At 34.9% G+C, this 56497-nt stretch overlaps 1 protein-coding gene and 1 pseudogene across 2 annotated transcripts; both read right to left on the bottom strand.

The window, feature by feature from the left end:
* Positions 1-460: 460 nt before the first annotated feature.
* LOC122580948 lies at positions 461-36535 on the bottom strand (annotated as a pseudogene).
* A 10391-nt stretch (positions 36536-46926) lies between these two features.
* LOC122580944 (polyubiquitin) lies at positions 46927-56005 on the bottom strand. Of its 2 annotated transcripts, XM_043753093.1 has the most exons (3): positions 55895-56005; positions 54443-55357; positions 46927-47977 (listed from the first exon to the last, which is right to left on the bottom strand). In XM_043753093.1, exons 2-3 carry the CDS (start codon positions 55351-55353, stop codon positions 47059-47061), a joined length of 1830 nt encoding a protein of 609 aa, XP_043609028.1. In that variant the 5' UTR covers positions 55354-55357; positions 55895-56005; the 3' UTR covers positions 46927-47058. The 2 variants fall into 2 exon arrangements, with proteins under 2 accessions (XP_043609028.1, XP_043609027.1); XM_043753092.1 differs by lacking the exons at positions 54443-55357; positions 55895-56005 and adding an exon at positions 48532-48756 and having other exon boundaries at positions 46927-47980.
* Between the last annotated feature and the right edge of the window lie 492 nt (positions 56006-56497).

Consider the following 56497-nt stretch of genomic DNA (forward strand, 5'->3'; position numbering starts at 1 on the left):
GAAGGAATCCTAAAAAAGTTTCTTTAACAACATATATTTTTATATCATTTCACATGTGAATGAAGAAAAAAAACATGTGAACAAATATATAATTTAAAAGTTCTCATGGTTCTTACAAAAAAAAAATGGTTCTCAATATAAGGAATCTCTCTCTCTCTATATATATATATATTGATATCGGGTCGGGGTGGACATGTCCCACTCCCTACCCCGAACGGGTATCGGGTTTCCCCGTCGGGTCAGGTTTTTTTTTGCCATCCCTTGTGGTGCCAACGAAATTTGTATCATGTGTATATAGGGGTAACTTTTACAATAACCTGGAACAATGAAAGGGAAGAAGATAAAAACATATATACCAATGAACCCTACTGAATTTTTGCAAAAGCTAGTTCCTGGTTATTGACAACCAGCATAACTGAACTTCCAACTACAAATGCTCACTACAAGCAATCCATTCATAGACCATAAAAATGAAATCAGCATCAGTATTTTATCAATCAAAAAACAACAAAACAGGTAGTATCACAATCACAGAAACCGTTTACTACTTATTCTGACACAAAAACATAAAATAGAATCATCGTCTAATATACCATCATTGCTTGACATTCAAAGAATCACCCAACATAATACAGTATCATTCAGAGCCCACCACGAAGACGAAGCACAAGGTGAAGGGTGGACTCTTTCTGAATGTTGTAATCTGCAAGTGTGCGTCCATCTTCCAATTGTTTCCCTGCGAAAATCAACCTCTGCTGGTCTGGTGGGATCCCCTCCTTATCCTGTATCTTGGCCTTGACATTATCAATCGTATCTGAAGACTCCACCTCCAAAGTAATGGTTTTTCCAGTCAACGTCTTGACAAAGATCTGCATCCCACCCCTCAACCGCAGTACCAAGTGAAGGGTAGACTCCTTCTGGATGTTGTAGTCTGCCAAAGTACGCCCATCTTCGAGTTGTTTTCCTGCAAAGATAAGCCTTTGCTGGTCTGGTGGGATTCCTTCTTTATCCTGAATCTTAGCCTTGACATTGTCAATCGTATCAGAACTTTCAACCTCTAAAGTGATTGTTTTTCCGGTCAACGTCTTGACAAAAATCTGCATCCCACCCCTCAACCTCAGCACAAGATGGAGTGTAGACTCCTTCTGAATGTTATAATCTGCCAACGTCCTGCCATCTTCAAGCTGTTTACCTGCAAAGATAAGCCTCTGCTGATCTGGTGGGATCCCCTCCTTATCTTGGATTTTGGCCTTGACATTATCGATGGTATCTGAGCTCTCGACTTCCAAAGTGATTGTCTTTCCAGTCAAGGTTTTCACAAAGATCTGCATACCACCACGAAGACGAAGAACCAAATGCAGAGTCGACTCCTTTTGAATGTTGTAATCAGCAAGGGTACGCCCATCCTCAAGCTGCTTTCCAGCAAAGATCAGCCTCTGTTGGTCTGGTGGGATCCCTTCCTTATCTTGAATCTTTGCCTTGACATTATCAATAGTATCCGAGCTTTCAACCTCCAAAGTGATGGTTTTCCCTGTCAAAGTTTTTACAAAAATCTGCATACCACCACGAAGACGAAGGACCAAGTGCAGAGTTGATTCCTTCTGGATGTTATAATCTGCCAAGGTCCTGCCATCCTCGAGTTGCTTGCCAGCAAAAATCAATCTCTGCTGGTCTGGTGGGATCCCTTCCTTATCTTGAATCTTCGCCTTAACATTATCGATTGTGTCTGAGCTTTCGACCTCCAAAGTAATGGTCTTTCCTGTCAACGTCTTGACAAAGATCTGCATACCTCCCCTCAACCTCAACACAAGATGGAGGGTTGATTCCTTTTGAATATTGTAGTCTGCCAGGGTCCTGCCATCCTCGAGCTGCTTTCCAGCAAAGATCAACCTTTGCTGATCTGGGGGGATACCTTCTTTGTCTTGGATTTTGGCCTTGACATTATCGATAGTGTCAGAGCTCTCGACTTCGAGAGTGATGGTCTTACCCGTGAGAGTCTTAACAAAGATCTGCATATTCTATATTATTACAAAAAAAATGCAACTCCGTAAGAAAAAACTCCAACATTAAAACCCAAACCAAAAACACAATTACACATAGATATAGATATACAAATACATACATAAATCACACAACTTCCAAACAAATATATACGCATAAACTGCATCTGATCAGAAGTGAACACGAAAACAAATCGTACACTTATTGTCACATAACTACTTAAAAAAAAAAATTAGATAAAGAATTACTACAATTATTGGGGAGAAAGGCCAGATTCAGAATAAAACAATCATAGTGACTAATTACAATTACATGGTTAACAATCATCAAATGAAACTAAACAAACACCTTAATCAGTTTAACATATAAATTATTATCAAAATCTAATTAAATCATATAAGTATTTTACAAATAAAAAATTGCAAAAACTGTGTATGATCAGGAGTAAAAACAATTTTAATGTGGAATTAGTACAATCATCGTAGAGAAAGGCCAGATTCAGAAGGAAACAAATAAATTACAGCTACATATATACATACACAAATTATAAAAAAAACTACACGACTTTCAATTGAAACTAATTATAAAAATATATATTATTATAAGTACTTGAATAAGCATCGGAACGAATAAATACCTTTGGGAGAGAAATACGAATTTTAGGGCTTTTTGTTGTTGTTTGTAACGAGAAGATTTGAATTGATTATAATTTGTATGAGTGAAAGTTGAATTATGATTGTGATCAAGGGGGTTTTATTTATAGGAAAAAAGAGTCGGCAAGAGTACAAAAATATTAAGGCGAAAGTGTCGAGTAAGCCCACAAGAGGTTTCATTCTTTGACTCTACTTCTGCTTTTGGTTCACGAAGATTCTAGAATATGTCATCATTTGAAAAACTAAATTACACTTTTGGTCCTACCGTAGTCGATAAATTATAATTTCGTTCATAAGTTTCATAAATTCCATGAAAAAAATTGTTTCTTTATATGCTTTTGGTCGTATGATAGGGGGGAGTTTTTAACTAAAATAGTATATTTAAAAAATATATTTACTAAAATGGTATACTTTGTAAACTATTTATAAAAATGGTGTATTTACCAATTATCACCCAAGAACTAGATGGATGTATCCCATATTTATAGCCACCACCGCTGGCGACCACAATAACACCCATACTATTGGATTTTAGCAGAAATTATAGGTGCAATCATCACAAATACTTCCATTACGAATATATGATAGTGATGAATCTTCTATATGTTTTTTTTAATGTGAATCTGAGAGTTTTGTTTTGGCCATTAAATTGTTATATTAAATGATAACTGATAAGCTTTTGTTGAGGATGGTTTGATTCAGAAGAGTAAAAAAGGGTAATATGGGTGTGTTGTAGGGGATGGTGAAGAAACACTATTGTTGTAATAGTATTAAAAATACCCCATTAGGGTAAATATTTTTTTTTTAATGATAGGGAAAAGGTAAAAAGCCCGACCTCACATCCATTGGTAATTTAAACCAAAATTGTAAATGAAGTAAATTTTTGAACCAAAGGTGTTTTATAATAATTAAGGACAAAATAAGTAATTTAATGACAACGACAGTGATTAAAAGTATAATTTACTAACTCATTCTTAATGCATATGTTTTCCAAATAAAAAAATGTAAGAGATCTAACTAAATTACTTAAACATCAAGTCATCAGTAATAATATTTTTAGGGCCACATTAGTTATTTTGCGTTATTATTATAATACTTCTGGACCATAGTCTTTATCTACCAATTATAGTACTAAATAGGATTGATGGGTTCTTTAAATGATACATGACACAATATTTCATCAATATATGTATATTTATCTAATCACTAAAATATGTTTTGAGTTTTAAATTTGTTATAAACTTTAGGAGTATTTAATATAACTTTGATATAGTATTTTTAAAAGTATACTTATATGAGTTCTAATCAATTTATATATCTAATTACTTGTATTAAATAAGTTATTTAATATTATTTTATTTATATAAAAATAAGAACTCTAGCTAAATATTCAATGTAAATACCCAAGATAATGTAAGTATATGTATGGCTACAAAAGAATTCTATTTTTACGGTTTATATCACACGATACACACGCTCAATCCGTAAATCTAATATCATACAAATTTACGATAATGTAAGTATATGTATGGCTACAAAAGAATTCTATTTTTACGGTTTATATCACACGATACACACGCTCAATCCGTAAATCTAATATCATACAAATTTACAAAAGACAATATGGTTTACTTCACGAAAACTTGTGTCTATTTTAAAGTATGTAGTATGTCGTCGACTTGCTTCAATACTTGTGTCATTTCATTTCTACCAATTTATATTGTGTGTTGGTTGATTTTTTTGTTTCTGGTATAAATATGTTGAAAAATATGATTGTAGTGGTGGACCATCTATTTGAAGCAGAAAAGTATAATTACGTCCATACATATTCTTTCAATTTAACTATCACATCATTTTGACCCTTAGATTAAAATCAACGATCATGATTCATAAATAATAATTGAATCCTTGATTTTAATGTAAGAGTTAATAACTTTCTCACTTGAGACAATCCCCCACCAAACTTAAGGGCATCTTTACCCGATGTTTGGTAAGCTTGTAAAACCAAAAGCAGGTGAAAAAGAAAATAAGGTAGCGATGGTCAAAAACAAGTAGTGTACAGATCATCACCTAACAAAATAATAAGCTTAAAGTCAAAATCTTTAAATTTTCTTGTTTTCATCACTGTTAATTGGATATGAGAGTTCATTAGAAATATTTCTAAAGGGTAGAGTTGAAAGAAAAATGTTTTTAGAATTTTAGCTATTAATGATATTGACAAATGACAATATTTAATGGGTAGGTTAGGCACTAGGTCTATTTTAGGTGTCTCTATCAAAACTATTACGGACATCGTGGTACGTAAAACCCATTACACCTTTTTTTTCTTTGGTGCAAACTTTCTTCACATCAGTATCAACAAACATCACGGGCAGCAATGTAATCGTTTAGAATCGAAGTGAATGTTACAAGATCGTAACTTCTTGCTTATAAATAAGTGTTCAACGAAAAATCAACTTTACTATGTTGCTGATATAGAAGCACAAACCCCTGTGACTACAAAGGAGAATCAAATTATTTATCTTTAAGACCAAAGCTACTTTGTTAGATTATTATTGTGTCTTCTGTATGACTGTTCATTTATATCAATCTTGCTTGTTCATCACATCTATCTAAATCTGAATATATGTTATGATGTCATAAACAGATTTTCCATCGTGAAAATTACTAGATAACAGCTCAACTTAACTCGAAGTCACCTATCACTCTACAAACAAGGTCTAGTCGTCCTATAAACTTAGCGATGGCATACTTTTATCATTCATGTCTTGGAATGGGAACAATCACAATTCACAAACATGGAGAGTTTGAAGGAATTCATATTTTTAAGAAACGGGGTGGAATTCTGTGCGTTCAATGCACATTGGATCAGCACTCGGAAATGATGCCAAAGTCTGCATCTTTTGAAAACCCAACTTGTCTATATATTCATGCTTGTAACTACACTGTGGGTATATGACTAAAATCAAGACAAAAATGTGGACGTTTCGTAGTGGTTCGTGGTCCATTTAGATTCCATTCCTCTTCCGGCCAATGTAGAATAGAAACGCATTCCAAATTCTAAATTGTATATAAAAAGACACAACAGCATCATGCAGAGGGAGCCAATTTGCCAATTGTTCAGCCTCATGTTCCGACATTTCAAATTGCTACTTCATAGGTAATACTATCAGTTTTCCATTGAAATGACGGGCATCAACAAGCCATGAAAATTAACTTTATGTTACCAGGGTACGAGGTGATCAGAAATCTTATTATGAGGATGTCATGACCAGAGATTGGGTTAGGGGGATGATGAGAGTTCAGGGTATGATACAAACATACACAGGCATACTGAAACTTTCAAAAGCTAGTTCCGGGTTACTATTAGTCCCATTATAACCAAATGGCATAACTAAGTTTCTAACTACAGATAACAAGATAGACCAAGACACAAGACAGAACGCCATAAGCTAATAATAGCATTCGTATAACAAATCACAAAACAAGAAATACATATAGCATCACAATCACATAAAATGTATATTACTTGTGCAGCAGAAAAGCTTCATAGTCTCAAAAACCATCCCCCACCCTTGACACTCAAAGAATCACCCAACATAATATCATTCAGAACCCTCCACGAAGACGGAGCACAAGGTGAAGGGTCGATTCCTTCTGAATGTTGTAATCTGCAAGTGTCCTGCCATCTTCCAACTGTTTACCGGCAAATATCAACCTCTGCTGGTCCGGTGGGATACCTTCCTTATCTTGAATCTTAGCTTTCACATTGTCAATCGTGTCTGAACTCTCGACTTCCAAGGTAATGGTTTTTCCAGTCAAAGTCTTGACAAAAATCTGCATCCCACCCCTCAACCTCAGCACCAAGTGAAGGGTAGACTCTTTCTGGATGTTGTAATCAGCTAGAGTACGACCATCTTCAAGCTGTTTTCCTGCAAAGATAAGCCTCTGCTGGTCCGGTGGGATTCCTTCTTTATCTTGGATCTTAGCCTTGACGTTGTCAATGGTATCCGAGCTTTCAACCTCCAAAGTAATGGTTTTCCCTGTCAAAGTTTTCACAAAAATCTGCATCCCACCACGAAGACGTAGGACCAAGTGCAGAGTCGATTCCTTCTGGATGTTATAGTCTGCCAAGGTGCGGCCATCCTCAAGCTGCTTGCCAGCAAAAATCAACCTCTGCTGGTCTGGTGGGATACCCTCCTTGTCCTGAATCTTAGCCTTGACGTTGTCAATGGTGTCAGAGCTTTCGACCTCCAAAGTGATGGTCTTCCCGGTCAACGTCTTGACGAAGATCTGCATACCTCCCCTCAACCTCAGCACAAGATGGAGGGTTGATTCCTTTTGGATGTTGTAGTCTGCCAAGGTACGCCCGTCCTCGAGCTGCTTGCCAGCAAAGATCAACCTCTGTTGGTCTGGTGGGATCCCTTCCTTGTCCTGGATTTTCGCCTTGACATTATCGATGGTATCTGAGCTCTCGACCTCGAGAGTTATAGTCTTACCTGTAAGAGTCTTCACAAAGATCTGCATATTTCTGTATTAACAAAATCACTAATACCGTAAGAAACAAACTCGATATAAAACCTCAATTAAATTTAAAAATATCTTTACATACACAAATTACAATCCTTTTAAATACCCTTTATATATTACAGTAACATACATAACTCCACATCAAACCCAAAACCAATTTACAATTACATATACATATACACACACACACACACACATAAATTATTTATACGTATATTACATGAGGATCTATCAAACAATTATATACACATAAACTGTATCTGATAATAAGCTTATTGTCGCAAAGGCCCGATCAAGAATAAAATATTACAATTATTGCTATGAGTGCTACAAAGGCCAGATTCAAAATAAAACAATCAGAAAAGTTAATTAATTACAATTAGATGCATAACAAAATCGATAAGCAGACGGATGGAATAACAATCAAACATCTAAACAAACAGATCAATTTGACAAAATAAATTAATATCAAAAGCTAATCAAACCATACAAGTATTCAGCATATGAATTACAGATATATACACATAGTAATTATTATTTTGAAAATTTGAATAATAAGCCATAGTAATTCGAAAAGATAAATACCTTTCGGAAATAGAGAGAAACGAAATTAGGGATTTTTGTGGTTGGTTATTTGCTTCTTGAGTTAGGTATGAATGAGTGAATTATTGTGATTTATGAATTTGGGATTCGGGTTATATTTATAGGAAAAGGGAGTCGGTAGGAGAATATTTTGACGAAAATGTCGTGTAAGCCCATGGTCATGGATAGTTTCATCCTTATGACTTTTCTTCTGTTTTTGGTTCACGAACTTCTAGAATATTTTACCATTATAAAATAAATAATAATAATAATAATAATAATATTGTTAGTGGATTTTAACGTTAAAAATAATTTCAAATACTTTTTTTACATGACTTTCGAACATAAACAAACAATTCATTGACAAATAGGAGCCGATTTTTACACGAATTAATGGTGCAGTTTATTGTCGGCTTACATGCTATTTTGATTTAAAATCGTTTAACTCATATATTGTTTTCATCTAGACATTTAAATTAAAAAAAAAGTCAAAAATTTGAAAACTCGATATAAATATACTTTTATGTCCACATCCTTCTAAACTTCTAATTTTTTTTCTTTACTTATGTTGGTTTTTCATATTTACACCAACTCCCATACTCCCATGTTTGCAAAACAACATCACCTTCTGTTCTATACACCGACACCAAATAAAAACAATCATGGATCGAAAAATCAAGAAAGTTTTAATGAAATCAAAAAACAAATCCCTCAATTCAATGATAATACTCAGTATTGACATACATATTATAAAACCTTTGTGAACTACTTATCTTTGGATTTAGTGTAGTTCAATACTTTCTTCACTATAATAATTTTTATTAAAATTTTCAATTCCACAAATTTATCCCCATGAATGTCACGATACTTGAGATCCTCCAGGTTAGTTAATGCAATACGACTATAAACTCAACAAAAAAAAAGGTAACACAACTACTCAAACATTAATTAAGAAAAAATAATAGCAAGATAAAATAAAAATAAAAAATCATCAACGTGGAGATCGATTGTCATGAAAAGTTCCACTTCCATCATTGGTTTCGGCCAACATGAATGATACGAAACCTCGACACTAATGTTTTACTAATTATCTATGGTTTCCGCTTACTATATTTGTTATTTTTTTTAGTTTCATTAACTTCTTTATTCTTGATCTTTTTGCCCATGTTTTTTTTACTCGGTGGCGTACAGGCATGTAAAGAGCAAATAGAAGTATTTTCTTTTTCTTTGGGTATTAGATGAAAATTTGAAAATCGTAAGAAAGCATAATAGAGTTTAGGAGGAATGAGGGACAAAAGTAAATTCATGCTTAGTTTCCATAAAACAATTAAAAAGACACGTGTAAATATCACTTCCCTTGACAAAAAGTGAGGTCCTAGCTTGTTGATTGTGTGATAAATGATTTATGTGGACTTGTACACATAGTACATTGGACATGATTTAGGTTGTCATGTCACATGCACGTTTAAGGGCCCTAAAATATTATGTAAATATTGGTGTGATATATTTTTAATATATCTTTTGGTGAAAGTCTCGAGCATTGGTGTAAGAGTTAAGCTTAACCCACATGAAGTCTATTTAGGCGGAGTGTGCTATGGCGTTACTTGGGACCCTGATCAGGTTCTCTTGTGAATACAACCTGGTATTTAGAGTATTTTGGGTGTCGTGGTTGACCACCTGGTGTTAACGGAATACTCATGGATTTGGTTATGCCTATCCATAACGACATAGATGGACCACCGTAAGGTCTACCCATCAAGTCGGTTGTGAGGTTCCATAATTGGCTATTTAGCCTCCTCATACAACTTTTTTATGTAGTTTATCATGGCATAACCTTTGGTGATTTATGCAGCTTAAGTAGTTATGTGGATATTGGTGATTATGGGGGATTGCTAGGCACATTATAGGATTTGATAATCCTTATTATGCAGTTTATGTTGTTTTGTTGTTTGTGCCTTTATATATGCATGAGTTGATTTATTAAAATATTTTAATTGGCAATCCTTTTATTTATACTAACATGTTATCTTACTCAGCTTTAATAGCTGACACTTGTTTTGCGGAAATGTGTTGTGCCCTCAGGTTAGACATTGATCAGTGGCTTGGTAGCTTGCTTGTGAGATGAGTAGCTATTACTGGAGCTTTTGGATGTTGGCTTTAGTTACCCATAGTTGCACTATTTAAGTAGACTTATTTATTTAGCCCATTTGGCTTTTATTACATTGATTGTCTTTATTGAGGTTGATTGTGGGTTTCATTTACAAAGACCCATGTAAACCTAGAATTAAGCCCTCTATTTATAGGGAATAATTAGGTTAAACATTGCTTGGAAAATAAGCTAGATCAAAGCTTACAAAGCCTTAATGTGGCCGCCCCCTAGTTTTAGGGTCCAAATCCATTTTTCAATTTTCACATTTTAATCTTCCTCTTTAATTAATTAAATACAATTAACCTTTTAATTATGTTTAATTAATCATTTCGTGATCAAACTAATTAATATATTACTTTAATATATCAATTAATATTATCGAGTTACCGTGTCATTTCGTGTGACCCCGTAGGCTTAAATTATTTCCGGACATGCGATTTATAATAAAATGATCACACTCCAACAGCTCCCACTTGAGCATGTTATTATAAAGACAATAACATTGGTTGATGTCTAGCGACACTCCAATGCTCCCGAAAATATTTAAGAATAGATTCTTACGTTGCCAAGTTGAAATGATTTAGTCTTTAATATCCCTTTGTTCAGATACCCTTGTTAATTATGAATATGGATCAATGTCATTTCATAATTTAACGATTATGTTTCTCATTTCTACAATTAATTAAGATTACCAAATTAGTCAAGACAACTTCTTGAGTTCATTTGGGTGTGGCCACACAAACATCTTCAATTAATTAATGAGGGCGCCAAATGGTATCATACTTCAGTTGCAAATTGAAAGAACAAATCCTGTATTGACTACAAGTGTCTGGCCATGTCGTTTCTCAACATTTCTGAAAATAGCCCTTTATTACTGCCCTGTTCAGGACAGTTAGGAACTATATCAAGAAATGCAATCCACACATGCATAACTCACTTGTATCTCAAGTCAAAGGATAAATAAAATAACCATTTCACGAATTTCATTTAATGATGCCGATCCAAAAAATGATAATTCGTTCCGTGGGCTAAGTCCAATATTCACCTTTTGATCATGTGAGTTTGGTACGATCCACTATCTTCAAAATATTCCCTTAAATATTTTCACCAATCTCTCACAATTGTCTTACTTTAATTATATTCCCATATAATTAATCGACAATGGACGTTTAGAATATTCAACTAATATTCATGGATTTAAACATGCAAATATAGGACACAATTATTATAAAAATGAAACCACTTATACCGCGTATAAAAATTCATTTATTCAAAATAACAATTGTTTAACATCCCATTATCCAAATACCAATCACAGATTTACATGATATAACTTAGCAATAACCTATGCCCACGACATACTTATTGACCTTTACTTTTGACAATGCCTTTGTAAAAGGATCCGCTAAGTTATAATCTGTGTGAACTTTGAGTAATTTGATTTCACGCAATTCGCTTTGCTTACGAACGTAGCGATATCTTCTCAGGTAATGTTTGGCACCTTTCTGAAACCCCAGGTTCATTGGCAATGATAATTGCTCCCGAATTATCACAGTACAGTTCCATAGGTGTGTTATTTGAGGATTATCATATAAATCCAAAAATAAACTTTCTAATCCAGACAACCTTCATGTCGTCTTCTCTGAGATGACAATATACTCAGACTCTGTCACATACATAGCAACTGTGGTTTGCTTTTAGCTTAAAGCATTCCATTGTGTCTTCATTTAAAATGAAGACGTATCCCGACTGATATTCTTGAAACATCTTCATCAGTCATGAAATCCAACATCACAAATTCTATTACCATTTGAATTTTGATCAGGATTTCAACCATACACCAAAAATAGTTCTTTAGTAGCCCGCATGTACTTAAGAATATTTTTCACAACAGTTCACTGATCCACTCCGGGATTTTGCTGATATCGGCTAACAATATTTGAGCGAACACAACTTCAGGTCTAGTGCATCTTACCGTATACATGATAGAACCCACCGCCAAAGCATAAGGAATTCTTTTCATACACTCCACCTCTTCAGGCGTAGAAGCACCATTCTTGCTAGATAAATTAAGTCCTTCTTGCATAAGCAAATTTCTGCGCTTATAATTTTCCATCTTGAATCTCCTCAAGATCTTAAGCACTTTGACTTAATCCAATCAATCGTTTACTTCTATCTCTATAGATTTTGATTCCAAGTATGAATGCTGCTTCACCCAAGTCTTTCATAGCGAAACATTTTCCAAGATAAGATTTAACGTCTTTCAACATTGGAATGTGATTTCTTATTATCAATATGTCATCGACATACAGGACAAGGAAAGTAACACTACTCCCACTAGCTTTGCGATATACACATGGCTCATCAGGATTCTGAACAAAATCAAACTTTTTGATCTCTTCATCAAACCTTTTATTCCAACTCCTTGATGCTTGCTTCAATCCATAAATGGACCTTTGAAGTTTGCACACTTTGTTGGGATGTTTTGGAACGACAAAACCTTCTGGTTGTACCATATAGACTTCCTCGTCTAGAAAACCATTCAAGAAAGCAGTTTTAACATCCATTTGCCATATCTCATAGTCATAGAACGCTGTTATGGCTAAGATGATCCTAATAGCTCTAATGTCCGCAACCGGAGAAAATGTTTCCTCATAATCAACTCCAAAAAGTTGAGTATAACCTTTCGCCACAAGACGAGCTTTACAGGTGTGTACATTTCCATCCATGTCGGACTTCTTCTTGAAGATCCATTTAAACCCAACGGTTCTACCATTTGGTGGAAGATCAACCAAGCTCCAGACTTGATTATCTTTCATGGATTTCATTTCCACATTCGCAGCTTCAAGCCATTTGTCAGATTCCATATCTGATAATGCAGCATTGAAATTAGGAGGTTCATTCAAATCTCCTACTACGTGTTCTTCAGACTCAATATTAAGATTTAATCTATCACGAGCACGTATTGTCTTGAGAGAGGACCTACGAATTGGAATCGCTTTATCTTCAACTTGATATTCATTTAGAGATTCGTCTCTTTGAACATCCCCCCCCCCCAAGTTGAAGATTCCTAGTGTTTTCAGAGGCTGACACATCTTCTTGAGTTTCATCAAGTTCAACAATCCTCCCACTGTCTTCTTGAGATATGAGTTTCCTTTCAAGGAACTTAGTAAATCAAAAAAAACTTTGACAATGTTTCTGGTAGGAAAGTAGAAGTAGTAACTCATTGTTTCCTTTGAGTATTCTACAAAGATGCACTTAACACCACATAAATGTAGTGTTTTGTCAACCTTCTTGGTTGGAACCATATTGAGATTGCATGCAACAATCTCTAGAGCATAATCCCAAAATGAAATGGGCGAGTCTTAAGGTTCACCGTTTATCTCACCATGTTCAACAAGGTTTGATTTCTCCTTTCCTATATACCCTTATATAGGAGTAAGCTTTTGGATAAATCCACAAGCTTTTAGATGATCCTTAAACTTTTGCTTAAGTATTTTCCACCTTGATCCGAACGAAGATTCTTGATGGTTTTACCGAATTGATTTCCTACTTCATTTTTAAATTCCTTGAATATTTCGAAGACTTCATGTTTATGTTTAAGCTAATAAACATAACTATAATGACTGAAATCATTCATAAAAATGATGAAGTGGCTAGTACCTTTCCTTGACACATGCCTAAATGGGCCACATACATCCGTATGTATTAGTCCAAGTATTTCTTTATCCCTTTCCGGTTTTATGCGGCAAAGGTATTCTTGTCATCTTGTCGAAAACACAAGACATGCATTTGTCAAATGACTCATCATTTGTTTTAACGATCTCTTGTCAAATGATTCATCATTTGGTTTTAAGATCCCTTCAATTTGAAGTATGCATTTCTTGCTAACAACGCATTTAACAAATGATTCATCATTTGATTGTAAGATTTCTTCACTTTGAAAACTTTCAACGCGTTTCTTGCTAACCACCATTCCAAAAACGCACATTTTATCAAATGATTCATCATTTGAGCAAGATCTCTTCATACCGAAGATTTCCAATGCGTTTCTTGTTAATGATGATGTCAAAAGCATGCATTTATCAAATGATTGATCATTTGATTGTAAGACACCGTCCCTTTGAAGTCTTTAAATGCCTTTCTTGACAAAATTAAACAAGATGACTATGTCAAAGATAATTAGAGTCCAAGTTAAACTTCTATTTGCTATTGAATTATTATTTGTATAACAACGCACATAATTCAATTTTGAAGATACTTGAAGCACTGGTCGAACCAGCTTGCTTCTTCTTCGCATTCAACTTAGCTAGATACTTTAGCCGTATGCTTCTTTTGCCAAAAGGGTCTTTTAAGGTTTTGAGACAAATACAACTTGTTTTGTCTTACCAAAAATCTTGCCCTTAGCTTACAGTTGTTTTGCTTTCCGAACCTTTCCCCCCTTGATCATAAGAACTTGGGATGTAGCAGATTTCCTTGGAAGCTCTTTCTCATACTCAATTAACATGACATGAAGTTTAGCTGTGGTTTTACTCTTGCTATGCATATTATAATTGCGCACGAACTTCTAAAAAATCCCCTTTTTAGGTTCATGCCAATAGTAATAGGGGTGAGTATGGATCGGTTTGGTTCGGTTTTTGCTTAAAACCGAAACCAAAACCGATCCATTCGGTTTTTAAAAAACCAAAACCATTGGATTCGGTTTTTGTTCGGTTCGGTTTCTCGGTTTTCCGGTTCGGTTTGGATCGGTTTCGGTTTTTTTAATAAATTTTGTTTTTTAAGTTTTTTTAAAATATTATGTTATAAATTTAACTTTCAATTGTTAAGAAAAAAATATGATATAAACATTCAAATACAGATAAGCTTTTTATTAAGTAATTATATTTTTTAGGTGTTAAAATTTGTATAACTTTTATAAAACGAATTATTTTTACTGTACGTTTTTATTAAAAATATACAACTTGTATAGATTTGTACAATAAAAAGATAAAAAGATAAAATTATTAACATATTTATAAATTATAAGTAATAAATATAAATGGAATATGATATAAAAATAAAATAAATTAAAATATATTTAGTTCGGTTCGGTTCGGTTTTGATCGGTTTTTTGGCATATGAAACCGAAAACCGAACCGATCCGTTCGGTTTTTAGAAAACGAAAACCAAACCAATGGATTTCGTTCGGTTTTCGATTTTTTCGGTTTGGTTTTGTCGGTTTTTTTCGGTTTTTGGTTTTCCGGTTCGGTTTTTGCTCACCCCTAAATAGTAATATGCAGATGATACGCATAGTTTAACCTTTCCAATTTCCCATGAGTACCTCTTCAACTAGAGTACTTGAGGACTAATCGATGTTCCATGCTCGTGTCGCAAGTCATGAAGTTGATCAACTAGGTCGAATAACTCCACTCCGGCTTGCTTTTAGTACAAAGACTTGAGTTCAGTGAGCATATCACATGGAAATGAATGCTCAAATTGCTTTTGAAGGTCGACATTCATGCTTTCCAACATTAAACAAGCAACCTCATTGTGTCTATCGTACCGAGCATTGTATGCAGCCAACTTTCAAGTTGAAGCATTCACTCCCGGAACAACGGTGTCTGCTCATCAATGACTTGAACCCAGTCATTAAAGTTTGGCTCCAGAAAGTCTTTTCCTTTCAAGCATCGACCTGAAAGCCGATTGGTGTATATTTTGAGAAGGATTTGTTGTTGCCATCTTCAAAACAGACAAAAGTTCAATTATCGGTATTTTCAATAATTAATCCTTAAGAAATGTAATTTACCCTTGTTAAATTCATCTAACAAATTACTTTCACTAAGGCTAGGATCCAACTTGACATACAATCATTTCATCAATTGATCTGCTAGAAATGACGGTATTCAAAAGGTAATCGAGAATCGATAATTGCATTCATGCAACTCCTAGAATTATGGGACTTACAACAACACTGTAAAGGGGTATTAAGTGTTTTGTAAACATGTTTTGTCCCATCTTATGCCACGGGTCAAGGTCTCACCTCTTAACTCGTTTTACGTCGCCAAATTAAGAACATGTAGATAGTCCACCGCTATCTCACAACGAGTGGTAATGTACCTTGAAGAGATACAATTCGCCTACGTCTCACGTAGAGCGAAAAGCACTGGCAAGTGTCCTTAGCAAAGTGGGTGACATTGACTTAACTTTAAATGGGTAATGCATTTGATGTGAATCAAAAGTTTAAGTTTGAAGACTCATGCATAATCTTTGAAACATAATATTTAATAAAATTATTTGTATAGTCTTAACAACACAAGAGAGCTCGGTAGCTCCATTTGAACGCACAAAGAAGCGCAAGGGCAAAGGTTTGCGATGAACTCAATTAAAAACCCGCCCTTTTAGAAGGCTAGCACACTCCGACTTATACCTCTCTTAGAGTTTGTTCAAATGGGTGAGCCGGTGTATCTCAAGGTTGTAAGACTCCAATTCTATTAATGAAATCTCTATTTCGATAGTTCTTAGTCAACTTTATTTTCAAAACCAATTTTTGCATCACCTTTATACAACTTATAAACAATACAAAAATTAATAAACTTACTAATTCTGAACTACTTAATTAAGCAACAAGTTAAGGTGAGCCACCTAAACATGGTCACTATGGTTAATGCATATGTTTAAACCCGGCTCCCCCTTCCGAAGAAGAGGACCACATGCATCAAGTTACCTTGATTGTGTAAGCCTTTAAACAAAATAACTAACATTTAGCACATAAACACATAAAACATGCTGACTGGAAATTTCCAGTAGCTTCACGACCAGTTTAAGCCTATTTCTGGTCCGATTCAGATTTCAACTAGAACTACAAAGTTGTAGCCCTATGAGTCGAAAATCTAAAATTTAAATTTCGACTTCCAACTCATTACCGATTAAAAGATATGAATTTTTTAGTGAACTGTCGCAAATCAGAAAAATCACACGAAAAATTCATATAGTCACACAATTATCTAATAATTAACCCTAATTATTGGATCATCATGCTTTGCAAAATATATCTATATATATTCAGTAAAATCACAATTAATTTTGCATGAATTTCTTGTGATTTTATTATTATTTAACAACTTTAAATAATCAAGATACACGTAATCATGCAATTCATTACATAAATCATGTCAATTCACAATTCAAAACTTGTTTGAGGGTTTCAATCTCCTTTGAATTAGGTTAAAATTTTAATTAAACAAAAACCCTAATTTTATTTAATTAAGAATCGATTTTAATTAATTAAAAATAAGAAAACAACCTTTTAATTATTTAACAATTTAATTAAAATCAACCAACCCTTAAACCCCCCTTCAAGTTTTGATCTTTGTAATTAATAGATCACATATGTGGCTCGTGATACCACTGTTAGAATATGAGCACATAAACATACATAATCACGAGTAAGCGCAACGGAAGAAATCAAAACAAATATGCAATCAAATTAATTAACAAAGAATAGAATTGAGTTGTGTACCTTATGCAAAGCTCCAATAAATATAATAATAATGGGATTATTATTAAGTAGGGTTTAAAGCAAAACCTCTCTACGATCGCACACTAGACACCCCGTATAATGTATGCTAGTACTCCGATCACGAACCGAACAACCCTTTGTTACTATCCCTTAAAGTCGAACCGAACAAAACCAAAAAAACCCTTTGATGTTGCTACCCACGGCCGAACCAAGAAAGAAGGGAGAAAGAGGAGAGAATTATGTGTGAAAGAATGAATGAAAAACCTAGAATTAAACCCTCTATTTATAGGGAATAATTAGGTTAAACATTGCTTGGAAAATAAGCTAGATCAAGGCTTACAAAGCCTTAATGTGGCCGCCCCCCTAGTTTTAGGGTCCAAATCCATTTTCCAATTTTCACATTTTAATCCTCCTCTTTAATTAATTAAATACAATTAACCCTTTAATTATGTTTAATTAATCATTTTGTGATCAAACTAATTAATATATTACTTTAATATATCAATTAATATTATCGAGTTACCGTGTCATTTCGTGTGACCCCGTAGGCTTAAATTATTTTCGGACATGCGATTTATAATAAAATGATCACACTCCTACAAAACTTACCCACATATTCCTTATTCTTGTATATACATCACTATATCTAGAACGTTTGAGAGAAATATTTTGACCTACCGAATGTTCCTCTATATATGGGGGTGAACTAGTTCATTAGGTTTGAGGTATGATGTCTTGGAAATTGAATATCATTTGGGTTGGTAGCCGCTGGCTTGACGAGTAATCAATCGTAACCAAATTAAACTTGAGCAGACTTCCGAATCTCACAAACCTTGCATTAAATACCCGAAATTTGACAGCTTTACTAGGAAACTAAACCTAGAAAATAATCCGTAAACCCACTGTCCAAGTTTGCAATTTGTGTAAGTAGATAACTAAATACAATCCAAGAAACATTTTTACAACCCCAAACTTGAACCTTTTGTCAAGGAAGGAACAGGGGAGATGAAGGGGAGGAAAACATATAACTGAGTTCACTTTGTCGTAGAGCACCAAATCACAACTGACCTTATTCACGACATACAATAACATGGAACCAAGAAAGGGACAATGATAAAAACTTACTGGAACACCATTGATCTGCTTCATACTCCAAAAACCAATAAATGGGCAATAATACGAATAACAAATTATGACTTCTGCAAATAAGTTCCAGGTTAGTACTTGTCCGATTAAGGCCAAACAGTATAACTAGTTTTCTAACTACAATTGCTCATTAAAAGCATCCATTCATAGTCCATGACACAGACAGAACACCATAAACTAATTAGCATCAGCATTACCAATCACAAAGCAGCAGGTAGAATCACAACCACAGAAACTGTTCATTACTTCGGCAGACGAAAAACTTAAAACAAAATCATTGTCTCATATTATTTTATTTTAACATCTCAAAAAGAGACAAAGGGCCACGCTTTCTGAATGTTGTAATCAGCAAGAGTCCTGTTATCTTCCAGTTGCTTACCTGCAAATGTCAACTTCTGCTGGTCGGGTGGGATACCCTCCTTATCGTGAGTCTTAGCTTTCACATTGTCAATAGTGTCTGAACTCACAACTTCCAGGGTAATGATCTTCCCAGTCGACGTCTTCACAAAAATCGGCATCCCAACCCTCAACCTCCGGACAAGATTGACCGTCGACTCCTTCTGAACTTTATAATCTGCCAATGTACGGCCAATTACAAACTGCTTACCGGGAATATAAGCCTCTTTGGATCCCCTCATCTTTGGATCTGCCTTGAAATTATCTATAGTATCTGAGCTTTAACCTCCAAAGTGATGGTTTTCCCTGTCAAAGTTTTCAAAAAAAATCTGCATACCATCACGAAGAGGAAGAACCAACTGCGGAATTGATTCTTTCTGGATGTTACAGACGCAAGGCTACGTACATCCTCAAGCCGCTTTCTGGCAAAAGATCAACCTGTTTTGGTCAGGTGGGATCCCTTCCTTATCTTGAATTATTTCTTGACATGGTCAATAGTGCCTGAGCTTTTTCCAAAGTAATAGTTTTTCCTGTCAATATCTTAACAAAAATTTGCATACCACCACAAAGATGGAGGGAAAAATGGATGTTGTAATCAGCAAGGGTAATCGTTGGTTTCTCATAGATGCTTGATCATAAGACATTACATGCTCTTTGCCAAAAACATTAAACATTGACTCATGCCCGAAAGAATTCTCACCATCATCAGACGTACTGTGTGATGCTGAAGACGATAGTCAATGTGGATTTGTTTTACCGCAAGTATTGGCCTAACTGTAAGAGCTTGGATGAAGAATTCAAAAATTGAGCTATCATCTGTTCTTTAGTCATTGTCCATTGCCTTTCTGATAGTTGTTTCAAGAACACCCTTTGACCGACACTTAAGTTTCTAAAGAGCCAAACCCACCCGACCCGCCCACTTTGCCAGGCCTAGTGTCAGTGCTTTCTACCTCCAAGGTGATAGTCTTCCCTGTCAAAATCTTGCCGAAGATCTGAATCCCTCCCCTCAACCTGAGTACAAGGTGAAGTGTGGATTCCTTTTTGATGTTGTAGTCTGCCAAGGTCCGGTGGGATACCCTCCTTCTCTGTCAAAGTTTTCACAAAAATCTGCACACCTCCATGACGACAAAGGACCAAATGCAGAATCGATTTCTTCTGGATGTCATAGTCAGCAAAGGTACGTACATCCTGAAGCTGCTTTCTGGCAAAGATCAACCCGTGTTAGTCAGCTAGAATGCCTTTCTTATCTTGAAATTTTTCTTTGGCATTGTCATTGTCAGTAGTGTCTAAGCTCTCAACTTCCAAAGTGATAGTCTTTCCAGTCAATATTTTCACAAAGATCTGCATACCACCACAGAGACGAAGGACCAAATGCAGAGTCGGTTCCTTCTGGATGTTGTAGTCGGCCAAGGTCCCATTCTCAAGCTGCTTGCCAGCACAAATCAACTTTGACAGTCAATGAATAGAAACATATCTTTTGGGTAATTGTTGTCTTCTCCTGCTGGAAAGAGCTCTTCCCATCATTAGACAAACTGTATGATGCTAAAGACGATGGTCGATGGAGTTTGGATGAAGATTTCAAAAATTGTGCTATCATCTGTTTTTAGTCATTGTTAGTGGCCCTTTAGTCATTGTTAACTGTCAGTTGACTTTCTAAAAGAACCGGTCCACCATACTACAAAGTTACAAACCACATTTTAGTGTAAAGTTTTAGTGATAGATTTGATACATGTATTGTCAGTAAATGTTGTTTTCAAACATATTTTAGGTTATATATTCAGTGACACAACCATCAATATCCTCATAAGGATTCACCAAACATAAAGATGACTATACAAAAGAATAAGATTTGCACATAACAGAATGTTTTACATGAACAAATTAAAAAATAAACTCAATAGTCATATAACACTTGATTCAAAACTGTTAAAATGTGGGAACTAATCGAGGAATTCTGCTATGCACATTGGCCCGTCTTCTCAACTGCTCGTTGCTACTCTTATGTTGACGTTGCTGTCTGGGGAGAAGGCCGTGCCTGGATAACTCGTGGAACTCAATCACATGTATTTTTCGCTGCTTCTTCAAATTCTCTGCTTCTTGGTAACTTTGTTGCAACTTTCTTTTTGCAAGTTTGAATTTTTCTTCCATACTATTTTCTCCCTTCTGATTCGGTGTTGCCATCTTGGAACCAACCATCACTGCACTTTTTCCAGAATCTGTTTGGGACCTTTTTTCCATATTTGTACTCGTTGGCTTTTCGGAAGATAGTTTCACAGGACTTGATTGTTTCTCGAACCTTTCATCCACCAAATTCTTCCATTGTGTAATCAGTGTCTTTGCAATCTGGTTAACATCTTTTGATTCATGTTTTTGACAAACATTAACCGTTTTTTCTAACCCGGTTGCCTCCAGAACATCAAGACCCAACCCCATGTTTTGAACCTTGTATAACAACTCGCATAGCAATTCAGATTCACCTTGATTATTTTCAAGAATCCGTTTGATCTTCAAAACCTCCTCAATCTGTTTATCATGAAGACTAGTTGTAGTATCCCCATCATCAGTTTTATCTTGGGTCTTTTTCTTCAACTTTATTCGGATCACAGTACTTCGTTTTGGTATTATTTGGTTCTTGGGCGATCCATCATTATTAGTAACATCCGAATTATGCTTATCGTCATCGCCTTGACCAGAGCACTTAACCAATGGAGATGTATACAAGGCGTCGACAATCTTGTGTTTATTATTTTGGAACTCGAGTGGGTAATCAGCAGCAGCAACTCTAATGGCTTTGTTGATGATTTCAAATATGTCACCGTTGGAATTCTGTAAGTAGTTTCTCAACTCCTCCATATCAAAAATATATTTTTTGTTTGATCTTTGATAATGATGATGATGATGATGTGTTGGTGTGATTTTACGAATTAATTGAACTGAAAGTTGAGAACTTTAGAAGAACCCTAATTCGTATAGATATATCGATAATTAAGAACCCTAATTCGTTAACGGTAATATTACAGCAAGACGATTAAAACTTGGGAGTCAAGTATATGAAACAGAGATATATAAAATAACACGGTTTAATTTGTGTAGCCTAAAAAAAAACACGGTTTGTGTATGGTTTGTTAAGGAAGAGAGTTTCCTTTTTTTCTAAAATCCATCCATCTCTAACGGATTCATTCATAAAGTTTAACGGTTTGTATTGATTGTCAAATTTTATGACGCTGTGAAATATTGTAGCATAAAACTTCATAAAAATTAAACCACACTCGGCCAATCTTTGGCCAACACACAAGATGAGAATTTACCATTGTGGATGGAGCAGCTTTTTTTCAAAAAAAATGATTTTTTTTTTTTTTTGTAAGATGTCGGAAAAGCAAAATACGACAAGTACCTTTGATCATAAAATTGTCTTTTTGATGATATTATTGAATCTTGATCTTATTATTGAATCTCTATCCTACTTTCTCAAAGCAGGGGGATGATGGCTTCAGCCTGGCAATTTCGCCGATTATAGAGTGTGGCGGGTTAAGTTAATGGGGTGACGAGAGTTCAGGGTATGTTGGATGTGAAGAGGTGGTGCCAGCAAAATCTGTACCATGTGTAATATTTATATAGAAATGTTCACAACAGACCATATTCTCCAACTACAATAACTTGGACCAAAAATGGGATATATATATATATGCAAACCATAGTACCATACTGGATCTTGGGCCAAAAGAAAGTTCGAGGTTACTACTTTAACTAAATTTAATGTGAGGCCTAACCTTCACGCTTGGATCATAACCGTGTTCGAATTCACTTTTCTTGTCTATTCATCTGATGCTATCACAAAAATATGGATATATTGTAAACAAAATTTTATGATCAATCAGCCAAGATGTTGACATCTAGTGGAGATAGTAAAATGACACAGCAATTCAGCTTCAAATTACTAAAGTAACCGGTCGCCCTATAAACTAGAAAGGTAGAGCAGTCCTATCGGAGTATGAAATCGGCACCATAATTTTGTAATGACGATAATAGAAAACCAAATCAAACATGGCCATATCGGAGTAAAATAATGCTAGGTTCGATAGTCTCAGTAACTATTGCAGGCATTTAATCTTGGTCCTGATTGAATACCGAACTCTACTCATACTTATTGCCACTGTGCATGACATCTTAAGTGTGCAGAATGCCTGTAAACGTCCAATACTAGTACAAGTACCTCCAAGTAAGGGTTAACCAGGGGTCTAGTTTCAATTCCATTATGCTTACAATCAATGTAGAACTACCAAATACAGGATGTTCTTAGCAACACAACTTCTTCCAGCTAACCAAGAAAACTACATATCAATTATCAACCACACTTCAGATAGTTCGATCCAGGTTTGCTAATGGTTTCTGCAAGATGCAGAACACTTAAAAGCAGCAAATAACCAATACAAACATATATGCAGCAAATAACCAATAAAAGCTAAATTTAGGACACAATACCATAAAGTGTTCATAAATATGCAGCAAAAAATTACCAACGAAACATATACTTATTCTTCCAAGATTCCGAACACAGTACCATAAAAGTGTTCATAAAGAAAACAACCACATAACAAGTAAGCAACAAGACAAGAAACCAGCATATGTCATTTAGAATCCTCCACGAAGACGGAGCACAAGGTGAAGAGTAGACTCCTTCTGGATGTTGTAATCAGCAAGAGTCCTCCCATCTTCTAGCTGCTTTCCTGCAAAAATTAGCCTCTGCTGGTCTGGTGGGATCCCCTCCTTGTCTTGGATCTTGGCCTTCACATTATCAATGGTGTCAGAGCTCTCAACTTCCAAAGTAATAGTCTTTCCAGTCAAGGTCTTCACAAAAATCTGCATACCACCACGGAGACGGAGCACAAGGTGAAGAGTCGACTCTTTTTGAATGTTGTAATCTGCAAGGGTACGCCCATCCTCAAGCTGTTTTCCGGCAAAGATCAACCTCTGTTGATCTGGTGGGATACCCTCCTTGTCCTGGATTTTGGCCTTGACATTATCGATGGTGTCCGAGCTCTCAACTTCCAAAGTGATTGTCTTTCCAGTCAAGGTTTTCACAAAGATCTGCATACCACCACGAAGACGAAGAACCAAATGGAGGGTCGACTCCTTCTGGATATTGTAGTCTGCCAAGGTCCTGCCATCCTCAAGTTGCTTGCCAGCAAAAATCAACCTCTGCTGATCAGGGGGGATACCCTCCTTATCTTGAATCTTGGCCTTGACGTTATCGATTGTGTCAGAGCTTTCCACCTCCAAAGTGATCGTCTTTCCGGTCAAGGTCTTCACGAAGATCTGCATACCACCCCTCAACCTGAGAACAAGATGGAGAGTTGATTCCTTTTGGATGTTGTAGTCTGCCAAGGTCCTGCCATCCTCAAGCTGCTTTCCAGCAAAGATCAACCTCTGCTGGTCTGGGGGGATCCCTTCCTTGTCTTGGATTTTCGCCTTAACATTATCGATGGTATCTGAGCTCTCGACCTCGAGAGTGATTGTTTTACCAGTAAGAGTCTTCACAAAGATCTGCATATTTCTGCATTAACAAAATCCAGTAAGAAACACACTCCGTATAAAACCTCAACTAAATTTAAAAATATCTTTACATACACAAATTACAATCCTTTTAAACACCCTTTATATATTACAGTAACATATCTTAAATTTTCAAAAATACCCATTTCTGTAAGAAATAACTCCATATCAACAAACTCAAAACAAAATTACATATACATATACATACACAAATTATATGTCGCAAAGGCCCGATCAAGAATAAAAAATTACAATTATAATAGTTAATTAATTACGATTAACAAAATCGAAAGGCGGACGGATGGAATAACAATCAAATAACTAAACAAGCAGATCAATCTGACAAATAAATTAATATCAGAATCTAATCGAATCATACAAGTATTCAGCAAATAAATGATAGAGATATATACAAACAGAAATTATGCATAAATTACACGACTTTTAAATGGAACAAAATATATAAATAAAATTATTATTATTTGAATAATTATAATCGGAATTCGGAAAGAATAAATACCTTTGACAGATAGAGAAAAACAAAAAATTAGGGATTTTTGTTGTTCGGTTATTTGCTTTTTGTAAGTGTATGAATGATTGAGTGAATTATTGTGATTTATGAATTTGGGATTAGGGTTATATTTATAGGAAAAGGGAGTCGGTAGGAGATGTCCGTATTTGATTCGCACACTACGCTAAAAATAATATTTTGACGAAAACGTCGAGTCAGCCAATGGAAGGTTTCATCCTTTTGACTTTTCTTATGTCTTTGCTTCACGAACGTTCTAGAATATTTCATCATTTAAACTTTATAATAAACGACGAGTCATATGTGGCGACGGGTGATGGCGGTGACCAATGGCTGATCTAGAAATTTGACTTACCGGGGCAATGAGACAGCCAAGTGACGAAAGTATATCGAAATAATATCAGCTAGGCAAGTTAAGGAAAAATTAAGCATTTAAACAATGGCGGATCTGAAATTCAAAAATCCAACTTACGTGGCGCGGTAACATGATAGATTGATGGAAGAAATGGGTCAGGTCGGGTCAAAAGTTAATTCATTTTATATTTTATTGTGTCAAAAATTCACTTAGTCACTAATAAACTATAAAATCAAGTTATAAAAACAATTTTTTGAATATCAAAGATTTTATATTTAAGTTTTATAAGAATAAAGTATAAATAATCAAATACTTCGTTAAGTTAAATTTGTCATTCCAAGAAAACAAAAACTTACTAAATTTATGTTAGATGATTGAATTATAAAAATTAACCTAGACCCAAATATTAAAATAATATATTTTTCATACTTGAAACCCTATTTAAGTTTATCACTTATTCACTCCGTAAACAGAGCTCTCATTTTCATTTGATTAAACTATCCATAAGACGAGGGCATGCAATTTTTTAAAAGGGGGGGGGGGGATGTTAAAGAAATATCAAGTTTTCATGTTATTTAGACAAAAAAATCTACCCATATTAATTGATTGTGCCAAAGTTATAGAGGGCATTGTCCCCCGTTCCTTTACCTGTAGGTCCGTCCCTGGCAGTGATCGGTGGTGGAGGCGGCAATGGTAGTAAATATAAAAGTAATTGATGATAAATGAGGTAGTGTAGTTATTTTAAGGATGAATAAGTTTATGTTGTAAATTACAGTATTTCATTAAAGGTGTTATACGTATATTAAGTATGGATGTTTAAATTAATGAATAAAGAAAAAGTATGTTTTTAGTAGTTTGGAATTATAATTTGAGATTTTGGGAAAAAGTTTCTCTTTCATGTTAATGGAATATATATAATAATATTGTTAGTCGATTTTTTCTCCAAAAATAATTGCAAATAATTATTTTAGTTGACTTTAGATAAAAATAAATAAATCTCTTACCATTTAATATATGGTAAAATCCTTACTCGACAACAAAAGTCGGTTGTATAAACCGGATGTCATTGGTATGAATTGAGCGACGTGTCAATTGTAAATACCTAAAATGTTGTATATTATGTTGTCATAATTATTTTTATATATAAATTTGATTGTAGTATTCTTTATTTTAAAGATTAACAAATTATATATATATAATATGGGAAAGATAAAATGAGTCTACCTAAAAAAAGTCCATGTAACTTACACATACACATGTGTAAGTTAACTCCGACCATCACCATGATCATCTCCGACCACCACCATGATTTTCAGCCCACCGCGTCACCGGAAAATTATGTGTAAGTTACTTACACATGTGTAAGTTACTTACACATGTGTAACTTAAACATGATTTTCTGGTGGGTCTGTCGCCGAAAAGTCTTAGTGTTTTAACAAAAAAGTCTTGTATATCGTAGTAGATGATGATGGTGGTGTGTAAGTTACGAAAATCAATGGACTTTTTTTGGACTTTTTTTAGATAGATTCATTTTATCTTACCCATATATATATATATATATATATATAACATCGTGTGCTATGATTAACAATCCAATAATTGATCCCATGAAATTTGTATGAAAGATCGAACTTTAACAATATAGCCCCAAACTACACCCTGACTCTTTCAATGTGTTGCAATGTGGATCTTTCTTGGTTGCCAGATTCAGGTTATTTATGACATACTGAAACAAGATAGGGACGATGATAAAAGTATACTGAAACACCATTGATCTGCTTCAGATTCCAAAAACCAATAAATGCGTTATAAACCAATAAATGGGTAATAAACCAATAGATGGGTAATAAACCAATAAATGGGTAACAAAAAATGACGATTCCAAGATTTTTCTGAAAACAAGTTCCAGGTTAGCACTTGTCCAATTATAGCCAAACAGCATAACTATATTTCTAACTACAATTGCTCATTAAAAGCATTCATTCATAGACCATGACATACACAGAACACCATAAACTAATACTAGCATCAGTATTACCAAATGGTCCAAATCACAACCACAGAAACTGCTCATTACTTATGCTGACCGAAAAACTTTAGATAAAACCATTGTCTCAGATAAGCCATCCCACACTTGACATTACCCAACAGATGAAGGATCGACTTCTGAATGTTGTAATCAGCAAGTGTCCTGCCATTTTCCAGCTGTTTACTGACAAATATCAAATTCTGCTGGTCCGGTGAGATACCCTCCTTTTCTTGAATCTTAGTTTCACATTGTCAATCGTGTCTGAACTTTCGACTTCCATGGTAATGATAATCTGCCAAATTCTGCTGGTCCGGTGAGATACCCTCCTTTATCTGCAATATAAGCCTCTTTGCTCCAGCGGGATCCCCTCCTTATCTTTGGATCTTTGCCTGGACATTATCAATAGTATCCGAGCTTTCAACCTCCAAAGTATGCTTTTACTTGTCAAAGTTTTCACAAATACGAAGGACCAAAGGAAGAATTGATTCCTTCTGGATGTTGTAGTCGGAAAGGCTACGTCCATCCTCAAGTTGTGTTGATTAGATGGGAATGCAGTATCCCTTCTTTATCTTGAATTTATTTCTTCACATGGTCAATAGATCCTGAGCTTTCAACTTCCAAAGTGATAGTTTTTCCAGTCAATACTTTCACAAATGGGGGGTTACCTTCTTTATGTTGAATCTTTGCTTTGACATTGTCAATAGTGTCAGAAGCAGGGCAAGCATCAGCAGTGGTTTCCTTCTCATTTGAAAGTCAACGAATAGGAACATATCTTTTGCGTAATCGTTGTTTTCTCATAGAGGCTTTATCATAAGTCATTACCAGCGCTTTGCCAAAAACTTTAAACATTGACTCATGCCGAAAGAGTGGATGAAGAATTCAAAATTTGAGCTATAGTTCAGTTTCTAAAGAACCAAACGTTCCCGACCCGCCCACTTTGCCAGGCCTTTACATTAACAGATCTTTGCATCCACCATATAAAGTTATAAACTACATCCATTACAACAGATCTTTACATTACAAAACCTCAGGCACCATAGATCAATCTGACACTACAATAACAGCTAATATGATAGGATATAAAATAATTTCGGCGCTGCAGAACACTTTTAATGTACAGTTTAAGTGAATGATCTGATAGATACTGATTTATACATGCATTGTCAGTAAAATGTTGTTTTCAAAAATATTTTAGGTTACATATTCAGTGACACGACCTTCAAGATCCATCATAAAGATTCACCAAAACATAAAGATGACTATACAAAAGAATAAGATTTGCATACAGCTGAATGTTTTACATGAACAAATTAAAAAATAGTCTAAATAGTCATATAACACTTAATTGAAAACTATTAATATGTGGGAACTAATCGAGGAATTCTGCTATGCACATTGGCCCGTCTTCTCAACTGCTCGTTGCCACTCTTAAGTTGACGTTGTTGTGTGGGGAGAAGGCCGTGCCTGGAGAGCTCGTGAAACTGGACCACATGTATTTTTCGTTGCTTCTTCAAATTTTCTGCTTCTTGGTAACTATGCTGCAACTTTCTTTTTGCAAGTTCGAATTTTTTTTCCATACTATTTTCTCCCTTCTGATTCGTTGTTGCCATCTTGGAACCAACCATCCCTGTACTTTTTCCAGAATCTGTTTGAAACCTTTTTTCCATATTTGTAATCGTTGGCTTTTCGGAAGCTGGTTTTGCAGCAGTTGATTGTTTCTCAAACCTTTCATCCACCAAACTCTTCCATTGTGTAATCAATGTCTTTGCAATCTGGTTAACATCTTTAGATTCATGTTTTTGAAAAACATTAACCGTTCTTCGCAACCCGGTTGCCTCCAGAACATCAAGACCCAACCCCATGTTTTGAACCTTGGATAACAACTCGCATACTAATTCAGATTCACCTTGATTATTTTCAAGAATCCGTTTGATCTTCAAAACCTCCTCAATCTGTTTATCATAAAGACTCTCAGTTTTATCTTGGGTCTTTTTCTTCAACTTTATTCGGATCACAGTACTTCGTTTTGGTATTATTGGGTTCACGGGCAATCCACCATTAGCAACATTGATCTTACACTTATCGTCATCACCTTTAGCAGAGCTAGTAATCAGTGAAGAAGAATACAAGGCGTCGACAATCTTGTGTTTATTATTTTGAAATTCGAGTGGGTAATCAGAAGCAGCAACTTTGATGGCTTTGTTGATGATTTCAAATATGTCACCATTCGAATTCTGTAAGTAATTTCTCAACTCCTCCATATTTTTTGTGTGATTTATCGAAACTTGGGAAATTTAGAAGAACCCTAATTAATAAACGTAGGGAACACGTAATAGATATATCGATAGGAATCGATATATATATAATGATAATGATGGGTAGTAAAAAGGTTTTATGGGTTAACGGTAATATAAGAACAAGATTAAAACTTGGGAGTCGAGTCTATATGAAACAGAGATATACTCGTATAAAATAACACGGTTTGTGTAACAAACAAAAAACACGGGTTTGTGTATGGTTTGTTAATGTTGAGTTTCCTTTTTTCATATAATCCATCCCATCTGTAACGGATTAATTCACAGATTGTGATGGTCAAATTTAATAAAAGCTTTTTTTTTTTTCTATGTTTTTTTTTTCCAATAAGATGAAATAGAATATGTTTTGTTGATGATATTACTAAATCTTGATCATATTTAGCTAAAACTAGTATTTTTACCAGGGCGTTGTCCCGGGTAAAAAACAAAACTCCAGTGACAAAAGTTAAAAACATTAAGCCGAAAACGAAATTTGTGTGACAAAAGTTGTGGTTAAAAGTAAATAAAATTATATTTTGGTAAGAAAATTTGGAAACCAAAAGTTATGTGGTAAAGGATTTAATTAAACACAAAGTTATGTGAGAAAAATTAGAAAAGTTAAGAAACTTAAACTTAAAAAACTTAAAAATAAGTTGCGTTAAATACCCTTTTTTTAACAACCATTAGTTATCCAAGCAACACTTGACGGTCATTAAGGCCGTTAATTTTCTTGGTTGTGCAGTAGCAACTTGTACCTCATCATAGTTTAAAAAGTAAAAGTTACGCAGTAAAAATAAGAAAGAAAAAAAAACCTTTGATGGGAGAAGCTTAAAAACCAAAAGTTATGTGGCAAAAAGTAACTAAAGCAAAACGTTAGTGGTAAATATGAAAATACTTAAAGTTGAAAAGAGACTCCGTTAAATAATATTTTCTAAATACCGTTAGTTATCTTGGTTGTGCTATTGTTACTTGTACCTCATGCATGAGGGGGTGTACTTTTAGCTACAGTACCACCCCCTCACCCGCCGACATTACAATTTAGTATATATATATATATATAATGTCAATACAAGCAATGGGAAAGTTGACTCTATGACGAGGATGATGACTTCGGTGGCGGTCTGGCAATGGCACCGGGTTAGGTTGATGGGGTGACTAGACTCCAGCATTTTGAATGTGGTGATCGGAAATCGTGTTGGGTGAATATAATGACAAGCGTGGTTCATATTTTGACATCGTAGATGATCAAGTTCTGCAACTTCCATTTATTAATCATGACAGATTAGAAAAGGGCACAAGACTTTGCATCAAATGAGAGCCTTACAACAGCAAAAAAAAGTTTATTTAGTTAAATAAAATTAGTACCACCAAATGGATTCGTCACCAACACATATCCGCCCTTAGACGCTCACTGACTTTTGCTCAAGGACTTTTGTAAAAATAATTCATATGTTCGATCTTGAGCTTGACTCTTCGGTCTAATATAAGTCTTCGATACATGGAAAAAGTTGCAGGTGGCCGTCATTTGAGTCTAATGAAAATGGTACCAGTAGGTCATTCCTTTTACACTTGCATATTATCATCCTCTCCTAGTTCACTCATGTCTCTTACTATATTTAGCAAACATAATAAACTCGTTTTCACTTTGCTATAGTATAACCCGAATTTGAAAAAGCTGACAACTTGTAGAACTATAGATGATCTGATAAAATCTAGCATATGAGAGCATCTGACACAATCGCTTATATTTTCCAAAAGCAGCCTCCAGGTTACTTGCCAAACAGCCTCACTATAACTTCTCATTACAATTTACAACCATCCATTCATAGGCCAGACAACACCATTAACTAATATTACGAATCACAAAACAAGAAACACAGGTAGTATCACAATTATAGAAACTGTAAATTACTTATGCTGACAGAAAAGCTTAAAATAAAATCATTGTCTCATATAAACCATCCCACCCATAACATTCTAAGAATCATTCAACAGCATATCTTTCAGAACCCACCACGAAGACGAAGCACAAGATGAAGGGTTGACTCTTTCTGAATGTTGTAATCAGCAAGGGTCCTGCCGTCTTCCAACTGCTTACCAGCAAATATCAACCTCTGCTGGTCCGGTGGGATACCCTCCTTATCTTGAATCTTGGCCTTGACGTTGTCAATCGTATCGGAGCTTTCTACCTCCAAAGTGATGGTCTTTCCGGTCAAGGTTTTCACGAAAATCTGCATCCCACCCCTCAACCTCAGCACCAAATGAAGGGTAGACTCTTTCTGGATATTGTAGTCTGCTAGAGTACGCCCATCTTCGAGCTGTTTTCCTGCAAAGATAAGCCTTTGCTGGTCTGGCGGGATCCCCTCTTTATCCTGAATCTTAGCCTTGACATTGTCAATCGTATCAGAACTTTCAACCTCTAAAGTGATAGTTTTTCCTGTCAAGGTTTTCACAAATATCTGCATACCACCACGGAGACGGAGTACCAGATGGAGGGTAGACTCTTTCTGAATGTTGTAATCGGCCAAAGTACGCCCATCCTCAAGCTGCTTGCCAGCAAAAATCAGCCTCTGCTGGTCTGGAGGGATTCCTTCTTTATCTTGGATCTTAGCCTTGACATTATCAATGGTGTCAGAGCTCTCAACTTCCAAAGTGATGGTCTTTCCTGTCAAGGTCTTAACAAAGATCTGCATACCACCACGGAGACGGAGAACCAAATGAAGGGTCGACTCCTTCTGGATATTGTAGTCTGCCAAGGTCCTGCCATCTTCGAGCTGCTTTCCGGCAAAGATCAACCTCTGCTGGTCTGGGGGGATCCCTTCCTTGTCTTGGATTTTAGCCTTAACATTATCAATAGTGTCAGAGCTCTCGACCTCGAGAGTGATGGTCTTACCCGTGAGGGTCTTAACAAAGACTTGCATATTTCTACATTAACAAAAAATAAAACCCAATTCCATTAGAAAATCTCTCATCAAACTCAAAAAAATTACAGATACATATATACACATTATATTATGGACTTTCAAACAAGTAAATATATATAAATGGTTTTTCTGATCAGGAGTGAACAAAATAACAAATTATAAGCTCATTGTCACATAGCTCCAAAGTAAAATAAAAATAAAAATTAATAAAGAATTACAGAAACATATTAACAAGTTCACATAACATATTAAGAATTACAGAAACATATTACGTGTTTGGTGGTCATTAATGTAATAATTACTACTCGTAATAATTATTGGGGATAAAGGCCAGCTTCATAGTAACTAATTATATTTAGATGAATAACAAAATCGATAACTAAACAAACAGATCAATTTGTCAAATAAACTAAAACCTAAATCTAATCAAATCAAAGAGGTATTAATCAAATAGATTACAGATACATATACATATACATGTACACGACTTCAATTGAATTCGAAATTGAAACTAAATAATTAAAAAATATTACTCCATATTCAATGTCTTTATTTTTAAACTAACCTCAAATATATTTTGTTGTTTTATATAAACTTAATAAAAGTTATATCATTAAAAAACACCTTAAAAACACAATCAATTAATATAACTTTTATTAAATATTATCTAACACAAATAAAAGTTATAAATGTTAGACTTTAAAAATTTAAAACAAAGACACTTCTAGTGGGACGGAAGGAGGGAGTATTATATTTATATGAATAATAAGAATCGGAAAGAATTTATACCTTGGGGAGAATTAGAGAGAAAAATATTTAGGGATTTTTGTTATTTGGATTTGATTGCGATCGTATGAATTAATGGGTAGAGTAATTTGGGAATTGCGAGTAAGGGGTTATATTTATAGGGAAAAAAAGTCGGCAAGACGTGTCCAATTACAATTAGGTACGTCCCTAATTTGATCCCGCGCGCCACGCTAGAAGAATATTTAGGCGAAAATGCCGAGTACCCCGAAGGAAGGTTTCATTGGTTTGACTTTCTTTTCGTTTTTGATTCACGAAATTTCTAGAATATTTTATCAGAACAGGTTTTTTCTTATAATTAAAACCTGTGATATACATAAAAACTAGTCTTAATACCCGTACAATGTACGTTATCTACATAGATTATATCATAAAGAAATTAGAATATGTGTCATATATGATTCGTGGATATAAAATAAATTTTGGTTAAAGTAAATCGATAATCGAAGCTAAATTATAATAAACAGTAATTATAAATATAATACATGTTTAGTTAGAGTTTTGGATTTACCTTAAATTTTTAGAACCATATCAAAATCGGAATTTATAAGCATAATGGATGATGACAAATAGTTTTGTGATTTCGGACCATAAACTCAAATTTTTTAAGTATTCAACTTATTATAATTAATATAAGTAATATGAGTTGAAAAATTAAAAAAGAAAAAGAGACAATTTATTATTAATGGGAAAACGATTAATCAAATAAGGTTATAATATCTTTTGTATTAATAAGCCAAAAGTTATAATTTAATTCTAAGTCTAATAAGGAAAATGAATTTGTATACAAATAAAAAAACTAATTTAACAAAAAAAATAAATTAAAATGACAAGTGTCGATCAAGGATTATGCCACGTGTTGTTTCAAAAACATATCAATCGTTTTTTAGTTTAATGATAGATAGTTATATAATTATCATAAAATTATTTTTTAATATAATATATAAAAGTTTTTATGCACTCTAACAAATGAAAAACTCAAAAAAAAAAAAAAGTAATGAAATAAAGTTTACGCTTTCCAAATAAAAATAAAAAAAGGTAATATTACATATTATGTTGCAAATTATTTATAAGGACAATTACTTTATTTATAATTGTAATATTATTTATAGTCATAACCCTTAAAAAGAAGGGTGATTATAAGGTTTTCGAAACCGACCCAGATGTCGAAGCAGTATCGGGCCGCTTCAAGGTTGGGAACGGACCGGAAAAACCAGACCTATATATTATAGTTTCTAATTTTTACTTTGCCTCCCTAATTTCTTCTGACCTTCCTTCTGTTCGGAATAATTTTGGCCCTTATATGCGGGATAGCTTTTCTTAACCCCAATTTGTTAAAACTGACAAAACCAAATTTGGTTCGATTTTTTTTAGAATGACAATATATTATAGTAAAAGGGTCATCTAGCAAAGTACTAGACGCCCAAGAAATACAATACAAAAAATTACTATTACAACAAAAAATGAAAAACAATATCTAGGGACCAAGCAATACACGATCCTAGATACATCTCGTGGCTTGAACTGCGAATATTGAAAAAGGGATAAAGAAAAACTCATGCTAATTACGGGACACAAGAAAAACCCTTACCAAGTGGGGGCCGAGTCACCGGTTTTCACTTCGAAATATTTTTGATGCAAGTCTCCCTTATCTATCTATATGAATGTCACTTATCTTCCATAAGTTTTGAATACCTTACTTACTCATCTCCCATACCTCGGGAAAGTCAGGATAGTTGATGAACAATAACGATTTCTCCCTGTTTGAGGTAACTTTGGATCGATTACCTGACTTGTTTGTTTTCCATAGTATAATTTCCATCCCTGACGAAGATGATTGGATTGTGGTCAAGACTCAAAACTCTTGCTTACTTTATCTATTGCCATGCATAAAGCATAGTTAACTTCAAACTTTTTAGTTTTTCATATGTTTTTTACTATACCCGTATATGTGTAATGGAATTTCTTTTAGCAAAAACACAAAAGCAAAGTCCATGATGTAGGATTGGTGTCCTTGTGAAGCATTTTGAGCTCAGTCAACTTCTAAATCATAACCCAGAGTTCACTCCATTTGTTGATTGTTAGGTACAAAAGATAGGATGATTAATAAATTCTCTTTTTGTAAGTATTAACTATTCTATATTTGAACTACTTGAGTCAATCATTATGATTTTAGTTAATACTATCAGTTTCTCATTGAAATATAGTAATAGGTGATATTTTCTCATTTCACCTATTGTTAGAAAGACTGAAACATATATGTGCAGCAAACCAAAAAAATATATTTTAGATATATCACAAACACTAATATTTATTCCAAAACACAAAAACAGGTGTGTTACGAGTTCAAATTCGTCCTAATCACAAACATATCAACTAACAAATCATAAGTTAAAATCCACCACGTAGACGGAGGACCAAATGGAGAGTCGACTCCTTCTGGATGTTGTAATCTGCAAGGGTACGCCCGTCCTCAAGCTGCTTTCCGGCAAAGATCAACCTCTGTTGGTCTGGTGGGATCCCCTCCTTGTCCTGGATTTTGGCCTTGACATTATCGATGGTGTCAGAACTCTCGACTTCAAGAGTGATGGTCTTACCAGTGAGGGTCTTAACAAAGATCTGCATCTTTCTGTATTAACAAAATCACTAATTCCGTAAGAAACAAACCCAACAAAACCTTTAACAAAATTACAAGCGTTTTTTCGAAAAATTCTCTACATATACAAAATATTATTTTTTTGAAATACTATTGTTGAAAATATAACAATCCCAAATCACTAATTACAATTATATATTTGATAATAAAGATTGATAAATAAATTAAAACGGAGACATTGAATAACAGCCGTAGATCTATATAAACATAAATTTATTCAAAGTTGGATAGACGAGTTAGATATATTACTTATAAAATCAATGAATAAAAAATCAAATACATGCATTACTAGGAATTGATCAAAACAAGCAGTAGATACAATATAATCCCAAGTTAGATCGTAATAACAATTGAATTAAATAATACACACCTTAATTAGGAGAGAAACGAAATTAGGGTTTGTTTTTTGCGTTTGTATGTAGACGAGTTTGATTGATCGATCGATTGTGGGGGAGGAATTTCGGGTTTTATTTATAGGGCATGGAGGGGAAAGAGTCGATATGGCATATCCAATCACAATTTGCCACGTCTTATTTGCCACGTCTTACTTGTTTTTTTTTTTAGTTTTTTCATTGGGATTAGTTTCTTACAATGTAACTATCTTTGACCGAATGTTTATAGTAGGAAAAAACTAAAGTTATGTATATTGTATATAAGCAATTAGAAAAAATGTTTATTGTATGTAAGAAAACATACGTGGCAACCATATACAGGTGCCACTTGTCAGATTTTAATTGGTTGAAACGAAATTCTTACATACAATAAACATTATTCCAAAGTTGTTTACATACAATACACACAACTTTAGTTATTTCCTACTATAGACATTCATTCAAAGTTACTTAAACTAATCCCTTTTTCCTTTTTATCCGGCTTATCTCTTTTTCTCATCTACCGAAGGGCGAAGACCACTAGTATGCATCATACAACTTGTTAAGTTGTTAAACCATGTTTTGGTAATGTAAATTATAAAAAAAAAATTGACAATGTACGATATTATTATTTATTTACTAAATTAAAAAAAAATGATAAATCCTCCTAACTTAATAACCTAATAATCCTCCTAATACATCAAGAAGGTGGCATGTGGTATCCATTAATTTTCTTTCTTAATCCTGCCCCCTGATTTTTCACATGTCATCATTTCATAGTTAGGAGAATAATTAGGCTATTTGGTTAGAAAGATTAATCATTTCTAAAAAAAAAAGATGAATTTTATATTTAATTTATAACCATTAGATCAAATTTAATTATTTCACTTTTATTAAATGACAATATTAATACTTTTATTTTATATAATTAGTAAAAAAAAAACCCAAAATTATAAACCGTAAATACTAATACTAGTAATAGTGTATACAGTGGCGGCTTAAGGTTTTTGGAGGCCTCAATCGAGATCAATTTTGGGGGCCTAATTCATTAACATATAAACTAAAGTAAAAAAAAAAAAAGCTCGTCTTTTGACAAATAATAAAAAATATGCAGATGTTGATGCAAAAATCAAAAAGGCGTTACTACAATACAAATTATATAATGATATTTAATCCAAAATTCAAACATTATGTCTAATATACAAGATTTTGAGGCCTTATAAATTTAGGGGCCTAAAGTGATCGTTTAATCCCATAGTACTGTTGAGGCACCTATGAGTGTATATGTACAGGCTAACATGAATTTTATGTATTAATGTTGATTATTAAAGTCACACCACCTACATTTGGTGGGATTTATAATTTGAGAATTTTTTCGAGTTCTTTCCTTTCTTTTTTTACAAACAATTTGTCTTTACAAATCTACAGTGCGGGTTGTTTAAAACTATAGTATGACAAAGTATTGACCAAATTTTTTTAAATACAAGTCTAGATATTTCCATGTATCTAGCTGTTAATCCGCTTATGGTTTTTTTAAAAACTTGGCTCCTCCATAAAAGGATCATGTGACTTTATGATCAACCATTGTGAGTCCCTCGATAGCTATAGATCGCTCTCGAGATCGTCTATGATTATGTCGTGAGTGCGGAATCCTCACGAGATAACTAGTTTGATTAGTAAACTGGTATATCGCTAATTATCAAGTAAATAATCAGCCGTATTATGCTATCTTCGTTTCTATAAGATATAGAACGAACTTAGGTGTCTGGTGTACTTGTATGTCGAACGTGATCCTTATTTTAGAGTATTCATTCGTATATATATGTTTTGAGTCGAACTGGGCTTGCTGGGCTTTGTTCTTACGAACTTAGCTGCCCAGCCCATGTAACGAAGTTAATCTTCGTTTGTACCAAACGAAGTTTATCTTCGTTTGCCTCTAACGAAGATATACCGTACAGCTTTCTCAGATCGTACAGCTTTCTCAGATCATTTCTCGAGAAGTTCACAAGCTGCATCGGATCATAAACTCTTCTCAACAAAATCTGCTTCTTTGAATCTGCATACATCTTGGCTTCACCAGAATTTCGATCAATTTCCCAATTATCCATCTTGTCCAAGACATCTTGTGCCCATTTCTTGGCAGGGACCTTGATCATGCATTTAATATCATGTTGAACAAACTCAACTGTTTTATCTGGTTTGACCACTCTTTTCTTCGATCTTGGCTCGATCTTAAACTGTGGTTTATCAGAATCTTTCATATTCTTCCTTAACCAGAATCTTTTCTGAGATTCTTACCAACCACATCAGCTAAGCCATCATCGCTTGGATTGATAATCCAGTTATTTCCAAGCTCATGTAAATCTTCTTCACACAAACTTCTGAAATGTCTCTCACACCATACTAAGTACTGACAACCCTCTGGTCTTTTAAGCACAAACAACTTCAATTCATCATCATAAAACCAACTCCAGATGATTGTCTTGTACTTTGCAGCATCTTTATCTGAGATATGAGTCCAATACAAATTCGGTTTCCACGTTTCCCTATGTACTATCCAATCATTTACTCTTTTCTCGGAACACGTCGATCAACATATGTAATGAATCATCATCTCTGAGAGAAACTGGAAAATCATTTGAATTGAATGGTCTTGTCACATTAATCTCATATTCAGATGGAATCGACACATCACCATTCTTAGCATACACAACAAAATGTAGAACTGGAGTTAGGCTGCTGAATGGGACTTGAAGCATTCTTTCTCTAACATCTGATCTCTGCTGATCCAGCACTCTATTCTCATCAATCAACGAATCTTCAGGAATTGAGTCCCATACTTCGTCAAACCCATAAGGCTTCTTGAATATATCTAGATTTGGTTCAGGGACAAATTCGCCTTCCTCGAGCTCATCACCATCAAAGAATAAATCTGTATAATCTGGATCATCTATTTAAATTTACACAAAATGAACACCAGAATAAAAGAATAATCATGATAATTATAATAAAGATGAAATGTAGTTGTATTAAAATAAGATAAATTACATTTTCATTACATAAAATGTCATAACTTATTACACACAATCAATTATACATTATATCTAACAATCTTTATCATAGACAAAATTAGAAACCTGAATCACGAGGAGCACCAGAAGGACCAGCACCAGAACCAGAAGCACCTTGCTGAGAAGTATCACCTCCTGTCTCCCCCTCGATCGCTGCACCCTTTCCTCTATCTTCAACTGGGCGAGAAACATTCCTTTCAGCAGCATTATCAGCATCATCATCGTCATTCTGACGTCGTGGTTGAACCGCTGACAATCTGCAAACTTCTTCAGGAACTTCTCCCCTTTGATTCTTGACCCAGTTGATCAAAAATGTTAAGGCAGCGCGAGTCTCAGTGAGTTCAGACTCCAAAGTGCGAACCCTGGTCTCCAACAGATCAACACGACGACCAAGAACAGGAGCAACAGCAACAGTCGGTCTTGGAGGATCAGGCATTGCTACAGAAGAAGCTTCAACAACACGTCGACGCTTAATTCTGGTATATTGAAGATCAATACTCCCTTGCCTCTTCACTGAAGTAACCGAACTTGCTCTGTTCACAGGGTCTTCCATATCTTCACAGATTTCTCTCAATTCAGAATCATGTTGAGCTGCAACATCGGGATCAATCTCAGCAACAGGAATTGAGTTAGCGGAATCTGAAATTGCTGGAACAGCGTGACAAGCTTTGCTTCTGCGTTCTCTATGAAACAAAACACCCACTTGATCAAACGACTGATGCGAATGATCGCTTTCAGAAGCAGCCGCAATATCATGAATCATCTTAGTTCGACGTTCAGCAGCAGTAGAATCATCTGTGTCTGTCGCAGTTGTAGCAGCAGAACCGTCGGAACTAGCAACATCATCATCATCATTTCTAACATCCGAACCAGTAGACTCATCCCCAGAACTCTCAACACCATCAACAGAACTCGCTGAAGACCAGAATCAGAATCGTCATCAGCAGCATCCACAAACATATCATTCTCAAGACGAGATTGATAGTTTGGATTAATCAGGTGACCAAAAGTGGTGGATCATGAGACCAGCCACATTACTCGTATTTGCCTCTAGATCAGCAAAAGACGCGAAGGCCAAGCATGAAGAACGTAGCGAGGACCTTGGTCATATTCTAAGTCTGGACAAAATGTCTAACTATAGCCATCACAAATCGAGGATACAGAAGAAATCGCTTTCTCCCCCTAGCATTAATCTGATCAACAAACTCTTGATAAAATATCGGGAGAAAGGATAAGGGCGATTATATACCAAAGCAACCATCTGCGACGCAATCTGTGCAGATAGTTGATCAAAGCCAGCCTTGCGATTGCTCAAACAGACGAGCAATGCATACGCCAGATACCTCCATCTTCCCTGAAAACCACTCTTGTCAAAAGAAGTTTGACCTGGCCAACAAATCCCATTCTCTGAAAGCAGCGAAGAAGGAGTTCGAACTCGTAAGTCATTTCAACATCTTCCTCTTCTTCTACGTCTGGTTCTGCTCCTAGATGCAAAATAGTGCGGAGCGACTCAGCATTGAAATCAAATGGTGTGCCTCAACAGTTGCTCGTACAAAACTTTGGCCATCAACCATGACTTCATGAGCAGTGGACCAGAAAGAATCAATATACAGCTTAATCATCTCGGCGAATCACAAAAAGCAAAAGATAATCGCGAGCGAGCAATGTAGTTGAACATTTCATGAAAATGTTCGCAATTATGCTGATCTGGATCTAGGTTCAGGGCAAGATTGTGCTTTTTCACAAATTGACGAGGAGCGAGAGCCATTTCTGCAAAACCAATCACAATATCGAAACAAATATAAATAATCATGATAAATGGATTGCAGAATTGAAAAACTCTAATTTGAAAAAACCCTAATGTGAAAACCCTAATCTGAAAACCCTAATCCTTAATTTCGCAAAACAAGTCTGAACGAAGATAACCAATAAATTCGTTAAGTAGACAGAACGAAGATAGAAGCTAAATTCGTAAGTAATAACTAAACGAAAATAGGTCTTAAGTTCGTAAGAATTAAACCTAAATTAACACCTAACGAAGTTTAAGTTCGTTAAGACTAAACTGTACATGCAAGTTCGTAAGTTATAAAACTTATCTTCTAAGTTCGTAACCTATAAACGAAGTCTAAGTTCGTTTGAATAAACCTAAGGGTGTTAAGCTAAATTCGTTCCTCATCAACTTGGGTCTAAGTTCGTAAGGCATAAAGTAACTTCGTTTCTACCCAGTTAAATTCGTTCAATTCAAATCTAAGTCCATGTGCACACATCTAAATTCGTTTTGAACTAAAGTCTAAATTCGTTCACACAAGTCTAAATTCGTTTGATCAAACCAGGTGAGTGATGTGCGGATACCGTCTATGATCTAAACGTGTTTCAGCACGTTTCCGGATCGATTAACACGAGATCTAAACAATCATAGATGTGCGGAATCCGTCTATGATCGTCTTTAGGGTTAATTAATGATTATCATGATAAACACACACGAAGATAATAAGAACAGGAGATAAAACAAAAATACTATCATTAATCATATGATTATAAGATGAATCCGTATGAACAACATCTACAATGATTACGGATTACAATCATTGAGACGAATCGTGATAGTTTAGGCGGTATCTCGAGGTATAGATCTCTACCTCGAGAACCTAGTGAATGACTCTATGTTGCAACTAAATCATCAACTTAAATTCGTGACCTAAGACTTATATTTATAGGCTGTACAAACGGACTGGGCTGTCAAATTCGTACAAATGGGCTGGGCCTTACTAACTTAATAGTTCTTACGAACTTAAACTTCGTAAGCATAATTGTACGAATTTCTCAGCCTTTTAGAATTATTGCATCAGACAACAGATTGTGCACTTTATGTGCTCTAACAACCATTCGATTAAATTTTTAAATAATCTGGTGTGATGCACAACATTGCTTATTTTCCAACTTATAACAAATACTGAAATACTATAGCATTTACTCACATTTATTCAAATACGATAGCAAGTACCCGTGCGTTGCGGCGGTGAGATGGTGAGGGTGATAGGTCATAGGAGGTGATATGTCATAAAGTGTCATAGCCAAATGTGTTAGCCGTATGGGCTCTGCCATCGGATTTAAAAATTCGTCGAAAGTATAATTTATCAATGTACGGTTTTTGAGATAAAAGATTTTGAAAAAATTAGTGAATTAAAATGATTTATGGAGGAGAGAGAAAGTTGTAGACATTGATGTATGGTACATTATGTATTATCATGTTACATTGTTGAAATTAAAAGTTGAAAGTTGAAACCTATTTGCTTTATAATATAATATAGATGGTTATATTTCTAACATTTACTATCGCATGCTAGTTACCTACAAATACTTTGGTGTATCAAGCACAAAACCTAAAATCAATTTGAGATGGTAAAAAATAAGAACTACAGAATAAGAATTACTAACATTTTTATTCAAACTAATCGTTATAAAGATCTCAAATCTCGGCACATGAATAATTAGAATGACTAACAATTTATATATTGATATTGTTTTTCGTTATCTTAAACAATCAGAAAAACTAAAATCTAGCTAGGATGTTTTTACACAATGTCAAAACTATGTTAAAGTTCGTTGAACTCACAAATGTTGATAGGGAACATGCCTCACTAACCATTTCGCTTTCAAAAGATCCATCCGTAGACCGTAATAAAACTTTATGAAAGGAAGCATTATTACTTAGTGGTCATATTTTATTTCTTATATCATACTTTAGACATCTATAAAATAAATTACGTATTTAGTCAATGAATTTTATTTTCAATTAAAGAATCTTTACCATTTATCATATTTTGTAAAAAAAATAAAAAACAATTAATCAAATGATGACAAATGTCTATGACCTCCATCATTTTTACTAGATTTCCCCTCTTCCCAAAATTTTCTTTTTTTTTAAACCTTTTTTCAAGTACATTTACTGAATAGGATGTATTGCAATTTCTTTTATTCTATCCTACGAGAGTAAGTATCTGCGCGTTACAGTGGTGAGATGGTGGGGGTGATTGGTCATAGAGTGTGATAGTCAAATGCTTTAACCGTACGAGTTCTGTCTTCGGATTTAAAAATTTGTCAAAAGTATATCGAATGACATCTCTAATGAAAGCACCCATATAGTTTTTTAAAATTTATCGAGGGATTTTGAGATAAAAGATTTTGAATGAATTGAAGGAATAAATGATTTATGGAGGAGAGAGAAAAAAAATGATTGGTTGAGATTTTAGGAGAGAGAAAGAATATTATAGTTATTTTAGATAAATATAGAATTGATAGAGGACATTTTAGGAATATAAATGTTAAAACTTAAAATTTAGACTAAGGACTTTTTATTTTATAATATAGAATAGATTAACGCCACTAAATCCCTTATTGGAGGACATGGTGTTTTGAAATCTTAGATCACATTTGTATCACCCATGAATTAAAGCATAATATTGAGATATCAAATAATGTTTTCTTGGTATCCTTTTTATAATACTTTCAGATTATGTTCAAAAAGAATACTTTCATATTATCATGACACTCATCAACAAGAAATGAGTTTCAGTGTGAAGAAAAATCGTATCCAGCATCTAAACTTACTTTACCAAAAAAGTCATGCCTCTTCCTGGAAGGCTGAAACTACTAGATGAATACCCGTGCAATGCGGATACCCGTGCAATGCGACGGTGTAGGCGGCAGCGTATCGGTGATGGCGGTGGCGACTTGTAGTGGCAAAGGCAGCGAGTAAGATAGATAATTAATGTAAAATAACTCATGTGATTTAAGGAGTTAATAAAGGTAATTTGGTTGATAAAAAAATGTATATTATAAATGTTTTTAAGAGATTCTAAAAATAGAATACATAGTTTGTATTATAAGGGAGTATAAATATAGAAGTATACTGATTATCAATGTTTTAGTATACTGATTATCTATAATATCAAATAAAAAAATAAAAAGTTATTTTTGAAAATGTTGAAAAGTTGTGTAATATTTTCAGTTAACATTCTTTAAAATATTTTCACCTACACTACCCTTGACATTAATGATTAAATTTTACTATCATTCATTTATTTTTTTAAAATATATTTTCAATAACCATTTACATCAATTACTTTTAGATCAGTTATCTACATCACTCGATGTTGCCCACTACCAACAGTCGCCCCCACCACGAACACCGTCGTATTGCGCGGGAACCATTCCAGTATATTAAGCAACACAAACAAGATCAACGGAATGACAAGTTAAATCAAAATGAGTCGCAACTCTTAAGTAATGAGTAATTGAAGTATTGTGTTTCAGATACACTTTTGGCAAAACTTTGAAAGACAAGTTCAAAAGGTACTTTCAGTGTGCGCACGAAGCCAAATCGACCTCAAGTCACCATAGCCCCGAGTTCATTGCTGACTTGCTGTAGTCATTACTTGTTAGAATATTTAATAAAAAGTTAACCATTCTTGGTCAAAACTACTATAGTCAATCATTGTATTTCATGAAAATGGTGGTTGTTGAAAGCTATGATTGGATATTCGGGTATATCTAAAATCTGCTCAACCAATATGTATATAATAACATTGATTGATGACTCGATGTTATCCTGATAAGCGTGTCTAAGGCTGCATCCGATGCCGGACCGGCCTTAGACGCTATAAGCACGGGTCGCATCTTCCATGCCATCTAGGGGGTTTCTCCTAAACTTGGACGCGCGTCTAAGACGGTTTTTGATTTTGAGAGTGAAATAATAGGGGGTTATAAAGAGGGGGTATTCTTGGGGTGTTATAAGAGAGAGAAAAACTGATGAATAATGTAAGAATTGAAAAAAAGAGGGTAGTATAAGGAGATACTTAAAATATTGTATCTACACCAACTGTTAGTATCTGTCATTGACATTCGTCAAGGTAATATAAATAACTGTCTTGACAAGATGAGTTCAAGTTCCATTAAAAAAACGCGTTAGTTTGAAACATGAATGCAACTCGGCTTTTATACAAAACAACGATATGGTTATACTGGCTCGTCTTCGTGACGACTTACTTTAGTTCGAAACTAACTAAAAAAAAACCGCTTTGTTAATTTGTCCATAACACCAATTTATTCAATATTTCGTAACAAATGCATTATCCCAGGCATTCTATGAATCTATAGAGAAAAATGACGCAAAAACAGGTCAACTTAGATTTAAAAAAAGTCACCACTCGCTCTATTAACAAGAAGCCAGAGCAGTCGTATAAATTTAGTAAAAATCTTGAGGAAATGCACTACTGATCAAAGTACTGAACCTAACAATTACATAACCAGTTCACATTAAGTTGTGTTACCATTTGCAGAACAAAATGAAACAGAAATAAACACCCGCGCGTTGCCGCGGAGCTTTTATAGTAACGTCGTGGACAATGATTCATTAAGCTTAAACACGTTGCCGCAGATTATATTACACACCTTGCGGCGAGACTCAAGTAGATTATCTTTTCAGATTATCTTTTGGTACAAATTTGATAAAGTCAACAAACATTTATTTGACATTGTAACAATAAAGCATTTTATTGATAGACTAAAATGTAAAAGATAAAAACTTTAGGGGGTTAAAAAGTAAAGACGTAAAAGTTGATGGGCTAAACTGTAAAAGGAAAAAACTTTGGGGGTTAAAAAGTAAAGAGAAAATTTTAAAGAGTTAAAATGTAAAGTAGTAAAAGGTGATGGACTTAAATTTGGGGGTTAAAAAGTAAAGAGAAAACTTTAAGGAGTTAAAATGTAAAGTAGTAAAAGGTGATGGGCTTAAATGTAAAAGGTAAAATCTTTAGGGGGTTAAAAGGTAAAAAGTTCAAAGTTGTATGCAAGTGTAGTTGTACTATGTGCATAGAAACTTGTAAAAAACCAGTTGGTTTTTATTAGTATATATATAAATGGCATACTTTGAATCACCCCATGTAAGAAAATGGCAACTGCAACTTTGTATCGATACGAGGACTTCATGTGTATCCCAATTCGTCGTATCAATACAGTAAAAAACCAAAAAACACTTGGCCATATCCAAGTAAAAGAATGCTAGGTTCTAAAGACTATCTGGTGTTCTAAACACTTGGCTAACTGGGGTCTAGTTTCAATTCCATTTTTCCTTAAGATCAACGTAGAGCCACCACATTCTAGACGTTCTTAGTAACACATCTTCATCCAGAGAACCAACAAGACTACATATCCATCACAATCCAAACAATTCAACCTAGGTTTGGTCCTCTACAAAATGCACCTAGTTCACCTATCACCTGGTATTACCAAGACAACATATATACACTAAATAATAACTCTAAATTACGCAATTAACCAATAAAATCTAAATGCAAGACACATAAAAGCAGCTGTAAAGCAAAAGATTACCAAAGAAACATATACTTATTTCAAAATAACCACAGTACCATAAAAGTGTTCATAAAGGAAACCCATCAACTGATCAACTCCCAAATACAAATTCATCAACATCACATAACAAGTAACCAGCAAATCATTTAAAAACCTCCACGAAGACGGAGCACAAGGTGAAGAGTAGACTCCTTCTGGATGTTGTAATCAGCAAGGGTCCTCCCATCTTCCAGCTGCTTTCCAGCAAAAATCAGCCTCTGCTGGTCTGGTGGGATCCCCTCCTTGTCTTGGATCTTCGCCTTCACATTATCAATGGTGTCAGAGCTCTCGACTTCCAAAGTGATGGTCTTTCCGGTCAAGGTCTTGACAAAGATCTGCATACCGCCACGGAGACGGAGGACCAAATGGAGAGTCGACTCCTTCTGGATGTTGTAATCTGCAAGGGTACGCCCATCCTCAAGCTGCTTTCCGGCAAAGATCAACCTCTGTTGGTCTGGGGGGATCCCTTCCTTGTCCTGGATCTTAGCTTTGACATTGTCGATGGTGTCAGAGCTTTCGACCTCCAAAGTGATGGTCTTTCCAGTCAAGGTCTTGACAAAGATCTGCATCCCACCACGAAGACGAAGAACCAAATGGAGGGTCGATTCCTTTTGGATGTTATAGTCAGCCAAAGTCCTGCCATCCTCAAGCTGCTTTCCGGCAAAGATCAACCTCTGCTGATCTGGGGGGATACCTTCCTTGTCCTGGATCTTAGCCTTGACGTTGTCAATGGTGTCAGAGCTTTCGACCTCCAAAGTGATGGTCTTTCCTGTCAAAGTCTTGACAAAGATCTGCATACCTCCCCTCAACCTCAGCACAAGATGGAGGGTCGATTCCTTTTGGATATTGTAGTCCGCCAATGTGCGACCATCCTCAAGCTGCTTTCCGGCAAAGATGAGCCTCTGCTGGTCTGGGGGGATCCCTTCCTTGTCTTGGATTTTCGCCTTAACATTATCGATGGTATCTGAGCTCTCGACTTCAAGAGTGATGGTCTTACCAGTGAGAGTTTTAACAAAGATCTGCATATTTCTGTATTAACAAACACAAATTCCCGTAAGAAACAAATTCAACACAAACTAAAAATCTTTTATAAAAGCTTACTACATAAACATATTTCCGATTCATCTGCAATAATCTTTACATACACAAATTACAAGCCTTTTTAAAAAACCTCTATGCATAAACATATTTACGGATGGTCTGGGCGAAAAAGAAAAGGAGGCATATATTTGTCCCAACAGGCAACATCATCATCATGAATAAATATAACAATTCTATCAACGAAATACAATTATTATCTTATTATTACTATTGTTGAAAAATGAAAATATAACAATCCCAAATCACTAATTACATTTATATATTTGATACTAAAGATTGATAAAGAAATTAAAACGGAGAGATTGAATAACAACCGTAGATCTAAATAAACATAAATATATTAAATTTATTCAAAGTTGGATAGACGTGTTAGATATTACTTGTAAAATCAATGAATAAAAAATAAATACTAAAATACATGAATCGCTAGGAATTGATCAAAACAATAATCCAAGTTAAATCCAATTGAAAATACATACCTAAGAGAGAAACAAAATTAGGGATTATTAGTTCGATTGTATGGAGAGAAGATTGATTGATTGACCGATCGATTTGATCGCAATTGAATGAAATGAGAGAGGGATTTAGGGTTTTATTTATAGGGAATGAAGGCGAAAGAGTCGGTATGGAATATCCAATCACAATTTGCCACGTCTTATTTGATCCCGCACGCCACGGTGGGTTAACAATATGATCGCCAAGGAAGGTTTCCACTTTCTTTGACCTTTCTTCTGTACGAAAGCCAAGGATATTCTTTACCTTGTCTCACTTAAAATGTCCAAAATTATTATTCTCCAATTTTAATTGTAAGTAATTTATTTATATAATATAATACCCAATAAAAATTATATTAATAAAAAGTATATCTAAAGCTCAATCTATTCATATGTTTTACATCAATTGATTTATAACACACACGAAACAATTTACGGTTAAACTTGTGAAAGAAAGACTTTAAAAGTCAAAATAAGACATTTAAATTGAGATGGAAAGAGTCTTTTTTTTTTTGCTTATATATCATACAAAATCATTATCATCATAATACATGGAATAAACGCATATAAAGTAAGAGTAAAGTAATAAGATGTTTTAGATTAATATACTTTTTTAGATAAAACATATTACAGATTTCAAAAAATGTTAGATGCAAGCTTAATATATACTCGTATGGAAATATTATAACTTTCATGTCAAAAGTCCACTCACTAATTTTTATGGTAAATATATAATTATTTATGGACTTCAATCACAGTCTTTAGGTTACGTTTAGCAAAATCCCAAAAATTTAATTTGTTTGATCATGAACCTGCAAACTCAAGACAAAATACTTTAAATTAGATGAAAAGAATGAACCAATAGGATGTGGATTGTTACTCATTCTCGCATTGTAAGTGTCAAATATCTTGGAAGAAGAAGAAAAAAGAGGAGAAAATTGAAAAAGTATAAGAATGTAACAACTTTTTACTTAATCTTTTTGATATATAACTCGATGCATAGTTTTTAATATTCAAGATGCAAAAACACAATTATGGAGTGGTCACGTCGCCTGTGTATGTGTAACCTGTCATCGAGGTCAAAATTTGGGAAATGTTTGATAAAATCGTGAGTCAATTCCCAAGCCTCTGATTTAGGAAGATTAAACCATTTGATGACAAGATTTAAAGGTTGTAGAATCCTTTTTGGAATGTGATTTTTCCACTAGTGCAGATGTAGGTGTGAATATACACGTTGAAGAGAGACATGAAGTACTGAGTAAATGGATGAATGTGTGGGTAAGGGTGTAAGGCTAACTTGTAAGCTACTCGTCATATGTTGGAAGTAATGAGATACGGTTCATATATAGTTACGCTATAAAAGATTGTTGCTATGGTTGTAGTTTGACCCACACGTAGACGTAGTCACCAACTTTGAAGTGCTTTTCATTTTGGTGTTTGTTAGCTTGCTGAACCATTATATATGTTCCGTGCTCGTTAGATGTTAGTTTCTGAGGATGCAATAAAGCTGCACAGTGAATCAGATCAATAATTAAATCACTATGTTATAGGACCATATATGGCTTCAGATGAATTCATTTTTATAGTAAATTGTTAAGGTGTGTGTGGGGGAGTATCTCGCCACTCCTCCCCGCCTCTCTGGTTTTCCAATAGATACCTGTCCGCTCCCTAATTGCAGGGAATACCTCGCCACCCCTCCCCACCATTTTCTATTTTATTTATTTTCTACTTATTTTTATTGAACAATAATTTACAAACTTTTATTCAATAACTTAAACGTTTATTTAAAATATTAAAACTAATACAATATTAAACTAACACAACAAAATAAAACAAGGAACTACAATCTAAAACGAAACGACAATACAATACATAAATAAATTAGCGATCGATGCCTGGGATGAAAGTGGCATAAATATGGTCAATGAGATCCATCCGAGGATCTTCGTGTACGTTTGAGTTATGTATCTCTGTTAGCTGAGCATCTGATGGTTGTGGCACAACTGGGGATCTGGGATATAATCAGGACATAATGTGTGGTAGTCGTCTTTTAAAATCTTGTTGTGAAGAATACAACACGCATACATGATCTTAGGAATGGGGAGTTCATCCATTTGTCGTGCTTGTTCTTAAAGTATTTTGAAGTGTTTTTTTATAATACCAAAAGTTCGCTCCACATCCTTCCTTGCAGCCTCCTGTGCCCTAGCAAATTGAATTCTTTTCTCACCGGTTGGATGAGGAATGGTTTTCACAAACATAGCATATCTTGGGTAGATCTCATCCACGAGAAAATACGGGTACTTATATTCGATTCAATTTATGATGAATGGAACGACGGGTGTTGTGTCGTCTTCATAGTAATTGAATAAGGGAGATTGATTCAACACCAAAGTACGCATGCCAAATCCATGTATCCTGTGACGCCACTACTTTAAGCATTATGACAGCCCTTTTTGGTCGCCTCTCGTGTACTAGCCATGCCAAGCCACTCGACAATTCTCCAACGCCAGTGTGTGCAATCAAGACTCCCTATATGTACATTTATTAACCGAAAGTATTAACTATGTAACATAAATATATATATATATATATATATATAGATATATAGATAAAATAATTATATAATAACCAAAATTTATAAGTAAATATATACGTAACATGCCGGGGAAACCATATTAAGATGCATGACGATCAAATATAATTTGCACGTCATTACGCGTTGGCCTACGCAAATATTCATGTCGATATAACTTAATGACTGAATCACAAAAAGTATTCAGTGTGTCACGTGACGTTCTTTCCGTCATATTTAAGTAATCATCTAAGCTGTCGGGATTAGTACCGTATCCTAACTGGCGAATGACGGATGTGCATTTCTGTAAAGCCGAGAACCCTATCCTCCCACGACCATCAAACCTCCTTTGAAAATATTCAAAGTTGTTTTCCATATCCCTAGTTATCTTCACAAACAATCGTCTGCTCATCCAAAACCGTGTTCTAAAAAAATCAACATCAAATTTCGGTTGTACAGCGAAATAATCTCGATAAAGACGGTCGTGTGAATCAATACGATCATCTCTGTTTGTATACTGTCTTGAAGAGGATGCAGTATCGCGGACCTCTTGATCAATCGCATGATGCGCGACTGTGAAAATGTTAGCTACTCGTTCCCCCTCATTGGAAGAACTCGAGTCCGATGGGAAATTTGGGGGTGCTGGGCCGGATAAAAAAAAAAGGGTTGTTGAAAAAAAGGTTCATGGTTGTTGTGAATATATATGTATTTATGGAAAGATTATATGGTTGTTGTGATGTTGTTGTTGTGCTACTAGTTGGAGAAGGAAAAAAGAGTTGGCAAAAGTGAAATGAAGAAGAAAGGAAGCAGCAAGAAGAAAAGGAGAAAAAGAAAGATTTGCACGTTGCATATGGGGCCTCTTGCTTTTTTTCTCTATTTTTTATTTTTGTTAATGGTCATATTCATGCGGCATCAATACCGGCACTATTATCCCCTTTCCGCTCCCCACCCTACGGGTACCGGAGGCTGGATTGGTGTGCATACCGGTACCAGTCCGGTACCGGTCTGGTGCCTATGCACTCCGTCCACCCTAAGAGAACTGTGGATCTTATCAAGGACCCTCGGGGACCGCAACCCCCTCCATTTTTTCGCTACGTAGTGCTATTTTATCCGTATTTCTTTCAAAAAGAATATTTTTATTAGTATTATTTTTTGTTCCCGTGACTTACGGATCCCTCTGCAACTTCCCTCAAGATCTGTCATTGTCGATGGGGTAACGATTCTAGATCGAGGTTCATCACATACAAAGCATCCCAAATAATCTTCAAGGCAATGATTGATTATTTTGCTCTGGCCATCGAGGATGATATGCACTACTTATTGTTACTTATAGTTGTCTTGTTGAGTTGAGGTTCATCACATACAAAACCGTCTATGACAGTGCATGCGGGAGGTTGAGATATAGACGGTCTTACTTCTATCTAATATAGAAATGCTCCTTCTATGTTATATCTAAGGTAGAAAGGGACTTCCGGGCTTACAAGGAGCGAGGATCTAACCCTTTGTGGAACCCTTCACCTCTTGAACCACTTAATCCAAACCTTAGTAACTCGTAGAAGATTATAAAAAAATGAAACTTTTCTCATGTTCTAATTGTCTTGGTTACTATTTCACATGTCACTATAAAGACAAACCCAAGTCCAAAGAGGCGACAACATACTACGGTAACAAGTTGAATTAAAATGAGTTGCAACTCTCAGGTTATGACTAATTCAGATACACTCTTAGCAAAACACTAGAAGACAAGTTCAAAAGGTAGGTTCGGTGTCCGCATGAAGCTATTTCAACCTCAAGTCAACTGTAAACCATAACCAGAGTTCATTACTTTGAGAATCGTGGTCCTTTTACTTGTTAGTATTTTTTTAAAGAAAATTAACCATTCTTTGTTAATACTGTCAATCATTGTATTCAAGAAAATGTTGGTGGTTGGAAGCTATGATTGGGTATCCAAAATCTGATCAACCACCATGTATATAAAAACATTGATTGATCCTATCCTGATAATCTTTGAAATGCTTTAGGCCTCCATCGAATAAAATTTGTATCCACACAAACTGTTGGTAGGTTGTTCTTGTCCATATTGTCTCTTTTTCTTTCATACTTCTATACCTTAGGTTGTTCTTGTCCATATTGTCTCATTTTCTTTCATACTTCTATACCTACCTGACAACGGCAACGAAACAGTTAAGAAAGCTGCTTACCCTCCTTACAGGTGGTAAGTTGAACAAACCCAATTTCCAATAACTTTTTAAGTGTAGAATGAACTCAATGCGGCTTTAATGCCAAACAGCGATACCGTTGTGACGGGTCGTGTTTATGACAACTTACTTTCATTATGAAACTGACAACCGCGCATAGTAAAACACAAAACTGCGACATTATGGACTAAATACCATCTAATATTATCATAGTTGCAACTTTATTAATAGGTTCATAAGTCCAATTTCTCCATTTTTTTCTCAAGACTAATACATCTTCCCTGTACATTGGTCAGAAGGACTTACCAAATTTCTAACCTGAGGCCTAAGCTTCAAGCTTGGATCATAACTGTGTTCATATTCATATAATTTATGATAATATTTACTTAAAAAAATGACACAAAATCTAAGATATAGCAGTCACCAATCGCTCTATAAATATGAAAATAGAGCAGTCCTATAAATCTTGTAGAAACCAAACCAACCGTTGTAGTAGAAATCTTAAGTTAAAGGACGGATTAATGACTGAACCTGACAAAAGCATAACCAGTTCATTTGTAGTTGTGTAACCATTGCAAAACAAAACGAAATGGCTTTCTTGAATCATCATCCCGTTATGAAAATCATCATCATATCAATCTAGTAGAAACCAAACCAACTGTGGCCAAAACAACAATTCAAAACTAAGCCTGTGAATAAATATATTTCAGAAACCTACTTACAACATATGCTTCATACCTAGTCTGACACATAACCAGGACCGATACAAGAAGTACTTGCACATATAGGTTAACTAGCGGTCAAGTCTCAATTTCATTCAGCCTAAGATCAATGTAGAACCACCACATGCCGGAAGTTGACCAATAAAACTAAATGTGCATGGTTTACATATCAACTGTTATTACCAAGACAAAGATATATGTAGCAAATAACCAAAAAAGTTAAAACCAGGACACATAAAAGCAGAACAGCAAAATAAGCAGCAAAGGATTACCAAACAACCAAATACTTATTCCAAAACACCAACCACAGTACCATAAAAGTGTTCATAAAAGAAAAACCATCAATCCCAAATACAAATTCATCACCATCACAGAACCAGAAACCAACATATATCATTTAGAATCCTCCACGAAGACGGAGCACAAGGTGAAGGGTAGACTCCTTCTGGATGTTGTAATCAGCAAGGGTCCTCCCATCTTCTAGCTGCTTTCCAGCAAAAATCAACCTCTGCTGGTCTGGTGGGATCCCCTCCTTGTCTTGGATCTTCGCCTTCACATTATCAATGGTGTCAGAGCTCTCGACTTCCAAAGTGATGGTCTTTCCGGTCAAGGTCTTGACAAAGATCTGCATACCACCACGGAGACGGAGGACCAAATGGAGAGTCGACTCCTTCTGGATGTTATAATCCGCCAAAGTCCTGCCATCCTCAAGCTGCTTTCCGGCAAAGATCAACCTCTGCTGATCTGGGGGGATACCTTCCTTGTCCTGGATCTTGGCCTTGACGTTGTCAATGGTGTCGGAGCTTTCCACCTCCAAAGTGATGGTCTTTCCAGTCAACGTCTTGACAAAGATCTGCATACCACCACGTAGACGAAGAACCAAATGGAGAGTCGACTCCTTCTGGATGTTGTAATCAGCAAGGGTACGTCCATCCTCGAGTTGCTTTCCAGCGAAGATGAGCCTCTGCTGGTCTGGTGGGATACCCTCCTTGTCCTGAATCTTAGCCTTGACGTTGTCAATGGTGTCAGAGCTTTCGACCTCCAACGTGATAGTCTTCCCGGTCAAAGTCTTGACGAAGATCTGCATACCTCCCCTCAACCTCAGCACAAGATGGAGGGTTGATTCCTTTTGGATGTTGTAATCTGCCAAGGTACGCCCGTCCTCGAGCTGCTTGCCAGCAAAGATCAACCTCTGTTGGTCTGGTGGGATCCCTTCCTTGTCCTGGATTTTCGCCTTGACATTATCGATGGTATCTGAGCTCTCGACCTCAAGAGTGATAGTCTTACCTGTAAGAGTCTTCACAAAGATCTGCATATTTCTGTATTAACAAAATCATAAATTCCGTAAGAAACAAATCCAACAAAAAGTTATAAATAAATTACAAGTCTTCTATAAAAGCTTACTACATAACATATCTCCGAATCATCTCTATATACACAAATTACAAGCATTTTAAAAAAAAAAAAAAAAACTCGATGCATAAACATAATAACGAATCGTCTACAACCATCTACACAAATTAAAGCCTTTAATAAATGTAACAATTGTGAATAAATGTAACAATTCTATCAACAGAATACAATTATTATCTTGTTATTACTATTGTTTAAATTATAACAATCCCAAATCACTAATTACAATTGTTTTGATGATAAAACTGAAACAAAAAAGAGACAGATTATAACAATTAATCATAGATCTAAATAAACACAAATATATTATTAAATTTAAAGTCGGATAGACGTGTTAAATATAAGTTATATCAAAGAATAAAAAATTAAATAAGAAATTACATGCATCACTAGGAATTGATCAAAAAAATAATTATCATAATTACAACTGAATAAATACATACCTTAAGAGAGAAACGAAATTAGGGCTTGTTTGTATAGAGACAAGTTTAATTTAATTGATCGATTTGATCGCAATTGAATGAAATGAGAGACGGATTTAGGGTTTTATTTATAGAGAATGGAGGGGAAAGAGTCGGTATGGAATATCCAATCACAATTTGCCACGTCTTATTTGATTCCGCACGCCACGGTGGGTTAACAATATGGTCGCCAAGGAAGGTTCCCACTTTCTTTTGACCTTTTTTCTGTTTTTGGTCTACGAAGGTTCTAGAATGTTTTACCATCCGAAGCGAAGAATATCCTACTTTTCGACTTCATATCGTACGAGTACTGTACGTTTTTTTAAATAATGTTCATCGTATAAGAAAACTAGATTATTGTCCAGTATTAAGTTTTTATGTTAAGACAATTAGTAAAAACATGATATAGATATTCAAATAATGTTTTGTACTAATGGTATATATATATCTTTTGTAACCAACTCCATTTAGGTGGGTTGGCCAGGATATCTTCTAAATCCATTATTTGGGTCTCGGATGTGAGTTTTTCCTAGGTTTGAGTCTTGGGTTTTTCATCTCAAGGTATTTTCCATGATGAGGAAGTTG

This window comes from Erigeron canadensis, chromosome 9 (assembly GCF_010389155.1).
Source record: "Erigeron canadensis isolate Cc75 chromosome 9, C_canadensis_v1, whole genome shotgun sequence".
Taxonomy (NCBI): Eukaryota; Viridiplantae; Streptophyta; class Magnoliopsida; order Asterales; family Asteraceae; genus Erigeron; species Erigeron canadensis.

Excerpts from the sequence above, each read along its gene's own strand:
- LOC122580944 (XM_043753093.1), bottom strand. The coding sequence starts at position 55,353 with ATGCAGATCTTTGTGAAGACTCTTACAGGTAAGACTATCACTCTTGAG. Across the intron at positions 47,978-54,442 it reads GTGCTCCGTCTTCGTGGAGG|TATGCAGATCTTTGTTAAAA; the intron begins ATTCTAAATGAT and ends TTAATACAGAAA.